At 34.9% G+C, this 72,089-nt stretch overlaps 1 long non-coding RNA gene across 1 annotated transcript; it reads right to left on the bottom strand.

Moving 5' to 3' along the window:
• Positions 1-31,905: 31,905 nt before the first annotated feature.
• Positions 31,906-63,337, bottom strand: LOC150106760 (uncharacterized). Its single transcript, XR_016548327.1, has 3 exons — positions 63,272-63,337; positions 44,421-44,644; positions 31,906-32,360 (listed from the first exon to the last, which is right to left on the bottom strand). It is a non-coding gene; the product is annotated as an uncharacterized LOC150106760 (long non-coding RNA).
• Between the last annotated feature and the right edge of the window lie 8,752 nt (positions 63,338-72,089).

The raw sequence follows: 72,089 nt of genomic DNA, 5'->3' as shown, positions 1-72,089 counted from the left end.
AACCATGCAGTGCAGCCACTGTAAGACTTTCATACCTCCATACTTGAGCATTTCTGGTGGAGTATCATCTACTCCAGCTACCATTCCACATTTCAGGCTTTTGTTGGCTTTTTTTCTATTTTACGTATGGATGTTGGTTCAAGATTACAGGCCTGTTAATTCAGTATTTTTTACTACTGCGGCATCACTGACTGTTTCATTTAGAAATTTTTCGAAGAAATTACTCCAAAAATCAAAGATATCTTCTTTCTAGTTTTAATGTCACCTTTGTCATCTCTAAATCCTTTTACAGCACTTTCTCCTCTGTTTCTGAGCTTTTTCAACAATCAGTAAAAATATCACTCTGAGATATTTTTAATCGGAGGGGTTTAATTCCTCCCTTATCAAAAAGTGTTTAAATTCATCCTCCTGTGACCTGGTTTGAACTGCTTTGTAACCAGTCCGACTGGTTTAGTTTGGAGGTTAAAGTATGGCGTCATGTACAAGTGACAGCATCGTTTCTAGCATAGTTTTAATTAGGGGGAGAGGGTTAATTTCCCCTGTCAAAAAAGTAATTACATTCATCCCCCTTTGACCTGTTTTGAACTGCTTTGTGATAAGTAAACATGTGACAACGTGTACAAGTGACAGCATCGTTTCTAGCGTAGTTTTAAGTGGTTTTTATCCCCCCCCCCGAACCCGTCTGGACTTGTTTTCATGAGTGATCGTTTTGAGGTCAGACGGTGTTGTTTATATCAAGTGACAGTACACCTTATGAGTTCGTTTTCTAGCGTAGCTTTAATCGATGTTCCCTTTCCTTATCAAAAAGTAATTAAATCCCCCCCCCTTATCAGTCTCTGAATGAACTGTCTTGTCTCGCGGTTGGCTGTAGTTAGGTCACACGTATTTTTCTCCAATAAGGAGAGAGTCACGTAACCGTGCGTTTTTTTATAAATAAGAATCTCTTTCTAGTTCCTGAAATCATCTAAGTATGTCTAAGACTAATGCTAAGTACTTTCTTACTAATGGAGTATGTCTGTATTTGTCTATGTCAGGGTTAGATCCTGAAATATGTCTTGAATCTCGTTCAGCTACAATAGTTTTTGGCGAGTCCGATGTATGGGACGTGCTGAGATTCCAGCTTCCACAAATCAAACGATGCCTGCAGGAAAATGGAGGAGGGGAATGTTCTCTTCCCCTCCTACACTGTGAGAGTGGAAGGAGGTCTTGTTCGTGTTTTAGTGGCGATAGAGTGATATAAGGTGATCCAGATGTAATGTTAACGTTGTTTGATCGTGCAAGTAGTATTTCCTAACATCTTAATGTTTTGAAAGCAAATGCTAACCTGTTTCGTCTTATGTCAGAGGTTCTTGCATACAATTTGAAGGTTGTATCTATAAAGATGGGTTTGTAATTTTCTTCTCTGACGGATGGACAATTCTTGGAAGTATCCTCATTTATGAAATGCTGTTCTCCATTTTCGATGATAGAAGAATGTGAACTGTTCTGTAGTAAAGAAGGTGTTGAATGTACTTTACAGATGTATATTGTCTTTCATGTAATGATTTCTCAAGACAGCTATTTGCATTCATTATTGTCTTCCATATAAATATTTGATTAATAAAAAATGTATTTAACCTGAACCGGTGCTCTTCTATGTTTAAGTTATGTTAAGATGTCTACAAAGGGTGATTTAATTAAGATATATTACGATTTGACGAATCCCGAAGGGTTTGGAAGCGTATCATCTTTACAAAGAACTTCTCGACATAATATCAGAGATGTTAAATGATGGTTACGAGCAACCTACCTATACATTACATAAACCAATGAAACGTAGATTTAGATGATTGAAAACAAAATTAGCTAGAATTTCTCACCAGTATCAATGTGATTTGGTGGATTTAAGTGCTATTGATAGATTTAATAATGGTTTTAAATATTTATTAACTATGATTGATCTATTTTCTTAAAGCTTGGGTTCACCCTCTCAAAACCAAAGGAAGTTTAGAAGTATACAGAGCTACGTAGAAGTTGTTAGTGGATGCAATAGATCCTATACAGATACAGGTTGACAGACGAAAAGAATTCTTGGAATAAAAATGTGCGTGCTTTACTTGAAAAACGAGGGATACATTTTTTTTCTAAAGTGACACCAAAGCATCGATAGTAGAAAGATTTCACCGTACTTTATGAGGTCGTATTTGGCGTTATTTCACTTATAAAAATACATACATTTATATTTATGTGTTACCTGAAATTTTAAGAGTGTATAATTTATCTTAACATAGATCTATCGGGGATGGCTTCTGAAGAAGTGAATTATGGGAACGAGAATAAAGTATACGAATGGTTATATAGTCAGAATGAAGAACCGAAATCTGTACTGTATAAGAACGGTGACCTTGTACATATCTCCCGACAAAAAAAAATCTTTTTGACAAAGAATCCACCCCTTCGTGGACTGAGGAAATCTTTATCATCAAGACCGTTCTTTTTACCAATCCTGTGACCTATCGACTCGAAGACACAAGTGGAAAGAAATTTCTGGTCGTTTTTATGCCGATGAAATGCAAAACGTAGCCAGACCAGAATTTTACGTTGTTGACAAAGTGTTGAAAGGAAGAGTTAGAAGTGGTATTACAGAGTTGTTAGTGAAATGGCGATCTTATTCATACCTGAGTTGGGTTCGTGCAAGCGAAGTATTCCATTTATAACAGAATGACTTCCAATTTCAAATTTCAAATTGGAAGTCATTGGAATGGAAGTCACAAGTGAATTGGAAAAATTGGAAGTCACAAGCGATGTCCAAATTCAAATCCACTGTGCACTCCAGAGTCCTTCACCACTGAGAAAACATCACTATCAACAATAACGTAGTGAAAGAGACTTACTCCATTCGTCTTCTCTCCATGTGAATTTATGCACATTTTTATGTTAGAATATTGTGTTAATAATAACCAGTCCATGTCCTCAGCAGAAATCCAACAGGTATTTGCCATTATTATTAGCTTTGCTCTTTCCTCCAAATTTTCCCAAAATATTATTGTATGTCTGACAATCATTTCCTACTCTGCTATTTAGTTCTCCAACAAGGACTAACTGTTCATTTTTCAATGTGTCAGTTGCTTTCTCTAAAGCCTCAAAACTGTCTCCACTTCTACTTTAGTAGAACCTTCTGCGACACCAACCATAGGCACAAATAAGTCTCATTGTTCAGTTCCGCATTCTGATATTTGCTCACATCACTTTACTTGATACTACCTGCCATTCAAGAAGATTAACCTCGTATTTATTGTTGAATACTATAGCTACTCCTTCTTTTCTTTGATTGTAATTGCCTGAATATAACAATTTGTATTTGTTGCTCAGAAAGATCTCACCAGTGTTTTTTTTTTTTGTTTCTTAGTTTGTTTGTTTCATTCACCCCTATTATGTCGATCTGGTACTTATCCAATTCCACAGCTAGCTCCATTTCTTTGCTATTCAGGTTTCTTAGGTCTCTAGTACCAATCTTGAACTTTGGTGATTTTGAGTTGGGGGTGCGTTACAGGATTTGTTTTATTTGCTAAATATCATAGTATCCTAGTGAGTTGTTAGTGAGCTCATAAGCAAACAGCCTATATACTGCGTATTTATTTTAGCAGTATTATTAATGTCGCTTTATTCATTTTAACAACCTTTTATGCTATCATATTTAGTGCAAATCTTATCTTTATACAACCTTATTTAATTTAAATATGTTTATTTCTATGCTCCATTGTTTATTGAAACGGCCTCATTTATTTTCGTACTGTTTTTTTTTTATGTAAACAGCTTTAATACAGTATATATACGGACAATGTATTTATCTCTTTTGTAATGGTTTTAACAGTGAAAAAATTGAAGCAATTTAGATAAAGGAAATTTAACTAAATTCCCCTAATTAGTATGGTATGCTGAGAGACACACGCAGGTTATTGCCGTGGCTTCTTCTCTTTCCCATTAATTATTATCACCGGTTAATTGGCACACAGTAATAAAATGTTAAGATTCCGACCATTTGAGTGCTTGACACAAATTAGTTTGGAGCACGGTTATCAGTTTACTATCTACACAGTCTTACATTCACAGACCAACACTGTATGACAAACATATACAATGGGTACGGTATTTATCGACAGTAATATTTTTGCCACTTTACGACTTCGCATTTACTTTCATAAGCAGTTTTATCTCCTCTCTCTCTCTCTCTCTCTCTCTCTCTCTCTCTCTCTCTCTCTCTCTCTCTCTCTCTCTCTCTCTCTCTCTCTCGTTGAATCCCTTGAGTTCAGATGTTCATGACGACTGTTTTCGGGAACACATTTATTTTAGTTTGAGCAAGTCATTTGAACTCTAATTAGGCACTTTTAATACTAGCGAAATTATCCTCATTTCTTGATAATTATGCCAAGTTATTAGTACTACTCTTGCAGAGAGAGAGAATTAAGTTATGGTATATAATGTGATATCTTTAAAATAGTATCCATAAACATTTTCATACTTCTAGGAAAATTCTTATATGCATACGCAGTTATTTCGAATAAGAAATAATTTTACTCTAGTTAGAAGCATCACACTCATTTTATATTAAAGAAAATCAGAGTGTCTGAATGTAATATTTTCAAACACTATTCATATTTACAGAAAGCATCTTTATAGTTCCGTCTAGCCAACTTACACTAAAGTTATGTTTAGAATGCTCCCACGACCTGCCAAAGTCGTTGTAGCCTTTGAGGGCCTGTAAGTATTCCTTCATGGGGAAGGCTTCCTCAGAGAAATAGGCGGATTTCGTAAAAATATTTTGGACATCTATTGCTGGATGCTATTGCAACTTCAGCAGAAACGTGGGAAAGGGGGGGGGAATATGTTGAATGTCAGTTTTCCTGAGCAGCGCCAATGGAAATATCTTTTGAAGAGACAGAGTATAGAAATTGATCTCCTTCTATGAGATAGAGGCTGAAGAGCGTCGGTGATAGAGTGGTCGTCAATCAGCCAAGCTGGCCTCTTCTAAACAACATCAAGATTTTTTGAGAGGTTTTAGATGCGCCTCCCAAATTTGAGATCACTATTTGAAGGTTAGTCTGATTTGGCATTTGTACAGAGTAAATAGTGGACAGATGAAAAAGTAACGTCTTGAGTGCAAAAGATGCTAAAGAGGCTATATAAGTGATGTTGTTTTGCGCCAGGATAGGCTATGAATAAGAGTCGCTCAGAGAAAGAGCTAGTATTGACTGTTAAATTAAGCATTATTAAAGGTAAGAGGTCAAAAAGTAATTTATTTTTATGGTTTGGAAGCATTGAATGTAACTAGACTGACAGCATTTGTGAGATTATTGTAGAATGTCCTGAAGTTTGAGATGTTTAAGCGTTGCATGTTTAACTATCGCAGAACCATCATAGCACGAGTTTTAGGGTTAAATCTCGACAGCTTAATAGCTGACACATCACAATTTTGTGTGGGTGTATTATAAACTTGTTTCTTTGCTGTAGGATGAATGATCAGAAGATCAGTTTTGGATATTTTACTTCTAGGTGATGGTTCACATAATTTAAATTAGTGTGTATAAGTTGATTATTCCATACAAGCTGACAAAAATTGTAACAGACGAAGATATTTTATTATACTCAATCTTTATTCCACCCATAAGCATCAATAGACACGAATCTGCCTCATTAGACGCATGTTGATATTGTAATAATTGCTTCACACCTTGCTAAATGAAATGTTTAAAACAAGGCACAAAACAGGATTGTTTGCCATAAATCTAACCTATAAAAGAACTGAAATTATCTAAACTGAGTGCGTATGTTAACTTTTAATAGTTAAATTTAATTGCTAAAATAATTTAAATAATATAAGTTATGATATGAAAGACAAAAACGCTGTAATATTCATTACAGCGTTTTTGCTATCTGCCTTTATACTAGCATTATTGATGGAATCCAGTCGTTTTTATGGAAACCTCATACGTGACATAATCATTACAAACTACATCTAACATAAAGTTTTCTATCTTTCAAGAATGCAATTACCGCTAGTACTGACTGCTTAAAATATCGTACAATTCGGATTTTTTAAAGAAACTTATCGAGTTATTTGAATGATAAAAAAAATTGTAGTTGTAAAAGAAATGTGACATTCGCAAAGAATATTTGGTAATGTCATAGTTTCCATTTACTTTCCAACTGTTGTTAATGTATTAGTTTATATATGTTCGAACTTTAAAATAAATTGAGTAGAAGTCCAATGAAGTCAAATTTTCTACGACTAGATATATAATGTACAGTCGATTAGATTACATTAGAGTAGATTTCGATCCTCAAGAATAATTTAAATGTTGAATAAAGTCAGTATAAATTTTCAATTTAAATGCAACCCAGTATGCGTATAAAAATCAGGCCATTCGATGTTTGTTGTGCAGTTTGTACAACATTGTACAACAGCAGTCATTTCTGTTCATAACTTTGTTTAGTATCGCAGTTGTCCCATCGTATTTTATATTCATGTTTATTTAAAATGTTAATGCATTCCATCAAGCACACTCTTAACATTCTAAACTAGTTTTATGAACTATTATAATGTGCCCTAATATAATACTAAAAGCATAGTCGATATAGATATTATGAACGTAAAGAAGTAACCGAAGAACTCAGATTTCTTGCTACTGCATTTCAGATAAAGAATGTGTATAATAAAAGATTGGTCCAGGTTGCTGTTTCATCCCAGACACTCCATAAAATTTATTATTGTTAAAAAACGTTTCTCTCTCTGTCTTGTACATTAGTCTGATAGCGCGGGATCAAGCTAGCGCAAAGTTCCCAAGAATTACAAAAATCTACATTCTCCTCCCAAACTAAGATCCTTGCATTGTCCAGTGAAAACAAAACACATCGGATCTAAATTTTATATCTAACGTAGTTATCGTTTCTTTCCAGAGTAATAAACAATATAAACGTCTCTCCATATGCACAGTATATATATCATTTTGTTGAATGTAAGCAGTGAAGAAGAATATCAAACATTTATGAATTCTCTAGAAAATGATGGTGCTTAGGCAAAAACAAAGAAGAAGAAAGGTCACTAATAAAGGTTCTCGACGGACATATATTCCGTTCAACCTGATCTGACTCGAACGCTAATTGAGAATAATGAATAGGATTTTCCCAGGCTGTAGTAAAAGAAAGGAATTAATACATCGCGAAGAAAGAAAAGCTAATAGAATGGACGAGAATAAGAGAAATAAGATGACAAGTATTTACAGTAGGTGACTAATATTTAGTGGTACTGATTACAAATCGAACAGATGATCTACCTAATCGATTATCCATTATTCGAACTTGTGAAATTGACGTGCATTACCAGACATGTACTATGATGAAAAGTTGGAATAGCTTTATAAAAATCATATTTTCCATTTGTCAGGATCAATTTATTTCTGTTCAAAATGTACCAGATATGCTGAATATTTTGAACGGAACATTTTGGAAGATGCTTTTCTTCAGTAGTCTAACTGGAATGCTTATTAAACACATTGTTATATGGTACCGTACCTAACGAGGCATTAAAAGGAAAATACAAATAGAAAATGCAACGGAAATAAGAAAAAAAAACATATTTCAAATGGTTTTAATAAATAACGACAAATTTGTTTGTCAAGAGAGAATAACTGAAATCGCATATACAATTTTCTTTAAATCATTTTACTTAGATATCTTTAATTCTTTGAGTTAAAGATTTAATTTTGAAATTTTAAATTATTTAGATTTTCTTTTAAGAATTCATTTTCTAAATATTTATTCTTCACCAATTACTGAGCTTCACTGTAGATGTACATTTGGTCGCACTGCAAATCAGACGTTCCTGTTTGATTTGCAGTACGACCAAATCAAACAGGAACATCTCTCAAACAGGAGCTGATCTCTCAGTGACGAGCTGTTATTTAGGATTACTATGAGGTCAGCGTGTTATGTCTTAGAATTGAAAATTTTTTTCTGACTGACGAATTTTCCTGCTTCGTTGATGACTAGTTTACGAGGAGAAAAAATACAATTCTTTGCGCTTCACTCAGACTGACAAACATACCTTCAGGTAAAGAGCCCTTATAATTTTTTTTCTCTGTTACATGGGATTCGAACCCACTTCCAAATGAAACAAGCGTTGCCTATACCGACTGGGTTACAGATTCGATCATGAGTTAATACTTGGTGAAATCACACGCGAGAGCGCACGCACGCACGCACGCACACACACGTGCATTATATGAAATGAAGTATGGATTAATTCTCATTTTTCTGAGAAAAATAGATTAAGGAGAAAACCAACTTATTTGAATAAAACAAGCCATCGAGTCTAATTAAATATATAAAAAAAGTATATAAATATCATCTTATTCTTAAGGGGGAGTAACGCGTAGCAAGTCTCTTCTATGTCAACGTCCTGAACTATGATAATCAATCAGGGATTTAACTCCCTATTTTAGTTCTTGGTATTTTTTTTTATCGTGACCGTTAAACTTCAAATGCGCGTGTGTTCAGTTTTATCTTCAAGAATGTTCACAATTCGCTGACTCAGAAAATCTATCGCAGCTGTTAATAAGCCTGTCACAAATCTCTCCTTGGATTCTACAGATTGTTAAACTTGTCATTTAGCCCTCGGTTTAGAAATTATGTTTGAGCTTAATGTCAAGTTCAGGAGATGCGGATTATGTTGAAGTGTACAGCTTTTCACTTAAGACAAACCATATTTAAGCAATACTCGTTAACTATATTGTGACAACTTTTCCGCATTGCACATTAATAGAAGGAAACAAATTAATAGTTCAACTAAAAGACGAAACCTGAGCTATTTAATCAATCACATAAGATCTAAGTGCTCATGAAGTCGGAATATAAGTTTGTCTGTGATTGGAATTTGGTTTCTTCATTTTGTGAGTAGGCATGGTTTTCTGTGTCAACTGGTCTACGGACTTTAGGAAAGTCATGCATTTGTATCAAAAAACAAATTATAGGTTGAATGTAAAATGAATGACGAATTCATTCATTTTACATTTAACCTATAATTTGTTGAATTGAACGAAAAAAACGTGTTGAAAAATATTAAACACGTTTATGCTCTTTATAAAGACTGGCTTAAAGGGGCGAAGCAAGAATGCTTTTCATCTTCCCCGTTATCTGTAGAGGACAGTGTAGGGATAAGGTGTTATTGAGCTATTAATTAAAGCTCTGATCATGGCAGGAGGATAACAGCAATAGCCGAGCCTCAGTTAGAACTTCATTGGCTACAACATTGCCATCCATTACCCTCCAAGGGTATTGGATTGAATGAATCAATCACCGACTATGTAAGTAAAGGTGAAATCTCAAAAATACGGACGATCTCTAGGCCACTCCATAGTGGGCGAAAGACCGTCCTATCTCAGCGTTGGTTCCACTCAGTGACGGGCTCCACGACCACTGAGCAGAACCGCTCATATTCCGAGGAAAATAATTCACCGGCAAGTACCCCTCAGCGGGCCGTGCCGGAGAACACTTTCCCCGGAGACTCAAAGTGCTCCCTTAGGGCAAAACCTAAGAGAGCGAACTCATTTACCCAGGATAACAGCAACAGCCGAACCTCAGTTAAACTTCATTGGTTCAGCATTGCCATCCGTTACCCTATATATGGGCATCTCATATAAAATCAATCACCGACTATGTAAGTAAAGGTGAAATCTCAAAAATACGGACGATCTCTAGGCCACTCCATAGTGGGCGAAAGACCGTCCTAATCTCAGCGTTGGTTCCACTCAGTGACGGGCTCCCCGATCACTGAGCAGAACCGCTCATATTCCGAGGAAAATAATTCACTGGCAAGTACCCCTCAGCGGGCCATGCCGGAGAACACCTTCCCCGGAGACTCAAAGTGCTCCCTTAGGGCAAAACCTAAGAGAGCGAACTCATTAACCCAGGATAACAGCAACAGCCGAACCTCAGTTAAACTTCATTGGTTCAGCATTGCCATCCGTTACCCTATATGGGCATCTCATATAAAATCAATCACCATATGTGTAAGTAAAGGTGATATCTCAAAAATATCGGACGATCTCTAGGCCACTCATTCATGGGCGAAAGACCGTCCAAATCTCAGCGTTGGTTCTACTCAGTGAAACTCGATTACCGAGCAGAACCGCTAATATTCCGAGGAAAATAATTCACCGGCAAGCACCCCTCAGCGGGCCGTGCCGGAGAACACCTTCCCCGGAGACTCAAAGTGCTCCCTTAGGGCAAAACCTAAGAGAGCGAACTCATTTACCCAGGATAACAGCAACAGCCGAACCTTAGTTAAACTTCATTGGTTCAGCATTGCCATTCGTTACCCTATATGGGCATCTCATATAAAATCAATCACCGTATGTGTAAGTAAAGGTGATATCTCAAAAATATCGGACGATCTGTAGGCCACTCATTCGTGGGCGAAAGACCGTCCAAATCTCAGCGTTGGTTCTACTCAGTGAAACTCGAGTACCGAGCAGAACCGCTCACATTCCGAGGAAAATAATTCACCGGCAAGTACCCCTCAGCGGGCCGTGCCGGAGAACACTTTCCCCGGAGACTCAAAGTGCTCCCTTAGGGCAAAACCTAAGAGAGCGAACTCATTTACCCAGAATAACAGCAACAGCCGAACCTCAGTTAAACTTCATTGGTTCAGCATTGCCATCCGTTACCCTATGTGGGCATCTCATATAAAATCAATCACCGTATGTGTAAGTAAAGGTGATATCTCAAAAATATCGGACGATCTCTAGGCCACTCATTCGTGGGCGAAAGACCGTCCAAATCTCAGCGTTGGTTCTACTCAGTGAAACTCGGGTACCGAGCAGAACCGCTCATTTCGAAGAAAATAATTCACCGGCAAGTACCCCTCAGCGGGCCGTGCCGGAGAACACTTTCCCCGGTAACTCAATTGCTCCCTTAGGGCAAAACCTAAGAGAGCGAACTCATTTACCCAGGATAACAGCAACAGCCGAACCTCAGTTAAACTTCATTGGTTCAGCATTGCCATCCGTTACCCTATATGGGCATCTCATATAAAATCAATCACCGCATCTAACGGTCGATAGATTCTCACATCAGGGTCTCCCACGTTTATGCTTATATAGTTCTTATAAGAACTGGGCGATGGACTGAGTCCTTGACTCTTTATCCCGTCATCTGAATGAATAAAATCTGTGTGGATGGAGTGTTATTGAGATAAAAAGCTCTAGTCATGGCTGGGTAACGGCAATAGCCGAGCCTCAGTTAAAACTTCATTGGCTAGCATTGCCATTTGTTACCCTGGAAGTCCTAAATATCTGTATCAAATTCACGTTTATGCTTAGTCCTTATAAGGACTGGCTTAAAGGGGCGAAGCAAGAATGCTTTTCATCTTCCCCGTTATCTGTAGAGGACAGTGTAGGAATAAGGTATTATTGAGCAATTAAAGCTCTGATCATGGCAGGAGGGTAACAGCAATAGCCGAGCCTCAGTTAGAACTTCACTGGCTACAACATTGCCATCCATTACCCTCCAAGGGTATTGGATTGAATGAATCAATCACCGCATCTTTAAATTCACGTTTATGCTTATAGTCCTTATAAGGACTGGCTTAAAGGGGCGAAGCAAGAATGCTTTTCATCTTCCCCGTTATCTGTAGAGGACAGTGTAGGGATAAGGTGTTATTGAGCTATTAAAGCTCTGATCATGGCAGGAGAGTAACAGCAATAGCCGAGCCTCAGTTAGAACTTCATTGGCTACAGCATTGCCATCCATTACTCTCCAAGGGTATTGGATTGAATCATCAATCCGAAAATCCGGTGTTCCACGTTTATGCTCATTTAGTAAACATTTATTAATAATTATATTATAAATATTGTTAATGGTGTATTAACTTTAATTTGATTTCTTCAGTGAATATTTTAAAATAATTTCTTTTTAATTTATAAAAATGCTAATATATTTAAGTTACATATATGTTTTATAAAAAAAACTTTTAAAAATTATGAATTAAAAATATCAAACCTTTTAACACGTTTACTGTTTACACAATCCTACATGTGTGATAGAATTATTTATTCCCTTTGCATGCTGCTGCATTTGTAATTGTTTGAAGTATTTCACTGTTAAGTACTCTGAATAAATCGCTATTTCTTTTATTTCCAGGATCCTCCTTTTAGCCACCTTAATCGTGGTGTTTTGAATTATTTTAAATATAAGTTATTTGTTTTTCAGACCTTATATATTAAAACAGGTGCGGAAGAGAAGTAAACACGTTAAGTATGCCATTTGTGTCCATCGCCTAATGAAATAAAAGTTGTATCATTCGGTAGAGTAAGTTAGAATTAATCCCATTGCGCTAATGACAAATTATTTCGCAGTATTGTTATAGGGGGTAAAAATCCAAGTCACACCTCCGTGGTGCCCCTCGGGAAACACGGGTTAAATTCCCAGTAGGCTAACGTGACTGGTAAAACATTAGAACCAATCACCTAATGTGTGGATACTAAATTATTGCGAATGGAAACGTGATAATATCAACTACTTCCACACAGACTTGCGCCTCAACTGCTGATACAGTTACTATGCATAACAAGGATCAAAGCCTTCCAGGAAATTCTTGGTTTAATAAAGTACAAGAAGGTGTGATCAAATTAAATTATGGAAATCTAATATCATCTTCTCAACATATAACGTACGGACACTCAAGAAAACAGGAAACTTTTTGAGCTACTTAGATATCATATGTAGTACATATGATGTATATGTACTTCACTGTACTACAAGAACATAGATGGAGAACTGACAATGATGAAGAACTTTTCAAATGAAACATCATCAGCTGACAAAAAAATGGTGATTTATTTATAACTCAGTAAACAATGATGGTACTGGTGGTGTTGGAATAATGCTCACGAAGGAACTAGCAGAAAAAATAACATGAATTGAAAAATTGTCTGAAAGAATTCTCCTCCTCATAACCATAAGTACCAACCCAAAACTGACAATAATATCCACGTACGCTTCTACAGAATGTGCTCCACTAGAAGACAAAGTCGCTATTATAAAGAACTTTCTGAATCTGTCATGAACATCACAGTTCACAACGTAGCACTCATTGGTGGCGAGTTTAATGCCAAATTGGTAAAGACATTGCTAGTACTACTAAAAATGTCGGCAAGTATACTTATCCGGAAACCACAAATAACATTGGACATTCTCTTGTGAGCAATAGCCATAAGATGGTAATCACCCAAACCAAATTTTCACATCCAAAAGGAAGACTATGGACCTGGGAACATCCAAATGGTTCTTATTCCCAAATAGACCACGTCCTAAGCAATGGAAAGTGGATCATATCGATCAGAAACTCGAGCATATAATACGGTTGAACTAAACTCTGACCACCGAATAATCAGGGCCCACATTAAACTTTCACTAAAAGCCACTAAAAATAACAGGCCTAAACAGAAACAATACAACTGGGATAATATAATAACCCACAAATTGCAGCATCTTTCCACAGCACATTAGAAGACAATATGAAAAACATTCTTAAAGATCCAGTTAATGAAAGGTATAAGGGTATCATTGAAGCAATAAACATAACATCGAACAAAATTTTGGAAAGATCAACAAAAAAGACTCGTAAACATGGATTACCCCTGAAATTGAAAAATATATAGATGAAAGAAATAAAGCAAGGAACGTCTACCTGTTAAACTGGAATGGAATGAATAAAGATAAACTAGACATTTTAAATAACAAGGTCAATGAACTAATGACCAGAGACAAAGAAAATCAAATAAATAAATACTGCGAGGAACTTGGAAATTATAATAAAACTGGGGATACTAGAAACACTTTTCAAATGATAAATTATATCTGTCACCATAAAACAAAAAGAAGTGGAAATATTGTCACATATGACATAAACGATATCAGTAAATTCGAATTTAATGAAAGAATGGAGAAACTGCTTTCAAGAATTACTGAATGTTGATAATCCCCAACATTCAAGTCAGCTAGCGGACCTGTATCTAACCACCGCTGCACCAATAAATTGTGAAGGCTTCAGTGAAAATGAACTAAAACCACCGGTAGATCAAATCAAAGCAGGAATGTCCCCAGGGATTGATGGAATTAGAGCAGAGACTTTCAAAAATGCTGTGAATCAAGCTTTAAACACTGGAATAATTCCTCAACAATGGAAACAAGGCCTTATTGTCTCTATACCCAAAAAGGGCAACTAGAATGGATAACTACGCAGGTATTACTTTTCTATCAACCACAAATCTACAATAGGATGATACTCAATGGAATAGAACCTTACTTAACGCCACTTTTAAGAAAAAACCAAACTGAATTTCTAAATCTACACTAGAACAGATACATTGCATCAGACGAATCATGGAAGGTTCACGTGATAAAAACTTACCACTCATTTTAATCTTTATAGATTTCGAAAATGCCTTTGACTCCATTAATCTATTTACAATACACAGCTTATATGGTATACCCTCAGAACTCATACAAGCAATCTCAGCGCCTTATAAAGATAACAATGCTACAGTAATCTTTAAAACAGAAACATCTGAATCATTTCGGGTGAAAACAGGAGTCCTGCAAGGTGATGTAATAGCACCTTATTTGTTTTTACTATGCTTAGACTACATTTTCCGGACCATCAACACAGAAGATCTTGGTTGTAACATCAGAACATCCACCCACGCCATGCAAACAACTGATCTTAGCTTTGCTGACGATGTTGTACTTATTGATACAGAACCGACAAATGCACAAAAACTAGTAGAGGTACAGGCTGAACTTATTGGTCTGCAGACAACATCCATGATAAAAGAGTAGAGCCAACGTAAACAGTTGGCTCTACTCTTCCATAACAAACAACGCCACATCTGGAAATCATCAATAATATGATTAAAGACAAAATTAAGACTGTACCATGCAACCCGTAGATCCATTTCTTATATGCTTCTTCAACCTGGACAATAAGCACCAAAAAACTACAGATCTAATTAAATCCTTTGGAACTACATGTCTCAGAATGACCCTTGGATACACTTGGATGGACCTTGTCACTAACTCTGCAGTGCTAAATATGGCTAAGCAAAAACCACTTGTCAACATAGTCAAAAAACTACAACTCAGATGGCTTCAGCATCAACTCCGACATCCTGAAGTTTTATCTTTTTGGAATCCCTCATCCTGTATGTAAAGATTTTTGTCACAAAGACTTGCGAATTCTCTTTAAAACTGTGTACTTTGGCGAGGAGGCGCTGCAGTCGTGACAGAAGCAGACGACGCTTAGGACTTGATTAGCAAAGTTTCCGCTGTGTGTGGTATCCATTTTTTTTAAATGTGCCCGAAGTGAAAGAATAAGTACAACATTAGTGTTTGAAGGCAAATTATAATGTTTTTGTAGTTTCAAGAATCTTGTAAAGCAAGTTTGTGTCAAGTTTTTCAGAAATAAATAACATCACTAGAGTTATATCAGTGAAATGCGTATGAATGTGTTCTAAAAGTATACGTATAAGCGAGCATTCATTCTGCGTAATGATCAAGACTTTCACCAGCTTTACCACTCATCACAAGTCCGAATTTTACTGGCGCAGTCGACAGGATCTACAAGGTGAGAGCAATTCGTTATGTAAATGCATGCTCCCATGTTTTAGAGTTCTATTTTGATTATTTGGGCGAAAGTCTGTTTTAATACAAAACAAAAAAAAAATAGTGTTCGTAGTTTGTTCCATCCTGGAACAGTAGTAGTTTTGATTTCTCGCCAGAGAAAGAATACGTCAGTATTCAAATTTTGTTCCATCCTGGAACAGTAGTACAACAGTTTGGATAAATGAAAAACACGCCAGTGTTCAAGCTATATTTTCGTCCCAGATAGTTCAGAATAGTTGTGTTTTTTTTTTTTCATTTTAAATATATTTTGTTCTGCAGTTACCGATTTGTCCTGTTTTGCATGTTAGTTCCATCTTGGAACAGTCAGAACTTGTGATTTCTCGCCAGAGAAAGAACACGACAGTGTTATCATAGTTAATTTTTGCATACTGTTTTGATAGTTCTGTTTCGAGATTTCAGTTATTATATAGTAGCGGTGTAAAATCGGAACTATTTTTTTGTTTTTGTTTTGTTTTTATATATCCACACACATATATATATATATATATATATATATATATATATATATATATATATATATATATATATATATATATATATATATATATATTTGTGTATTTGAAAGTGTAGTAAATTGTGTAGTTGAAGTTTTTATCTGATAATATTGTAAGATTTATCTATGTTTACAAATGGTATGTTGAATTTAATTATGAGTCCCATAATCGCCAAATGTATACATCTCTTTTTGGGCTTTTAAAAAAAAAAAAAAAGTGCAATTGATTCTTTTTTTTAGGGTGATTTTTTTTTTATCAGTAAAGAGAGTTATTGTTTAGCACCATGGCTTATTTAACCAAAGGTAGAAAGGAAGATTTACGTAAATTGGCTGAAGAATTGGGAGAGAAGCCAACTGTTGAAATGAAAGTGATAGATCTTAAAATGATTATTACGGGAAGTAAATTTTATGAAGAAGAATTTGTTAAAGGGATGTTGGAGACGATTATTAGTACCAGACTCGAGGAAGAACTGATGAAGAAAGAATTAGAAGCTCAACGGCGGAAGGAAGAACTAGAAGCCCAATGCCGGAAAGATGAATTGGGGGCCCAACAGAAAAGAGAACAAATGGAGTTCGAGTTGAAGAAACTGGAAATTGAAGCGCGTGTTCAACCAACCTCAACTCCAGTATCCAGTGACAATAAACCATATTGTCTTGAACTAATTAAGCTAATGCCTAGGTTTAGATTACAAGAGGATGACATTGTGATATACCTATCCCTGTTTGAAAGACAAGCTAAGAGAACAAAAATAGATGTTAAAGACTGGATATCATGTCTCTTGACTTTGTTACCATTTGAGATTGTCCAATTAATTGGTAGAGAGTCAGAAGAAAATTGCGAAGATTATGAATATATTAAAACAATTCTACTAAAGAGATTTAGACTGAATCCTGAAAGTTTCAGAAAAAAGTTTGTGATGCACCAAAAGGTTGCTGAAAAATCTTGGAGGGATTTCTGTTATGAAATAACTAATTATTTCGAAGAGTGGATTGGTGGCCTTGATATCAAGGATTTTGAAGGGTTAAAAGATCTAATTATTACGGATCAACTGAAGAAGAAAGTACCACATGAAGTGAGAGAACATCTCTTAGATGACTGGACAAAATTCGTTTCTCCAACCAAGTTAGCTGACAGATTGGACGAATACGACAGTGTTCGTAGTACATCAAGGAAGCCCATCGGAGCTATTCCGAAGGACAAGGTTACTGAAAAGTTTAGACCTTATACTCCACCTGCTGAGCGAACATTCAAAAATAAGTTATCTCCCTCTCAAAGTCCACCGAGATGGTACCAGCCGTGGCGAAATGATGATTCATACAAGCCTCACTACAAACCAACTTGTTTTACTTGTAGAAGGGAAGGTCATATTGCCAAGTTTTGTATGAAAAATAGTCAATCAAAAGGTACTCCTACTACAGCACACAGTAACCTAGTTCAAACGTCTACCACTGGGAATGACGATAAATCAGGTGTGTTGACTGCCAAAATTTCCATTCCAGTATCCAAATCAGTGGACATTGATCGAAATGTAGATGATTTGAAGGTGGTCAAAATCAAATGTGGAAGTAGGGTTTTAAATGGAATAATAGATACGGGAGCGCAAATACCGGTAGTGCGCGAAGATTTAGTGGCAGATACGCCCCATGATGGAGAAAGTAAGATAGAAATATCTTCTGCTTTCGGAGAAAATGAAATAACACCCTTAAGGATTTTTGAAATGAAAATTGATGATAATTTACATGGTAATGTTCCAGTCACATGTGCTGTCTCAAGAAAACTGGTTACCGATCTGCTACTGAGCTCCTCTGCCTATGAAATGCTGGTCGAAAGCGTCGAGCTACATGAGAGTAGTCATCATTGGGAGACACCGGTTCTGAAATTAAAAGATTTAAGCGATAAACGGTCAGAAGATGATGAAGATGAAGACATGCCTTCGAAAATAACCAGTACAGCATTGGCAGTAAGTACGATAGAGTCCCCACCAGGTGAAGAAAATGAGTGTATACCAGAAAAAACAAAATTCGAATTCGGCAAACTTCAAAAGGATGATGAGACGCTTCGAAGGTGTTTTGAATGGGCAAAAAGACAGAAAAATTCCTATGCGTTTGACAATGGGGTTCTGCTTCATAATGAACATATTTGTGGCGAGAATATTAGACAAGTAGTGCTACCGCGTGTGAAACGAGAGAATGTCTTAAAGATGGCACATGAAATCCCTCTTGCTGGCCATCTCGGCGAAAAGAAAACCCGTCAGCGAATCAAGTACTCATTCTTTTGGCCTACCATTAAACAAGACGTGAAAAAATATTGCGAAAGCTGCAAGGAATGTCAAATGAGAAGGACTGCTACATATAGAGACAGAATCCCCATACGACCTATCGTCAGACCAGAAGCTCCGTTTGAGGTATGGAGCGTGGATTGTATCGGACCGTTAGAACCCCCATCGGGAAGAGGACATCGATTCATAATATGTGCTGTTGATTTATGCACTAGATGGGCCGAAGCCATACCTGTCAAGGAAATAAGTGCTAAAACTACATGTAACGTTCTAATGAGGATATTTACTCAGACTGGATTTCCTAAAATGGTCTGTACCGACCAAGGTACGAATTTCACATCTAAAGTCACTCAAGCTTTTGAAGATCTGCTAGGCATAGCTCCACGTTTTTCCACTCCAGGACATCCTGAGAGTATGGGCGCTGTTGAACGTTGGAACAGAACTTTAAAAGAGATGATGAATAAGAATATACAGGAACATGGAAGAAACTGGGATTTACATCTTCCCTATCTTCTATTCGCATACCGAGAAGTACCACATAGCACTACTGGGTTATCACCTTTCCAGTTGGTATATGGAAGATTACCTCCAGGCCCCTTATCTTTGTTAAAAGAAATTTGGACTGGTGGACGAGTCATCCCAACTGCTGCCTCTCGCTCGGTTGAAAATTATTTACAAGAGCTTCTTGAAAATCTAAGAAAAGCTCATGAAATTGCATCCGAGAATGCCAAAGGGTCTCAAGAACAATACTCCTCCAGATATAATCTTCGTTCCAAAGAAAAATCCTTCATGGTTGGTGAAAAGGTTTTAGTATTGTTACCTTCATCCTCTCATAAGCTTCTAAATACTTGGACAGGACCTGCTACAGTCGTCCAACTTACTAGACCACATTCTGCGAAGGTTGAGATGAAGGATGGAAGTATCAGGGAGCTCCACGTAAATAAGCTTCGACCATATATTCAAAGAATTAATCATGTCGGTCTAGTTTTCGAACTAGATGAAGATTTCGGAACACTCCACTGTGCACCTGCTGACAAGATGAATAAATCAGTTGAAGATATTAGGAAACACCTTGAGGATATGAAAGCTCTCTTGACGGAAGAACAAAAACAAGAACTTTTTGACATCCTCCGGAAATATGCAGATGTTTTTAGTTCCAAACCTGGTCATGTCAAAGTTGATGGACACTCCATCAAAGTTACAGAGAACTGTTCCCCTAAGAGACTCAAACCCTATAGGGTGCCAATCACTCTACAAAAGGAAGTAGATCGACAAGTCAAAGAACTGTTAGATATGGGTCTCATTGAGCCAAGTGTCAGTGAATGGGCTCATCCCGTTGTTTGTGTGGCTAAGAAAAATGGAAGTGTCAGACTATGCATTGACTTTAGATTGCTGAATAGTTTTACTATTCCAGATGCTTATCCAATGAAAATAGCTAGAGATTTATTATTTGAGGTAGGACAAGCAAGATTTATCACTGTAGTTGACCTCACCAAGGGATATTGGCAAATCCCTATGGAAAAGGAAGCAAAGCCCTTCACCGCATTCGTGATGCATTCTGGTCACTATCAATGGAATGTCTTACCGTTTGGAATGAAGAACGCTGGAAGCACATTCCAGAAATCATTAGATAAAGCACTAGCTCCTCATAAGGCATACTGCCGATCTTATATCGACGATTTGGCTATATTTTCTAAAACATGGTCTGAACATCTCACCCACATAGATGAAGTCTTCAAAACATTAAGAGAGGTGGGTTTAACAGTAAACCTAGAAAAATGCGAATTCGGGAAAAATCAAGTGAAGTTCCTAGGTCATTTGATTGGATCCGGTCAACATTCTCCAGACCCAGAGAAGGTCGAGGTTATAAAAGGTTTAGCGACACCAGCAACAAAGAAGGAAGTAAGAAGTCTACTTGGACTGGCTAGCTACTACCGTGACTACATACCACGATTCTCCCAAATTGTATTACCACTGACAAATCTGACTAAGAAAAGTGTCCCAAACAACATTCCTTGGACTACTGATGCTGATGAAGCTTTTACGAAACTCAAGGAAGAGCTTATAAAAATGCCTTCTTTGCATACTCCAGATCTCGACAAGCCGTTCCAGTTGTATACGGATGCATCAGCAACAGCAATTGGCGCATGTTTAGCTCAAAACAACGAACAAGGAAAAGAATTGCCCATTGCTTTCTTCAGTAAGAAACTAAATTCCTGTCAAATGAAATGGTCAACCATTGAAAGGGAAGCTTTTTGCGTCTTGGAGGCGTTGAAAAAGTTTGACACATGGGTATTTGGTGCTGAAATACAGGTAATTTCAGATCATAACCCTCTGACCTATCTAACTAAAAGTGCCCCTCATGGTGCCAAGTTGTCCCGATGGGCTTTAGCCCTACAACGTTATAATCTGACTGTTACATATAGAAAGGGTAGTCGTCACGGTAACGCTGATGCCCTTTCCAGATTAAAAACTGATATAATTAATTAATGCTATTGGCTTGTTTCTTAATAATGATTATATATTTTCTTGATGTTTAGTTAATGATAATTATATAGTTTTTTTTTGTGTGTGTGGGAGCTGCATCGCACCATAAAGCTCTCACCTCATTTCTTGTATTTTAGAGTCAATTACTCGCCTGAGTTTTTTTTTTTTTTTTAGATGCAACATCGACACTCCTGTGACGGATGTGCTTCCCCCAAAGGGAGCTGTAAAGATTTTTGTCACAAAGACTTGCGAATTCTCTTTAAAACTGTGTACTTTGGCGAGGAGGCGCTGCAGTCGTGACAGAAGCAGACGACGCTTAGGACTTGATTAGCAAAGTTTCCGCTGTGTGTGGTATCCATTTTTTTTAAATGTGCCCGAAGTGAAAGAATAAGTACAACATTAGTGTTTGAAGGCAAATTATAATGTTTTTGTAGTTTCAAGAATCTTGTAAAGCAAGTTTGTGTCAAGTTTTTCAGAAATAAATAACATCACTAGAGTTATATCAGTGAAATGCGTATGAATGTGTTCTAAAAGTATACGTATAAGCGAGCATTCATTCTGCGTAATGATCAAGACTTTCACCAGCTTTACCACTCATCACAAGTCCGAATTTTACTCTGTACAAACCAGAAGATGGCAATCGCAGTAGAGGAAGACCATGCAAACGATTTTGGTGATACATATGTGAAACCATCAGTAAGCTGAACTGTAAAACTCCATCTGACATCTATCAGTTAGCTCAAGATAGAGAGACTTGTAAGACCATAATTTGCAATATTTAATTTTTAATATAAATCTATTTTCCCTTTTCACATTGTATCACATTGTGAACAAACTATGATGCGTATTGTTATAAAACCACTAATATTAATAACAAATATTATATACGTATTGTATAAGTATTTTTGCATTTCTTCATTTGACTTGCAGTCAAAGGACATTTTAAGATGACTGATGATGACAAGAAATGCATTCCGTTCATGGGAAGAAAAAACATTAACTTTTTAAAAAAAATTCTACTATATCTCACATCTGACTTTTCGAATTAATAATAGCGAAGTGATTATCCGCTTAGATTTTAATGTTTATATCTTCGACTGACTTGCTGTTTTTCAAATGCGCTGACACAACAAGAAGAGAGAAAGAGATAGAGAGAGAAAGATCTGCTATCAATAACGATCTGTCCCACAGCAGAGCTGGTCTATTCTGACAAGCTACCTATTTTGAACACTAAGTAGAGAACATAAAATAATGATCAATGGTTGTTGTGCCTTACATAAAAGGTAAAAGTCATTTACCTTGTACATAAGATAAAGGTTATCTCAGAGCTCGTATTCTATTAGAACAGTGAACAAAGAAGTTAACATTTTATTTCGTTACTTGAATTCTTTGTTGGTTTTTAGCTTGTGTAAACGCGAGAGGATTTTCTTACTTTTTTTCCCTAAGCAGACCATACCAATTTATTTTGTCAAGCAAACTTCTTTTATGGTGCAAAATGTATCACTGTGAAAAAATAGAGTTCAGGTTGAAGGAAATTGGTTTACGTAACAAAGGCAGGACTTGAATTCTATCAGAATTGGCAACGCTAAGAGCAGCACAAAAAAAAATTTGGTTCCTTCGCAATTCCAGAACTGCCACGTGTGTGATGAATAGTACTACATATTTTCTTTCCTTAAACACTTGTCTTATTATTAATGTTGTGATAACCTCAAACCTGTCCAAATGGTGAACATGTCACTTATGAATACCTCCAATCTATCTAATTTTCGACCACATTGCTAAACTTCTTTTCTATCGCAAAGATGACACAAAGAATACGATATACAGGCCACCAATATTAATACTAGTAGAACATTAGAACATCTTTCAGCACTGTTAAAATTGCTAACGGTTAAACTACACCTTTCTAGTTTACTGTTATTTCTAACTAGAATTCAGCATGCTTAGAACCATTTATATTTTTTTAAATTTTTTGACAAAACAACAAAATATCGTCAACAAATGATGTTACATAGCATCATTTATTGACGAATTTTTATTGTTTACTGTAGAAAAATACACTGACTGCTGTATTACCCAATATGTAATTTCGCAGAATCTACAGTTGCCATGGAAACATGGGAGCTAACGTCACATCCGTTTTAGTCAAACAAATAAATTAAACTTGACTATTATACACAAAGAAGTTATGTTTTGGTTTTAACGATGTCCTTTTCTCCTGATTTCGCGTTCTGGCTCTCTGACATCTGAATGGAATCAATTCACTTCTCGTTAACGCTTTTTTAGATTAGAAAAGTTTCGAATAATGCGCGTAATAAAATATATCGCAACTCAGTGCGCTCTACAGATTTCATTTGAAGAACATGAGGAAAGAAAACGAGAAACGGTACAAAGAAATTAGACAAAACAGAAAATGAAAACTTTCAAAGCATTGCAAAATCATGATTGTAAAGAGAATGGCAAAAAAAAAAAAAGAAATGAGAGAGAGAGAGATAAATAAAAGATGAGTGCAAAGTAAAGAAGAAAAAGGAAAGAAGAAATATAAGAGTAAAGAATTTTGAAAAAAAGAGAAAATTATTGAGAGAAAAATTATGGGAAATGACACGATTTAGAAAGAAAAAGAGAAATACAAAGAAACATACTTAAAGAGATGGGAAAAGAAAGAGAAAATGATAGATACAGAGTAATTAACAAAACGCGACAGACAAACAGAGAGAGAGAGAGAGAGAGAGAGAGAGAAATGTACGATATGCCAAGATTTATTGATTCCTTCGATATTATTATTCATTGTCCTCTTCACGACAAATTACATCAGATATTCAAAGAATATTAACTGAGATATTTTTCGACTTAATGAATCCGTGAAACGTCTATTACGGACGCTGCATTTGTAATTTAGTTAGATTATTAGCAATTAGTATATATTATGGAATTTTATTTCTGCACAGAGGCTTCAGTAGCTGATAAATCTGCCTATTAAAATTACATTTCTGGTCTTATTGTGAAATTGATGTGTCCCATTGGATATTACCGAGTGGGAATGGATGTATTCTAAGTCTTCTTTTCCATTAAGTTAACGAATAAATTAAGTAGTTCAAGCAAACGATGATCTCCGGAGGGATAAATATATCCAAAGATGACAAATTAAAAGAAAATCATTAATGGGATGTTACCATCAAAAGTTAAAAATAACCTCTGAGAATTGAGAATCATTACAAAAGACCTTAAGGATTTCCAGTGAAATACCATCATCTTATATAATGACTCCTTTAATAGTTCAAATCAGAGCTGTGGTGAGTCGCATTGCTATAATCGCTACATTTTCCCAATGGAAAAAAAAATGAAGTCATTCAAGTTAAATGCGTCACATGGATCTGTTGCGTTTGATGGTAAATCATTAAAAGTACATCACTAGAGGTTTGTTTTTGAAAAATAATTTCCCTAATGAATTTTAAAGGAATATTTTAATAATTGTATACGAACTTATCACTGACTTTTAAGATAAATAGACAATTTTAGTGCGTTGATTTATTTTTTGAGTAAAATGATTTTGATGAATTCACAATGTTGTTGATTAGAGAAGTCCCAAATGACAGTATAAAACTGCGTCGGTTAAAGTCATTATTGAAATTCTTTGGTATAACTACATATTTGGGTTCCTTCAAGAGTGTTACGATGCCCAGGAGTGCAGTGTCCTGTTTCATATTAAATGGAAACATAGGCTAGTGAACTAATATTGTCGCATATATTTGCTCAATAATACAGATAATTAAAATTTACAGTTCATAGAATTAGAATTATCTGAATTTTGCAAGCTTCGTCCAACATGATCTACAATATTCGTTTCACGGCACAATGGTACATTTAGAATGCAGGAAACAGTAACGGAAACCTCCTGATAACTCTCGAATTTGCTAATTTTCCACCATTCTAATTTCGTAATTTCCTGAGTTTGTCCCAACAGTTATGGCAGAATAAAGTAATTAGTTAAATGAAGAGAGTAACCTTAGCTAATACAAACAAACTGCATTCGATCATTAATGTGAATGCAGATTTCCTGGCAACTGTGAATGAACTAAATTATTACATTCTGCTGGACTGACTGCATTATTAATTCTCAAAACAGGAAAAGCTGAGTTACCAAAGGAGTGTGGATTTGGGACTTTCCGTATATCTCTAAACTGACTATAGCAGAATTAGTAACCGTTTCAACTACTGCCAGTAACGAACCCTTGATAAGAAACAACCTGCATTAAGTATTTATGAATCCTGTTCAATCGAAGACGGTGGGCTAACATTTCAATACTACCTTATAATGCATAATTAAGTCTAACTTACTGCACTTCTTCATTTATTTAAAAGTATGTCTGATTTCTTCAAATAATGTTATTGTATGGCATAGTGTTAATACCATACAATACATTATTGTATGGTATATATCGTATGCGTTGATAAATTCAAATATGCGATTTTTTATATAAATACGACGTCTATCAGAAAATTAATGGGACAAAATTCGTATAAAATCGTGTATTCAATTAATCATCTCATACATCATAGTCATCTCAAAGTCACTTCCCAGCAGTATAACCGGATCGGAAGTCCTCTTATTTAGATCGTTTGTAGCCCATGTTACGTCTCTTTGGGTGTTTTAAACAGTCTGAAAATGGATACCTTTCCTCTCGTTCTTGAGCATGGGGATAAGAAAGTCAAAAATTCCAACAGTGGAATGCATTTTTTTAATAAATGCTGGGATATTGACAGCGATGGATGAGAAGGCGCATTCTCGTGATGCAAGATCAAATCATTCGCAATCTCCTGCTGCATCCGTAAGACGGTTTTTCGCAACATTTCAAGAATTTCTTTGTAGAAAATTTGATTGACAGTCGCTTCAGAAGGTACAAATTCTCGATGGACCACGCCATGGATATCAAAAGATGATAATCGTAGTTTTCATTTTGGACTTGCTCATGCTTTTTCTCCCCTCCAAACCATAAAATATCTTGTACCGAAAACATTTAAACACATGAGACAGACATAGAGAATCATTACCATACGCCCGCTTAATTTTATTGAACGTTTCGATATTGAACGGTTCAGTTTAATACAAAATTTAATCGCACTACGTTGTTCGATATTTCGCTTCTCCATTTTCCTGATAAACAAACCACACACGTGTACTTGCTAAGAAAACAGTTAACTGTACAGGTGTTTAAACTACCTACGAGACACGGTACTGTCGGAAAGAACTGGAATTGCTTTAACATATTCCGTTATTGTGGGTTCAACAGTGATGCTATATGTCGCGACAAAAATGCTCGTTACTTTTTTCTGCTACACCATGTATATAAGTATTTCTATCATTAGATTCTTATGGAACACTGTCAGTTACAAAATGTGCCATCTAGTGTGAAATGATTCTGTTATTTAAAATGGTTACTTATTAAAGCAGTAAATAGCTCTGGTTCTACGCACATTATTGGTTCCAATTTCTTATTCATCAAAGAAGATGGTTACGAGCTCCTCAAAATTCAAAAATAAACATCAAAGAAATAAAGAAGAGTGAAACTAATAATAATCTGCCAAAAACATAATAATAATAATAATAATAATAATAATAATAATAATAATAATAATAATAATAATAATAATAATACGGCAGCTTGATATCGGACTTCCTCCTCTAGAATTAACACGACTAATCGACAGCATCAACCCTACTTCCTTAAGATGTTTTGGCGTCTGTAAGCATTATCATATCATCATGGAATTTCTACTCTAACTGAACCATGATTCTATTTTGGTGCAATGATTCAATATCCATCTCTTATAATATAAATCGATTTAGCAGTTGAATTCACTTCCGGTCTCCAACTGTAATATACGCTGTGAGCAAAGCTTTCGGCAGTTAGCGCTATTTCTGGCATGAGAAATGAGGGAATATTATGCTGATTTAATGTCCGTATGTACGTTGCTAGATTGCATTGCCTTCATTAGACTTTATTAATTTAGCAATAGATGCGCATGTCCTATCACCATTGCTATTGGATAACTTACACCTTCGGTTTCCACAATATGGGAATTCTGTTAGTTCAGTACCGTATTATCCCAAAGGATTATTTTGAACAAAGCGACCAGGTAATCCCACAAGTAACTTTGTTACAAATGTCACAGAAGTTTATATCGGCTACAATTAAGTTCTAAATAAGTGTGCATTAATTTTCTGTATTATGTGTTACATTTTTGTAACAGTAAGAGAACACAATGCTGTATTCTATGATGCTATTCTGCTCTACAATTTTGTGTTAAATAACCGAATTAAACTTTACCGGACTTTAAGATGTGGTTATTTAAAAATAAAGCGTTTCATGGTTTTGAAGGACTTTATTTTTAAATAACCACGTCTTATTTTAACAGTTAATAAAACTGAATTTGGAAAATATTATTAAATGCAATGTATATAATGATTTCATAGAATTTAATCTATCTCTACGCCAGACGTTCGACTGCTAAACGATATGTTATCCACTCTATCGAAGAAAAAAATAAATACCACCTCTGCACACCTAGTCTCGACTTCGCAGCATTACGAATATATGTGAGGAAGTGACCATCTGCAATTTCGTTGATTTTTTTTTCTCTGAAACCAAATTGTTTTCTGTGTCGGTGTTGTGGTTAGAGGAGCGTCCATTTTAAATGACCAGTACCAGTAAAACTGATGCAGAACAGTATCATCTGATGAGAAGAAATCGATATTTCGACACTGTCTTTAATAGACTTACTTTTCATTTCAGGTAAAGAATGTTGTTCGTCAGTAGAGAAATTCTGTAATAGATATAGTTGCATCCGATACTGATCTTGTTTTAGTTTAGTTTGTACCGGACAAGATAAGCTTTTCTATGGCTTTTGTTGTTCTTACCAAACTGGCAAAAATGTTTTTGCAATCTAGAAAATTAATTATCAAGAATGAAGACATAAATTGAAAGCTCAAACACCACTTATTTTATCACTTAGTCAATTTTGATCGCTTCTAAACAATACAAAATACTTATTTATTAAACGTAAATGATTCATTATGTTCCCAAGACCGAGATCATCTACTCAGTATACACAAGAGTTATAATAATTTATTAGGATGTACAATAAGAAAGGAAAACCTTTGTATATAAGATTCTACTGTGCATGCACCCTTGTTATCGCATTACATTGCCCGTGTTGTGTTTCATTCTTCTCTAGCCAATCTACGTATGGTTGCAGCAAGCATTAATTTGTTTCGCAAGATTACCAACTTTCCAAGGAATTTATCAGAAACATGATGAGATGTGACCTCTTTTGGATAATACGAAACTGTGCAACTCCGTGCTTCCGTGTCTGTGGTAATGCTTCGGGAAAATTAAGTACAATATCCCTTTGCTCTTTAGGGTGTAAATGGATACAAATATTCCTATTCTGTTGTTGAGTGTAACAGCAGTTTAGATGTGACCTTTAGAAAGTTTGTTGCTTTCTAGAGTTTGTAACAGCCAGGCGTGTGTGTGTGTGTGTGTGTGTGTGTGTGTGTGTGTGTGTGTGTGTGTGTGTGTGTGTGTGTCATCATCCGTATTAAGAATTTAGGCCCAGCATGGCCTGTTCCGGCCTTAGAAGTCATCGTTGAATCGTTTAAGAGGACGTCCTGGTTTTCTTTTTCCTAATGGTTTGTACTTTAAGGCTTGTTTTGGTAATCTTTCTGTTTTCATTCTTTGAACGTGTTCCATCCATTTATGTTTATATTTTTAAATTTTTTTATTACTGGTTTTTGGTTTAATTCTTTCATAATATCTTCGTTTCTTTTGTGATCAAATAGGGTATACTTTGCAGTTTCTCATAAACTTCATTTCTGCTGTTGTTAATCTTTGTTTGTCTTTTTGTTTTATTGTCCAAATTTCGCTTCCATACATTAAGACCGGTAGGGTTAATGTATTGTATACTTTTAGCCTGGTTTGTTTTTGAACTAGGTTTGGTTATAATATAAGAATTAATTACATCTGTTATTTTTAAATATTTTGCAATTTTTACGTTTATATCTTTTTCATTTTCATATGTGATTGTACATCCTAGGTAGTTAAATGAATTCACCTGTTCTAAGATCTTGTTATCTATTACTATTTTAGTTCTTGCTGGATCTTGTCCCTTAAAGGCCATAGTTTTTGATTTTTATGTTTATATTGTCATACCATAATCTTTGGATATCTCATATATATATATATAATTATGGTAACCTACATATGTTTACAGTGCTTCGGATTTGCAGGACTGGATTTCTGTAAATCAGTCTATTTAGCAGGAGATTAAATGTCGATGTTTACGAAGCCGAAATATTGACAAGAGATTAATTCACTAATTAATAATGCTGAAATTAATTAATGTTAGATGTATTCATTTGGAAATAAATGATTGAGTTTTTATTTGTGTTTAATTGAAAATTAACTCGTCATATACTTCGAATGTGTTCATAAGTAGCATTTTAAATATTTCCAAGGCAACAAATTTTCGATGTTTGGTTTCTTAAAATAAATCATATCTAGTAAGCCTCCTCTTCGTCATCAAGAGAGAGAGAGAGAGAGAGAGAGAGAAAGAATTTGCAATGTTACCACGATCATGTGGAATAATATAGGATAATTCAACAAAGTAAAAGCACAAGCAGAGTTAGCTCATCAAGACCATCTACAGTGATGAAGGCAAAAGATCTGTTGCTCAGCCTGTGTGTAAAAGTGTTATCACCTTCTATCCAACACAGTATATATATTATACCCTTATAATTGCCAATAGAAAACTAAATGAACAATAATGCCGGTTTATATGCTCTGAATTTCTAACTATTGACATCAACTTCTATGCTCATAATATACACGAATATTTCATCACATTTTCATCCTTTGCCACGTAGCTAATTACGAAAGTGGTAAATATCACTTTAGTACTCCTTTATTCAACATCACGAGCAGTTTACAAAGTGCTTGGCAGTAAATAGCTCTTGCGTGTTGAATATAACAATCTACATAAAATTTCGAACTTAACGGAATCCGACTAATTTGTCTTTTATGAGTAATATATCAGACAAATTAACACACTGAACTAAAATCATCATTTTACAAGCCATGCAACAGACTGTCATTAGAACAAAAGTTGCTGCTTGAATGTTTGAAGGATAATATCATGTTAAACGTTTTTCTATATATGTGCGTTATTTCACTATCGCATCCTGCATAATTACCACACTGCTGATTTTGTTTTCTTTGTAAAACTCAATTTGGCAGCAAAGAAAACAGCTGCAGATAGCATTCACACGATTTAAAAATTTGATGAGCTTGAAAAAAAAATAAATAAAGGCTTCTGCAATTTTTAAACTTTAAACAAAGCGAACTCTATGCATCCTGTATTATTCAACAAAATTCCTTTTAAAAATAAAGCAAATAAATATAGAATAGAAATAAATATAATAAATATATTATATTTATTATATTTATTATAATAAGAAATAAATAAAGAAAAAAGAAAAGAATTAACATAACAATAACATACAAAAATAACTTTTTAATTCGTTTAAATTTAACATAAATAAAAATAGCTGATTACATTTATATACATTTTATTTAGATCTACATAATAGTATAATTCAATGCCTTTGATTTGCTTACATTTTTAATTTAAATTCATAAACGTTTAATCTTTTGTTGTAAAGACACTTTATCAATTTATTTATATAAAATTACATAAATTGTGACGCGAATTGTTATTTAAAGAAGGACTTGAACAAAGGTAGTCATAACGAAATTAATTGCAAAATTTGTCAAATTCCTTTAATTACGATGTTTTCATTGAAAGTGTTATTGAAAAAACAAAACGATGTCTTATTTATTACTAATAAATCTTGGCAAAGCAAATTTTAATGATATGAATGAATGTTTGTAAGCATTCACTCATATCATTGAAATGAAATGGATTTCTAGTAATCAAAAATTCATGAAAGCCGGCGACATTGTGTTAACTTAAGAAGCAATTGGGTCAGTAATCGATTGACACAAGCGTCGCTCCTAAAAAATTAAAGAAGATGAAATTCCAGAAGAATTTATTCTTTCAGTTTTATCTACAGTTGGAAACATTACCATCAGCAACTGTGAAAAATTATTGCAGATATATAAAAATACAAAAACGTGACACAGTTCATTATTATAACAATTACTCAATAATGGTTGGTGTGCTGGTTAACTGTATTTGTTATATTTGCACCATGGTTTCATAGATGGTGAATGTTTTAAGGCTATATATTTCCATTACAGAGATTAGATTATTCTTCGATTATTAGAAGCCTTAAAGAGTCTTGAAAACGATTTCCTTGTTTACTCCCTACGGTAGATTTAAAGTTCCATGAAACACTGCATGTCTGCGTTGCAAATCTACAATATTTATTTGGTTGGATTCACATAAACTATTTAAACAAAAAAAAACCTGTCATCTCATATGGACGTGGTAGGATTTTCCATTCTGGAAACTCAGGTTTTTCCAGAAAGAAAAATAAGCAAACCAGCCCAGAAACACATATAACCAACTAAATCACAATGAATTTGGTTTCATTAAGTTCAGGTGCATTGCAATTAACACCAACAACCAAATCCAACATGAATAAACGAACCTAGAACTGTTTAAACAGAAATTATCTATAAGACATTGTGCATCTTATAATTTATAATAATACTTGAGGAATATTCTGATTTCAGGAATGTGGTAATTGTACAACATATTCAAATAAGCATCATCATTCTGGGTGTTTCCCTTTAGAATACCAGAGATTCACTTTAGGAGAATCACATCTCATTCATGTTCCTACACTTGTGATTTATTTGCCCCAAATAGGATATTTATGAGATTTCTCCTGCCGTTGATGTTAAATCTTACTTCATCACTAAACAATAAATTGTTAACAAACGAGATATTATTTGAATTTCATTATTAATATTATGGCAAAACACTGATTTCGCATGGAAGTCCTTCCATAACATTTAGTGAAATTCATTCAAGCTTTCTGATGTAATTCTAGGAATATTTCAGCTAATCCGCCTTGCTGATCTTCTTCTTGGGGTTTTATTAGAAACTTACTCTACAGGCAATACGCTCTCATCGTTTATCCTCGATCTTCCACTTCACGTGGTTTAACGTTAATGAAACCGGTCTCTTTAACTTTTTTTTACTCACATTTTTAATTGAACTTCTGTTAGGCACTTCTTTTCAATGAGTCTTAAATTTTCTTACGAAAGTTGAAACAGAGTTCAGCTCAGTTAGCCAGAGAACACAATTGATGTGTTTCTTCCATTTGGAGACATTCAGTATAGCGTAGGTTTTATTACCTGGAAAATAAAAAAAGAAATTGCAACAAATGACTCGTTAATAATTTTATTTAAATCTTGAATAAATTTCATATTTGCTGTATTTTGCAGATTGCTTATGTTTATATACAAGTGTAGTTATTCAAAATTCAAGCAACATAAGGTATTGTGTATTCAAATATAATTGTGTTTTTTACAATTATAACAGCGTGGATATGATAAGTTAAGGATTAATATCGATTCTATATATAAAATGTTATCAAATTCCTTCATTTAGGGGGACTTTGTAACACTTGGCAACAGGAACTCATTTCGTAAATTGTGGATAATACACTCGTGTTAGGACACAGTTGTATTCTCCATAATTTACTGAAATAGATGCTGATCCCCGCGAAGCATAAAAGGAAAGGATTCCATTAAAAATGACTGAATTATTGCAAAAAATGGGAAAATACGATTATCATTTTTAATGAGTTTACTCATAAAAGCAAAGTTGTAAAAAATAGAAAGCATCACTAAAAAAACACACGTACTAACATTAACACAGTGATAAGTAAGTTTTGATACGTAAATATTTCATACCAAGTATCTTGGGACATCCTCAGTATAGAAATTCAAACAATACTAGGAATAACATACAGTTAGGGCGAATGATTACAATGGAATCTCAATATGAGTGCAGTAGCGTGTTATAGAATCAAATTAAAATATGACTGAAAAAAAAAAGATAACATATATAAAGAGATTATTTTACACAATTCTTATGACAATTTCCCATACTTTAGGAATAGCAAGCATGTCATTGCAGTTTTAATTTGGTCTGTGTAGTAGGGCTTCAGCACTTTCTTTATATAAACGTTCATGTTTATATAAAAATCTATTTAAGTTAAGGGATATTGCATCCCATATTGTTTCTTAGCCTAATAAGGAACTCAAAGGGTTTCATGTCGAATATTGAAACTATATAAAGTTCGGCGATTCCAAGCGTAAGCAAATACCTGGATAGTGGCACCTGACCCATTTGGTAGTGCAAACTGAGGCAACTCATAGAAAGCGCGGAGCAAGCTCCAGTCACTATTCTTGGTATTTTCCCATAATGTGAACTTAGCTCCTAGGAGCTGTATTACTGTATTACTAATGATTTAATGATGTCTTAACTTAAATAAGTTCATGTCGCCGAATTGAAGCCTTTGGCTCTTCATATATTTAAAAATCTATGTAAAAGTTTTGTCTTTTCCCAATGGATCCTATGGTTTGGGTTTTCAACTCCGTGTTGAGCGAGCCAGATTTCTGCGATTTGAAAAGACGAATGTGGTCCTGATGTTCCGAAATGCGTTTCTGAACAGATCTATCTGTCTGTCCAAAGCAGGCCAACTTGCAGGAGAATGGGACCTCATACACGCCAGGTAACATCAGAGGTGGGAGTTTGTCTTTAGGAGAAGGTAACAAGTTATAGATCTGGTTAATGGGTTTGTAGGTAGTGGCAAGATTGTATTTCTTCATAATTTTCGAAAGACGTTCGGACATGCATTTGACATAAGGTATGGGAATCCTATGGGCTTCTTCTTGTCTAGGTTGATGTGTAGGGAAGTGACCGATGATTTTTTGAGTTGTTTTAAGATTGAATCCATTTAGTATGGCTGTGTTTTTGATTATTTCTTATTCTTGGTTTAGAGATTCTTCAGAGGAGCAGAATCTGTGTGCTCTGGTAACTAATGATTTAATGATGTCAAATCTTTGAGATAGATGATGAGCGGAAGAATTGTATTTACGTATTAAATATTTACGTATTAAAATTATCACTGTGGTTAGTACGTCTGTTTTTTAGTGATGAATTCACCACAGGTTTCTTTGTATAAAAAAGAAAATAGAAAGATTGTTTCATCAAATAGTGTTGGGATAATTCAAGAACGAAATTTATTGCGCAGTATTTTCAATACGCTTTACAGCAACAAGAATTTTAATTATTTAAATGCAATGGAGTATGAAATTGTTTACAGCTGTGTATTCAATTGTGAATATTTCCATTGTTTTCGTGAAAACTAACACGACGTTTGTTCGAGTTTAAGTTATTCAAAGAACTATATCGAATGGTGGTAGCTCAGTAAATCTCCAATGAGGCCAAAGTTATGTTTTATTTTTATTTATTTGACATAACGACTCTATATACGCACATACGTACCACTGAATTAGAAACCTTCGTGCAGATGTACATAAACTTCACTTACGCAGCTTTTATAGAAAATATTTCGTCACATGCGTCACCACGTATTCAATGCTGCTGGTCAATAATCATCAATAGCATTGATCACAGTGGGCAAAAACAAAGGATCTTTCGGAGTTCAATAAAGTGCTTATTATGGATGCCGTGTGGCTGGAGGCACGATTTTGAAAACAGCATAAGTGATTGGTCTCTCAAAATGAGAGATATCCTGGATCTTTAATCAGTAAAAAAATAACCCAAATTGCTTTTTCTAAGAGGCATATCTGCGGTTCTAAGAGAGTCTGTCAGGAACGAGATCGCCTTCGTCTGAGAAGCCTTGTACAGACAAACAGAACTTCCTGCCTGTGCAGAAATTGACTGAAGCATTTACTGGAGGCTGTTCCCGATTCATATCTCACTGAAAACTATGCTGGAAAATCGAAGAGAATTGGTTTCGGCTAGCTAAATGAGGTCCAACATGATATTAAATAAAAATGTCTAATTCAGTGGCCGGTATGTGTATATAATTTTGTTTTGTTTACTTTGTTTAATTTTGTTTGAAAGTTCCAGCGAAACCAAAATTTAAGCGTTTTGATAATTTTTAATACAGATCATCAGTACTAGATCTCATTAAACTCTGTCTAGTTGTCTGTGTAGAATTCATTATACTTCGTCTGTGCGGAATTCTATATTAATTCGAATGATTTTCCTAAAAAAAAAAAACGAATCAATTGAAACTAAAATTGCATCATTACAAAAGTGTAGCTTAGTTGGTATAATTCCCTTTAGTTGCTAAGGCTGTTAACTAGGAAGTGAAGAATATTCTTCAGCTGCAAGTGAGTTAGTCATTCTTATAACGAGATAGAAGATATTTTTCTCGGGGAATGTTAGCTTGCCTATTCTTCAAGACAGACACAAACAAACCATTTACAGGTATAATGTACTAACTTCACAGTGTTGGTTACCTCATCTATAATTCCAAATTCCAAATCCAATATTTTGTTAATTTCTGTCCAGACAAAGTAGGGTAGGTGTATATAATTTCGAAAGGATTTTGCTCTTTTTGTTCCTAAAAATGGCCCAAATAAAACAAACATCGAAATGTTTGACAGTTTTTGCAAAATATCCGAAATAATATATTTGCACAAAATTCGTCCAAGAAAAGAGTTATGTTGTGATAATAATATCGGTAATGTATACGCTTATTCCTTTTTGCAAAACATTTCCTAAGAAAGCCAGGTACCTAATGTAACCGAAAATTGCATTATGTATCTCTTTCCATTCCTGCTGATTTTTATCTAAAATACAAAAAAAAATAGTCAGCAGGAATGGAAGTAATTATTAAAATATTACGAAGAAGCAATGATATTCTAAAAATCGATGAAATCTTAAAAGAACGTAACACCAACAAAACTCAGAAAATGAGTATTTACTCAGAAGAAACTCTTTTATGTAACAAAAAAAATTCATCTGGTATGGAAAGAATTCGGATATACAGAGTTGCAAAAAATAAAAAATAAATAAATACTAGTCCTAAAGGGGCGAAGCAAGAACGCTTTTCATCTTCCCCGTTATCTGTAGAGGAGAGTGTAGGGATAAGGTGTTATTGAGCTATTAAAGTTGTGATCATGGCAGGAGGGTAACAGCAATAGCCGAGCCTTAGTTAGAACTTTATTGGCTACAGCATTGCCATCCGTTACCCTCCAAGGGTATTGGATTGAATGAATCAATCACCGAATCTCACGGTCGATGGATCTCATAGTTCTTATAAGAATTGGGCGATGGACTGAGTCCTTGACTCTTTATCCCGTCATCTGAATGAAGTAAATCTGTGTGGATGGAGTCTTATTGAGCTAAAAGCTCTAGTGATGGCTGGGTAACGGCACTAGCCGAGCCTCAGTTAGAACTTCATTGGCTACAGCATTGCCATCCATTATCCTCCAAGGGTATTGGATTGCCAAAGAAAGAAAGCCAAAGAATGGGAATAAATATAAACATCAACAAGACAAAATACATCATCATCAGCAAACATCCAGCCTCATCAATGAAACTGACACTCAATGGGAAAAATATTGATCAAGTGTCAAGATATAAATATCTTGGTTGCTCGCTTAATGAACGGTGGGATCCAGAAATAGATATAAAGACAAGGATTGAAGTTGCATGGCAGTCCTTCATGAAAATGAGAACACTATTCTGCAATAAAGACCTAAACATGGAAGTCAGATGCCGAATGCTGAAATGCTACGTGTGTGTTCTGCTCTATGGAGTTGAAACATGGACATTGAAGGCGACAACCATCAAGAAAATCGAAGCCTTAAAGATGTGGCTATACAGAAGAATGCTAAAGATATCATGGATAGAAACAATTACCAATGAAGATGTCTTAAAATCCATTGGCAAAGCTAAACATCTTGTACAAATAATCAAGAAACGAAAAACATTATATCTTCGCCACATCATGAGAAACAGCAAATACAAACTTCTACAAACTATTTTGATAGAAAGAATTGGTGGCAAAGGAACTAGAGGAAGAAAAAAAATATCATGGTTTGACAACATCAAGACGTGGACAGGAAAGAGCAGTGCACAACTGCTCAGATTAGCACAAGAGCACAGTTTGTTCGCTAAGATGGCCGCTGACCTTCGATAGAAGATAGCACAATAAGAAGTATTGGATTGAATGAATCAATCACCGCATCTCACGGTTGATTGATCCTTTCAGCCATTGCAAACCGGTCGATGGATCCTTATAGTCCTTATAAGGACTGGCTTAAAGGGGCGAAGCAAGAATGCTTTTCATCTTCCCCGTTATCTGTAGAGGACAGTGTAGGAATAAGGTGTTATTGAGCAATGAATAAAGCTCTGATCATGGCAAGAGGGTAACAGCAATAGCCGAGCCTCAGTTAGAACTTCATTGGCTACAGCATTGCCATCCATTACCCTCTAAGGGTACCAATTTTATTCGCCTCGTACGACATGCATTAGCTACATTGGTGCTATTCTTATCCCGGCAACCACACGGGTATTGGATTTGAAGATCCATAATAATACATCAATTATTAAAATTGTATATATCACTATGATAGGTGTGTGAATAAAATTTTAAAATTAATGTAAATTTCTCAATATCTTTGTAAAATATTAAAAAAGATTATTAGTAATATTCTTTTAAATATAATTATATACTGAAATATTATGAATAACTAAAATTTATTTCTGATAATCAAATTTGTTATACCTGGCATCAATTTTGCTTCCGCAGAATTTGATATTTATATGAAATTGTTGATATAAATTGTTGTGCTGATATTAAAATCTTAAATTTATTTCACATATGCATAGCTTTCATAAAATAAATATTGAAAAAACATGAATTTTGTGTAAAAGAAGTGGTTAACACTTATTTAAATATTGAAAATATGTAACACAGGAGTTAAAGTTGTCGTTTGTAGTTAAACATGTTCCAAGATAAGCGGTCCGTAAATGTCACTGATATTTTTATCGAGCCTCCAATGGGTGATTAATTTACCCTAGGGATATGTAATCAATCATCCAAACTATAGTGTCCGAAAAGTCTTTAGTTTACTTTCGTTTTCCTAAGATAAGGCAAACAAAGAAAAATTCTGAATACAGCTGAGATTATGTAATACGTTATTAATGAAAATAAAATTTAAATACAGTTTTGAGAGGCGTTATTGATAGCAATACATTGTTGAAATATTTATATACTGAATTCACAAACTTTAGATTTTAAAAGTTTTTATTTATTTTTGTTAAAGTTTTCTGTGATAATCTCATACAGGAGAGTTTGGTCAGTCAATAGTACATTAGCATCCTTGACAGGGAATGAAGAATACGCTCACATTTAATTTGTAGAAATGTAGACTGTGTTCTTTGGGAAAAACAAACATAAAGGTTAGAAGACTGTTCTAGAGGGTAATAGCAGAAGGGATGATCGAAGAGGAGGGCATTTGTTCTGTAAGTTTGGAGTGGAATGCGAGAGGCGTGTTCAATAGTTGCGTAGTTTTGCTATTAGGATAGGGTAAATAGCCGGTCAAAACTAAAGTAAGACCTGGAGAAATAGAATCATAATGTATTTGGATGGGGAATAAGAAGTAGCTGAAATGCATTGATGTCAAAAGAGGTATAATGATAGAGAAAATCCTAGAAAATTAATCTTATCTTGTCTTAAAATTTGGGTGTCGTGAGGAGTAACACTGCAAGAAGGAGGATTTTTTGTTCTAGAAAAAGCAGAACTACATTACCCTAGTGTTCAAGTTGACAAGGTTATCCAAACCCTACTGAAGAATGAAAAGAAGTGCTTGGAAAGAAGTCAACGAACTTCTTTTCAAGCAGTGTATATCATTAAAGAGAAAAATCCGCATTTTGTTTATAACAACTGTATTTGTTGCACTTGAAATAAAAGTAGATATCACTAAAATAAAATTGGCTTCCACAGACATTTACTTGTATTTGCTCTTATACCAATCACAGTAACATCTGCTGTAGAGACAAAGTAATTATTATTATTATTATGTTGTGACAGTAATCAATATATGGACCCTACTTTCAATGAGCCACAGCAGGAATATCTGATTGAACACAAACCAATTTGGAGAGAGACTTTGTTGTATAGCACAGAAATTAATGGCAAAGAAACCATGCTTTCCATCTCTACGCACTGATGTAAATCGATTATACTTGACCAAAGACTTGGAAAGTATCGACTTTTAGACGTTAAACAAAGAACAAACAGAATACAAATAAAAGAACTGAATGATCACAACAAGGAAAGCACAGAAAACATGAAAATTAAAAATATTTAAAACAAAGTAGTGAATGTACACTGCTTAGAAAGTAGTCAAAGGACATTCCTGCGATCAAGGTTCATCGTGCCATGTAACGAATCAGGTGAATGTAGCCGATATAAATTGCAGGAATATGATGTTCCCAAGTTAGTGCAACTGTGTTCAGGCGAAACGACTGCGAGAAAGGAACTGACGGAGTTTGACAGCGGTTCCGTGATAGGATGCCGCGTTGAAGGCCTATCTGTTTGGAAAAGTTTTGAGAAATTGGAATATCACAGGTCAATAATCAGTCAACATGCACAGTCGTCTTCAGTCGTGCAAAGCGGCATGCACGGTGGGACTTGGAAAGCTATATTACGGAGCGACGAATCACGTTACACCCATCATCAAGCAGATGGGCGTGTGTCGGTGTGGCAGATGCCCGGCGAACCTCTCTTATCAGAGTGCATAACCCCAACAATGAAATTCGGAGGTGGCGGTGTGATGGTCCTGTTTTTCCTTCACTGGCTTCAGACTTCTCTTTGTGGAGTCTCGAACACTGAACTCTGAGAGGCATCTCAAAATTCTGTACAATATAAAGCCTTCCTACCTTCTGGAGTTTCTACGGGAACTGACTGTTTTCTCTTTCAGCAAGACATCGTGTCTTTTTGTTCCTGAAAATGGTCTGTCATACGAACAGACCATTTTCTCTTTCAGCAAGACAATGTCATACGGCTGCCAGGTATAATCACGTGGTTGCTGGATATCAATGTGACTACACTTGACTGGCCTCCACAGAGTACTGATCTCAAACCTACTGAACATCTGTGCGTTGAACTGGAGCGTCGAGTAAGATCAAGGGATGTACCCCCCCCCCCACACACACAACTGTTTACGACCTCATTAAATGTCTACAGGAAGATCGGTCCCAAATTACCATTGATCACTATCGTACGCTTGTGGAAAAATATGTCTGGTAGGATTACTGCCGCCATGACCGGAAAAGGAGGTCCTAGATCTTATTCAGGTGGGCGCCATGGCTGTTTGTTCCTCACATTTTGATGTCCGTTGTCTTCTTTTTAAGCAGAGTGCATAGTAGAGTCAACAAATCGGTAGAACGAGTAAGAAATTGAAATAAGGAGTAAAGTTTGGAAAAATAAAGCAATTAATGAATATTTGAAGAAAAATTGAAGTGAAAGCTGACAGTCGCTTAATTTAGCAATGTCTTTATTATTCGCCATCAAAAAGATATAGAAAATCTGATATCGTACTGTGCAAAGCAGAAGAAGAGATTGGACCATCTGATCAGTTCTTTCAGAAAGATTACTCAGACATACTGTATACAAACGTATCATCGGACTACAAAAACAATGCTCTAAAACTTGTGTAGGAAATACGTCATCCCGACTTTCAGAACCTATTAGGAACATTCAGAGCTTCGGTAGCTGTGTCGGTTTCGACGATGCCCTTTGTGTGAAATGATCTGGATTTGAATCTAATTTAGGACGCGAGGAAACGTTATCAGGACTTTTCAAGTTAAGGTGAGTTAGCTGCTCACATGCAATGGTCTTCAAATCAGACATATCGGCCATACGAACACACGTCATTAATATACATTATGCATTGGTTTTATAACTTGAGGTGCTTCTGTGAATCCAAAATAAGCTATCCTAACCTACTCTTGGGAACAACAGTTGAAAACATTATTGGGAATAAAAAATGCGACGATATTATGGAACTTGAAGATTTAGATTGAAGATTTAGATTTGTAACAAAATATACAGATTTACATCTGTAGCAAAAATATGTATATAGTTTATTGACTTGGAAATACCAGGAGACAATAGAGTAGAAGAAAAACATTTCTGAAAAATTGACGAAATATAGAGATTTTGAAATTGAGATTCAAAGAATTTTGAATACAAATAGCAGCAATTATTCAATTTGTCATTATCATGTTAGGAGCAATACGAAAAAGATAATGAAACACCTGGAAAAGATGAGCATTCCAAAACACCCTCTCAACTCCAGCAAACAGTATTATTCGGGAGGTGTTACATTTTAGTAATATCTCGTAGATTTGCAGGAAGTGGCATGGTTCGAATGAGACACATCTGCCATCTGCCAGTCAAAGATTTCTTCACTGTTTAACTGTGATTTCTGTTAACAGAATATCAACATATACTTCTACTACTACTACTACTAATAATAATAATAATAATAATAATAATATAGGAGCATTGCAAGAGTTCACTAGTGAAATGAGTGTTTTTACAAGATATACAGGGTGTTCGGGATAAATTTGACAGTTTCGTAAGGAAAAAGAAAATCTTCTTTGTATCTATTAAATTTAATGAATTGACAAAAAAACATTACAGGCAGAGTTAATTACAATACTATCAACAAGATTTACTCAAAATAACCACCATTAGCATCGATCACAGCTTCAATTCTGCTTCGGAACCTCGAACAAGCTGATGCTACAGTCTCCCTGGGAAGGGCCGCAAAAACTGTTTTAATTTTATCCATTAACTGGGCTTTTGTATTACTGGAAGTGCGATTGGTGTCTTTTTCAACTGCGTCCCATACAAAATAATCCATGGGGTTAAGGTCTGGGGAGTTTGGAGGCCAAACATTTGGACTGGTGAAGTCGTAGAAATTTTCAGACAACCATTTTTGACTTTTCCCAGAGGTGTGGCAAGGGGCCGAATCCTGCTGCCATACATACGGCCTACCATTGGCTACCCTTGTTATCCAGGGCTTGACTACAGTTAGCAACTCCACGAACAAAGCCCGAATTCCAATGCCAGGGTTCTTCAACACCTGGTCCTGCAGATTTGCGAGGAATTCTGCTGTACGAACGCAATCAGATCGTCTGCTAGGGATCTTTCTTCTTGCTACATCCTCGTAGTCACCATTGCAAGTCTCTAGTTCATGCCTGATTGTTTTACTGTATTCAGGGAGCATTGGGCAGCAGTCGTAATATCCTTATTTTGATGGCGGGCACGAATCATCATGATACAAGTTATTCTCTTCCATGATTCAGGTGGGTTCCAGCTATCCATCCTTTCTGACATCTTGTATATGAATGAAGAAGGGTCCAAACTTTTAAATGAAGAGAAGTGTGTGTTAATACATGTAACTTACGGAAAAATATAATTAATTATAAATATGTCAAATTTATCCCGAACACCCTGTATATATCGATGTTGAAAAAAAAATATATATATATATATATATAAATCGAGAAACAATGTGACTGATCGAAGAAAGTGTTGCGGTATAATTGCAAAAACAACTTATATTTTTTACTGTCAGTAGCATACCATAACCTTTAGTAAAATTATCATATTTGTTTTGCCTTGAATTTTTTTTCAATGGTGTCGTATTGCTTTCCTTTCAACGGCAAATGAAGTTGGAGGAAGAGAAAGAAGTCACAGGTTGCTAAATCAGGTGAATACGGCGAGAGATCCAACATACAAAACTTGGTTTTTGCTCAAAAACTCTCTCACCTGTTCGAACGATGAGATGGTACATTGTCGTGCAAAAGTGACCAGCTGCCTGCATCACGATATTCATGCCGCACGCTACGAATTCTCGCTGTCAATCACTTCCGAACTTAGAGATAAAACTGACCATTCACCGTTTGGCCATGCGGAACGAATTTGTGTGGATAATGCCCTTGAAATCGTAGAAACAAATCAGCATTGTCTTTACTTTCGACTTCTCCAAGCGACTTTTTTTCTGATGCCCCTCTTCTGGTGGGCTCCACTCAGCACTCTGGCGCTTTATTTCGGGTGCATACTGAAAACACCACGTTTCGCACCGGTAACGATCGTTTCAAGGAAGTTTGAGTCCTTACGAGCGGTTTTAATGAGGTCCTTGCAGGGTTCAATTCGATACATTTTTTTGTCGTCGGTCAACTTGTGGGGAACAAATCGCGAATTCAATTTACGATGGCCCAAACTCTCGGTCAAAATGTTGTGCACAGTTGATTTTGGAATCCCCAATTCATCTTCAATCAATCTCATGGACGATTTCGGGTTTTCTTTGACACCCACTTTTTGGATGTTAACTTCGCTCAGTCCTGGAGCTAAGTTTTCCAGTACAAGTGTTGGAATGGTGAACGGTATTGCACGAAGTTCTTCACCATCGTCTTCGATTATTCTGAGGTGCTCTAGGCGAAGAATTAATTTTTATGGATGCAATGTCACACTACATTGTACACAAACAGTGGAGATATTTCTGGAGGATATTAATCGAATCGAATCACCAGCACGCTTCACAGGTCTCAACCCCATAGAAAACATTTGGGACGCAATAGGGTCATTTATTGCTACTCGAGATTTCCCGACAGAAAACAAACAAGGCGTTATCCTTGCCGCAAAAATTCTTGAATCGCTTTGTGTTAAGCATGGTATAACTTTCTGATAGGTTCATCGCAGCTATCATAATAAATCATAAATCTTTAACTACGTTCTTAGTAGATTTGTAACTTTTGCCAATATATTATTACTAATATAATATATTGCAGTTTAATTTGTACGAAATTTATAACACTTTTTTGTGTTATAAATTTAGGAAATAAATTTATGGAAATAAATTTATGTAGACATTTGGCTATAGTCATGAACGTTTTTCATTTACAGTAAAATGTAGTTTGTCCTTAGATTTTGGACACCAGTGGACTTCCCTAATGTTCACAACGAAGACGAGAAATAAATTCTATTCGCGATCGTCTGGTTACACGAATGAGTCTTGGCACAGTCAGTACTAACTCTTTTATTGATCGTCTGCAAGCGATATCAATTAGCATCCGAAATAATAATTAGTGCTTAATTAGCACATGAAGGAAGACTCCGTGATTGGATTCTAACAAGTAAAATAAAAGTAGAAACTTAGCTAATACCTCTTGTTCTCAAAGTTGTTTTCTTCCTTCAAGAGGGAAATTTTCCTAAGGTGATTTATAATCTTAAAGAAGTAAATTATATTCTGTCCATTAGGGTATGAGTTTGAAAATAAATAATTTCATAGCTTACTGTGAGTTAACGAATCTTTCCCCCACCCTTGCGAAACCGATTTACTCACCGAAGAATCCTGAAGAAGGTTTTTCACGTCTTAGAATGGATTAGAATCCAGCACCATTTTTTTTTCAATAAAAGATCATCTTCTAAACCGACTGCTTTACAGAGACTCTCAAATACCCACGAGCTTTCCTTTATAACAGCAACGTAATTTTAAAATTTGTCCTCATCACAGTTCACATCAAAATGAAGCGACAGGGATAAAGACAAAATATGATTACTTTGAACCTGTGGAAAAAAATAGCAGTAATTTAATATAATAATTTAATGTATTATAGTAAAGCCATTGTAGTTCGTTCAGTAATTAAGTGCTGTCAAAGATAATAACATTTTGAGACTTCTCATTAAGTCATAAATAAAAAGCATACAACAGATTTTTTCCCTTTATAAATTTAGAACGACTTTTCTTTTTCATAATAATCTCTATGTTCACTGGGCATCTACATATGACGTTGGTCACTCTGATGCTCGATGATGTTCCACACTAGGCCTCGCCATGTAATCCTGTTGTTTGCTTTTCTGGCAGTCTAAACTCTCTGAAGATCAGTCACTCCACACACGCCATCCATCGATCTCATTGATGGTCTACCCCTGCCTCTTTTTCCAGGAACTTTACCTTCTATTACTGTTCTGAGAAGTCCTCCTTCCATCCTTTCTGTGTCCAAAATATTTTAACTTTCTTCTGTCAATATCCTTAAAGGAGCCTTAAAGTTCTACTAATCTTTTCTAACACCCATTCATTTGTACACATTTCGGTATATGATATCCTCAACAGCCTTCTGTAACACCACATCTCAAAAGCAGATATTCGTTTCTTATCTAACTTCTTTAGGTTCCAAGTCTAGCATCCATAAGTCGCTGTTGGAAAAACAACTGCATCTAAAATCCTCAACTTTGTTCCCATGGAGATAGATCCATCCTTCCAGATTTTAGACAGGTCTCTGACTGTTGTTTTAGCCATTCCTAACCATTTTCTGACATCTTCTGAACAGCAATTCTGCACATTAATAATGGATCCCAGGTACTCAAATTTGCTGACTTCCTCAATTCTTTCTCCATTAAGATACACTTGTTTCTCAAGAGCTTCTCTGTTTGTTTTTCCTTTGAGAACCATGATCTTTGTCTTGCTAGAATTGAGTTGAAGTCCGCTGTTATTATTGATCTTGTTAACTTTGTCAAGAATTAGTCCTAGTTCTTCCATGTCATTACAAAAGACTACTGCATCATCAGCGTACCTCACATTACTGACCAATCTACCTCCTATCGTAATTCCTGTCCTGAGCTCATCAAATGCATCTCATTCATAATAATAAAGAACATTTTTCTATTGTTATAAAAAAAGCCAGTGTAATTAGTTATTTATTCATAAGCTAATAGTTCATTTGTATTCCATAAATAAAAACTTAATGGAAAGTTTTGAAAATTATAATGGTTTTTTTTTCAGCGAAAAATGCAGATCACGAAAGGAATAATTTATATATTTTATCAGAAAGTGGATATTTGTATTGGACTCATATGCATTATATATTTGTTTAACATTGTTTTAAAAAAAAACATACTAATGTACCCTGAGAAATTTGCAAAATTTTAGAACTTATTAACAGTTTATTATGGCTATGGGTTACATAATAAAGAAATGTTGCTTTCAAACATTTTTTCAAGCTACTTCATCCATCCAATAAACAGATCAATAGTCTTACACTATGTGATAAAAATAATCTATACATTAATTATTATCTCTATCTCTATCTATATATTATTACTAATATATAAACGTAAAATATCTACAAAGCAAACTCCGGATAAAACATGCAAGTTGTGTAGATTTGGATGCTACAAGAATACGAGCTCTTATATACAAAGCATTATATGAAAACCTATGTACTATAACAAATTATGCATTCTATGCATACTATAAACTAAATGCGAGATTAATATCCTCATTAATACTCGTAGATTAATATACTGCAAGATAAAATAAATATGTTGACCTTTTGGGAGCAAAAGGCGTGATGCAAGGTTTATCAACACTCCGCATGCTAAAGCATTACTTTCATATTAACTACAGACTCTACAGAATATCTAGAACCATGTGACGTATCTTATAACAAGATCTCAGACAACTAATTATAACATATACAAATATGACAATCATTACAGTAAACACATCCGGAATTTTTGTATTCCAGATTTGTGAAACAACTGTCTTTTGAAAAGAGAAACCTCACAAACTTTCTGAAACTTTCTGAAAATAGTCTTAAGGGATTATAAGCACATTCTACATAACCAGGAGACTTAATGTTCAGCGCCATACGAAGTCAAGCTTTCAAGTTTAATCGTGCCTCATCGGATTCCAACGTTTTCCCAAGTATTTGCGTGTGTGAGTATATATGTGCGTGTTTCACTTGCCTGCGAGCTCGAGTATACGTTTTATGTGTTTCTCATAGTGATGCAGTGGTAGATATCCGAACTGTTGCCAATACAGCAATAAAACAATGGTGATGCAGTGGTATATATACGAACTGTTGCCAATACAGCAATAAAACAATAGTGATGCAGTGGTATATATCCGAACTGTTGCCAATATACCCCTGCATCACTATGCGCAACATATAAAACGTATACTCGTGGGGATTAATCATGAGGAAGGAATTATATAAAGGGAATTATTCATACAACTGCTTGAGTACATTCAAACTTGCAGTTTAACTTCTATTTCTACCTCGCCATTTCTGACATTTTTATTCATTATATTTATTTAATTCATTTTCCCATACATTAATACACACAACAACAATCAGCAATTCCCGTATGACCAACAATGACAAATTACATGAAATATTTTTCATTAAACTGTTGCATTAATTCTTATCTAACGATCTGAATTTACCCATAACAATTATCTAATTTTCTCGAACACGTTAATTGCCAATCACGCGATATCACGTGGTGCGAGCTCTCACCTGGCGGTCGATCACGCGTTATCGCGTGGACGTCGCTATCAAGTTTCTAAGCGGAATAGTATAGCGGCCACAGAAACGGCGCGTAATATTTATATTGGCCACTAGGGAAGGGATCGGCTTTCGTGGAGTGGGGATGGCCGCCAGCCATTGTCTATTGTTTATGTTAGCCAGTGCGCACAGTGGCGGCATTCGGACAAGGCGACGACGCGACGATTTTGTTTAGTTATTCGTTGATTTAGCGTGCTTGAAGTTTGGTTTTTATTTATTCTGAGTATTGTTTTTTTTTTTTTAGTAAGTTCCCTATAAATGTTGATATTTGATAATTATTTTTTTTTATTTGTACATTATTTTTAAAACTTCTATGTGATTATAAAAGACTGATAATTAAAGTTATAATTATTATATTTAAATGTTTTTTATTTGTAAAATATATAACTTATTTGACCGAATTACATATCACGCGATATCGCGTAATATATATTTAGAGTACATAAATCCTTTTGTACATAATAATAAAAGCATATAAATAATATATTAACTTATTTTGAGAACAATAAAAACTAAATAAAAAAATTTAAAAAAATTGGCCACCACACGAAATTCCAATTTTCAGCTTGGCAATGAACGTGTTAAACAGCTTAAATTAGCTACGTCTCTTTATTTTTTTGCTGAATGTAATCCTACATATTCTCATAATAAATATAAGAAGAAACGAAGGTATGTTTGTTTTGAATCTTCTCATGTGATGGTTGGTACAATCTTGTTCAGCTAAATACATCAAACTCTTGCTATCTATCTTCTGGATGTGGAGAACCAACTTATAAATTTCAATTAATTGTCATTTCTGTTTCTAATACTCACAATCAACCTTAATTAGCTAAAAATATAGCTCATTCTGTAAAAAATAAAATTAACTACCAGATCTAATAACTGTTATAGCACTTATGAGAAATATTTTAGCTTAACTGAAGTAAAATACAAACAACCATCTGATTAATCATGAGCGTTATGGTACTTAAGAGAATTAATATTACACCTATTCTCATGATAGTTATGAGAATAAAAAATTCCTCCAACACTTCCCAAATCTTCTATAATAATTAACACATGATCAACTAAAGTTTCGAGTCCTAGTATTAGGCCAAATTCAATATGGAGCGCAATACTAAACGCAATATTAAGCCATAATATTGGACTTAAATCCAATATCGGACTTGCTGAAATGTTTATGAATCTTGGAGAGGTCGAATTCGGATCATCAAAAACGTATTTGTCAATCTTAAGAGAACGCAGTTATAAAATGTTCAAAAGTATTATAAGTGACAGTATTCCTAGAGAAATATCACTTTTTACAGAATGAGCTATAATACTTGCATGTAATCCTTTAAAAGTCTATCTAGAATTTGTCGGTAACCTACCGTAAACATTGAAATGAAATATAAAAATTCAGACTAAAAAAATATATAAAATTATATTTTATGTTTTCCTATAAATTTATGTTTCTCTATATAATTTATAGAGAAACATAAAATATAATTTTTATGTTTCTAATATCTATTATCAAACGTAGAGAAAACGTATCAAGCAAAATGAAGAAATCCTTGTCAAATACAGTGACCATTGCTGTACTCCTTCCTTTGTATTATATTCAAAATACAATAGAATGAGGGTTTTTTATATTCGCACTATAAATAAATATGCATAAGAAAACCAATAATATGCTTTTATAAATTTTACAATGCATCATATCGATATGAAATGGTATGATTTTTAATTTAATTTTATTTATTTATTAATCATTTTTGGTGTTTTTGAGAAATAAACTGAAACGTACTAATTAATATGATAATTGTATTTAAAACAAAACAGATTGACTTCCCTGTTCAAAACATTCAAGAAAACTTTCATAGCATTTTTTATGGATAGAATCCAAATAAAATAGTTTCGATACTATATGGAAAAGAATTAAAACAAATAAAAATATATCAATAATCTCTTGAAGTATTCTGTAATAATTATTAACTTCCCCAATAGGTTAAAGTAATATTTTAAAGTCAATATTCAAATTTTCGGGTGAAAAAGAAAACAAATAAAAAATATAAAATGAGAAAATATGAAGGTGCATTTATTCCTGTAAAGACACTGTAAATATTCACTGTCTTAGCACACACCACATTCACTGAAAATAAAACAAAACATGATGCTGTTACAGTGGTTATAAGAGTTTCTAAAACAGCGTTTCCAGATTCTGTAAAAATTACGAAAGAAATAAAAGAAAATAAAAATAAAAAAACCTTACCCCCCCCCCAACCGTGTATAGTGTACTACAGGTATAGCACCTTTCGTTAAAGTATGACACATGAAATAAAAAAATAATAATGGTCTGGAAAAATATGTGCGTCCTGAGATTAGGGTTGGCTCTTAATGCTAGAAACCTCTGCTTGTTTGATGTACAAAAAGGACCCAGGCGACTGCTTCGAAACGCACTATCAAGATCGTGGCAGGAGTCATCATACATGAAAGAAATAAGTCTTGTCTAATTTTTCCTACGACCGCTAATCATATACAGATTGGGTAAGCCTACGCAGGCCTATCCCAGTAAATTCTAAAGAGATTTACTTTCGAAGCATTTTATCTGATGCAGAAGTAGATTGCCTAACACTGTTTTTCTGGATTTTTCAGCCGTGAAAGGTTTTTCTTATCTCCAGTAAACTAAAGACATAGTTGCGAGACATGTTACACTAAATTCATTCACGGTTGTTTATCCCTAGGCCGTAACTGCCTAGGGACAACAACAACCACAGTCTCTCTCTCTCTCTCTCTCTCTCTCTCTCTCTCTCTCTCTCTCTCTCTCTCAACTTGAAATTATATAGTCTGTTCTTCCTGACTATCGTATCTGTCAAGTAGAAGAATCTATCACCATAGCCATAAAACTAACTTGGGCTGGGACTTTACGGAACGCTGATCTTGCAATAGTTTCTCACAGTTTCATCCCCTCAGCAAGAACATGGCAAGAACATAAAAGTTTAAAATAATGCCCCCCTACTGCTGCTACGTGCTTTCCAAACTCAAGAGAAATTCAGAGAAAAGCGCCTTAACTCAATCTGTATGCTGTGCGAAGCTACAGCTTAGTCCAGCAGTTGACTAGGCGATTTATTTATTTTTATTTTGCGTTCTGGGAAAAGTGCTTGCATAAGTTTAGATGCTGGTTCAGAATACAACAGCCAGCAATAATCTTTTAAACAAAAAATCAATTCTATAATCCCTTAAAGTATACGACATATAAATGATATATTTAAGCCATCCTTGGTACAAAAACCCACCAGAATCAGACTATATATGGAAATGAAAAAGTGACACATGAACCATAAAAACGAATAATGAAAAACGGATTCAAACAACAGTAGAAACAAAATTTCTCGGAAAACAAAATAGCTGAATATAACAAGCGGAACATAAAATAAATGAAGGAAATTTACAATCCCTGAATAAATATAAAACCAATGAACAACTATATAAGTAAATATAAGCAAAAATGGTTCCAATATCGGAATTGAATGAACAATAACAAATTACCAAAAATACTATATGGATACAAACTACTTGGACAGAAGTCAACGGACACCATTGAGTGAGTAAGGAAGAAACATCCATGGCACACACGTGTTTAAATTGTAGGACCTTCTTTCGCTGGAATGACCAGTAATACTACGGGGTATTCTTTCAACAAGCGTATGATATCGATCGATGGGAATGTTTGGCCATTCTTCTTGTAGGCTTGTTATGAGGTCCTGGATTGTTGTGTGACCGACGTTCCATGACACACCCGAAGCTCCAGTTCATCCAACAGATGTTCAGTACGGTTGACATCAGGACTCTGTGACAGCCAGTTAAGTGTGGTGACTTTCATGTCTACAAACCACTTAGGCATATTGTCTTGAAATATAAAATGGTCAGTTTCGTAAAAACGCCACAATTCCTTGCATTCTCCAGAATGTTCAGATACGATCACTATAAACAGAGGTCCGAAGTCCAAAAAAAAAAAAAAAAGGACCATACCATTACACCTCAACCTACGAATTTCATAGTTAGGGTTACACAGTATGCTAAGAGACGTTCAGCGGACAATTGCCAAACCCTCTACACGCTACATCTGTTCGGTAGTAGAGGTTGTAGCACGATTCGTCGCTCCATAAAATAGCTTTCCAAGCTTCCAGGTCCCATTCTATACACGCTCTTTGCACCACTGAAGACGACGCTGCATGTTGGTTCGGGTAATGTAGAGCTTTATTGCGGTCCTACTATGCAAGCCTATGTGGTGATTCTGGGTTTTGAATGTTTTTATACAGATTCGTGTGGTTCCACTCGATGCCTGGAACTCTTCATTCAACGTGTCGTCCAACGAATAGCGGTTTTTACATATTCTAACATTCGACAAGTACATGACGTCATCAAATGCATGCTTTATCAACAGAAGAATGAAGGTAGCCAATAAAAAGGAATTTACTAGTGCTCAACATGAATGAAGTCAAAATGAACTCATAGTATAATTGGCCTGTAACGCTATCGCATGCTTTAAATGAAAGGTGAAACAATATTTAAGCCGAAATTATAGAAAAGCAAAACACGAGAAACTACGAATTATCTCCATATTTTAAAGATGCAATTTACTCTTGGTATCATTGCACAGAATATTTGATCGGGTAATGCGAAATATATATGAACATAATCGTAGTAATCTGGGTTAACATGAACTGTAATTCGCTGTAAATTTTAACTACGATACATCAAAATCACACATAGGTTATTTCAAGGTTATTTCTGTTTTACGAGATATAACACTGTGTAGGCTTCTACAGAGAAAGAGAGAACACATACTAGAAATGCTGTTTTTGGCATTATTACTTCGCAAGAAAAAATCAAATAGAACATAGTTCTGTTTCATTGACCACCCTACTAGTTTCAAGTTAGATATTTGGATAGCAATGGAGTTAGAGAGTACGTTGCATCGATAATAGGTGGTCTTTGTGTCAAATAGATCTCTACTTACTTAGGCACCAAGAAAATTATTGGTACCGATAGAATGGTTACAATATTATGTCAACCTCCGAAACAGTAGAATGAGAATAAAAGTAAGATTTCAGAGGAACAGTGATTCTCCCTATATGCAATCCGTCACAGATGAAAGCTCCCAAACATCCTTATTCACATCTTAAAAAATGAAGTGTCCGCAAGATCAGATGTAGCCGTGGTTGACACTACATAGAACAAATAGGTAGGTAGTGGGGTCTACGCCAATCAGAAACATCAGGGAAGTCAAGATGAAAGTAAACCCGAAACAGGGCTGGCTGGGCATACAACTGAAACCAAACATCAAGTATTATGACAACAAACAAAAATGTTCCACATAATTTACGTTTTTTTTTTTTTTTCTGGAGGGCGTTCAAAGAATCAGCTAAAATGATGAATATCTTCAACAATGCGACAAAAAAACAAGGGATGATTTTACATCAGATCTGGTCTTCTCTAATTCAATACGTGGTGACTAATACTATGCATGAACCACCAAAAGTGTCGGTACTTTGATTTGATTGCGTTTAAATTTTCTTCTAATAGGTTTATGTCTCACATAAGTTGGCTGTGTTGTGTTGCTAACCAATTTACTGTTTCATGTGGTAATTTTGTATATTTCTGTAAAGCTCTGATACTGCCAAAACTACCTACTGTATTAGGATTATAGTAATCTTCTAACTTTGCCTTCACTAACAATAATATTTTTTTCGTTGCAGGTGAAAATCAACAACCATCGCAAAAACGCCAGCTGATTGTTTTTATAGTACTACTGCTGATGGTTGTGTGCAGTGAAATATGGATTATCGTATGGGAAGCAGTATCAAAAGCAACCAATCGTCAGTGAAATGTTACTACAAGAAAAATATCACAAGTAATGGTGATGTCCAAAAAAAAAAAACTATTTCAGTATGTCAGATTCAGAAAATACAGTATTGTCAATAATATTTCAGTCAATAAAATGTGTCTTTGTAAACTTAAATGAATAAATTTTGGTGTCGTTCATGTGTTCTCCATATTTAAGAAAAATCACGTTTAATTTTGAAGTCACAGTGAATTGACACACAATTTTTTTTGCTAAGCTATTCTGCTTAGAATTTGTAATAAAGTTAACATTTAATTAGAAAAGTAACGAACTTTTTACGATCTTAAACATGGCATAGAAGCAGTAAAACTGAGATTCCAGTAATTAATTATTTTAGAAATGAACAAGAAAGAAAAGTGTGTGTGTGTGTGTGTGTGTGTGTGTGTGAGAGAGAGAGAGAGAGAGAGAGAGAGAGAGGGGGGGTGAGGGGAACACCACTAATATCCGGTAGTTAATTATTTTAAAAAATGCCTAACTACTACCTATTGACAAGAAAAACGTGACAGAAAAGAAAAGTGTGTGTGATTTTGGATGAGGACACCACTGCTATCTGGTAGTTAATTATTTCAGAAAATGTCTACTGGTACCTATTGACAAATATTTTTCCACAGTTCCACAATCGAGCCAAAGACCCCAACACTTGATCAAATATCCTTTCAGAATTCCAATCTCTTAGCATTACCCATAATTCTACATGCAAACAAAAAGCTCAATCTTATCAACATCTCAATCTTGTTAGAATTCCATACTCTAACCACCACCCAAAATTCCATACGTGAACAATTACACAGAATTCCATACTCAAACCAAATGGCACAACGTGATGTCACACAGAGATGGGATCCTTATCTTATCTCTACCCATTACCCAGAATTCCACACTCGAACCAAAAGAATGATATCACTTATGTCACGTTTCCTTTCCTTATCTTATCTACATCTTGATCTGATTTAAAGTGACCGGTATACTACTCTTCTCTCTAAAATGCTTGACGCTGTCCAAATTATGGAGATCCACTTAAGAGTAAGTCACTCCAGTCACTTCGGCACGGACATTCTGTTTCTGCATTATGACTTTTCTATTGGTATTTTCAGGAACCTTTTTCTACCATATGCTACCGTCCGCAGTTTCTCGGTAAATTCAGTTTTTAGTTTTAACGAAACATGTAATCATAAGAATGAATACAGAAATAAAATATTAGCCTCATAAATTTAGTTGATTCAGCAGTAATTCAAAATAAACCAAGTTTTCTAATATTCTTTCACGGTCCATCATCAAAGTTATTTGAATGTGAAAGGTGTTCTAAAGGGTAGAAACAAAGTTATTTGCCATTTTCCTTCGGTTTTGAACTCTTCAAAAGTGAAATAAACACATTTTTTAAATGTAATGTTTAACTTTACATCAGGAAAGTTTTAACTTTCCGTATCTGTTATTTGGAATTTTACTAAATCGAACTCATTTCAAGTCCCAAAAATTCATCTTTTGTTGTTAAAAAACATTGTAACTTGAAAAGTATAACGTATGCGAAAACTTCAAATGGAATTTAGATTTACTTTTAAAGGTCATTAATTTATTCTGAGTAGTTGATTTTTTTAGGAAACAACACACATATTCTAAAACAGATACTATATAAATAATCATGAGCTATTTATATAGTAGTGTATCAGTTGAATAATCACTTATTTTACATAATTACAAATAAATGATTAATAGCTGTTAAACAGCCACTTTTTGACTAGAAGAAAACATCTTAAGGTTGAGACAAATTGTAAAGTAATTCCAACAGATCAAGTAGCACAACAACACCGACTGCTGTGCGCAGACTTTAAAATAAGATCGAAGATAAGAACTTCTGGATGCCATGGGATGAAGACAATTAAGTGGTTTCGCTTAAAAGAGGAGAGTGTGAGGAATCGTTTTAGGGAGAGGGTGTTAGAGAGGATTTCAGATGGACTGGAAAGTGTACACAATTGGTGGAAACATAATTCAAAAGTAATCCTGAGCTGTGCAATCGAGGTGCTTGGTGAGACATCTGGAAAGATTAGTGACAGAAGGAGGGTTGGTGGTGGAATAATGATGTACAAGTGGCAGTGACAGCTAAGAGGAAGGCAAAGCAGAAGTGGGATGAGTCAAGAGTGGAAGAGGACAGAGAGGTGTACAAAGAGAGAAAGCAAGAAGCCAAGAGAGTTGTGGCACAGGCGAAGGCCATGGCATATCAAGATCTGTATGATCAATTAGAAACAAAGGAAGGACAGTGAAAAATTTACCAACTAGCGAAATGTAGAAATAAAGCAGCAAAGGACATCTTACATGTGAGGCAGATCAAAGATGCTGAAGGAAGAGTATTATGGAGGGATGTGGACATAAGAAACAGATGTAAAATATACTTTGAGGGACTTTTGAATGAGGAAAATGCAAGGACTCACAGAGGAGATGGGCAGCCTTCTGAGGGGATGGTGTAGAACATCAGTAGAATGGAAGTGACGGAGGCCATGAAGAGGATGAGGAATGGAAAATCGGTGGGCCCAGACAGAATTCCAGTGGAGGCATGGAAGGCACTGGGGGAAGAGGGAATTGACCTGCTGTGGGACCTGTTCATGAAAGTTTGCCAACAGGAAAATATACCCGAGGAATGGAGGGAGAGTACTCTTGTTCCCATCTACAAGGGTAAAGGAGGATGCACAAGATTGTAAAAATTACAGAGGAATAAAGTTGTTGTCCCACACAATGAAGATCCTAGAAAGGGTTCTTGATGGTAGATTGAGGAAGGAGGTGGAGATTGCAAAGGAAAAATTTGGCTTCATGCCTGGTAGATCAACAACAGATGCTATCTTTGGGTTACGACAGATGATGGAAAAATATCGAGAGAAACAAAGGGAGCTACATCTGGTATTTATTGATCTGGAGAAAGCATACGACAGAGTGCCAAGGCAAGAAGTCTGGAGGTGTCTGAGGGAGAATAAGGTGCCGGAGAAATATGTCAGGTTGGTGCGGGAAATGTACAGAAATGTGAAGACAAGTGTTCGGACCTGTTAGTTTTCAAGTAACAGTTGGCTTGCATCAAGGGTCAGCATCAAGTCCGTTTCTGTTTAATATTGTCATGGAGGTGGTAACAGAGGAGGTGAGAGAAGTTGTGCCTTGGATAATGTTGTATGCAGATGACATCTTGCTGTGTGTAGATTCAAGAGAAGAAGCGGGAACTAAACTGGAAAGATGGAGAAAAGTACTGGAAGAGAGAGGTATGAGACTGAGCAGAAGTAAGACATATTATATGTGTTGCGCAGTGGGCGGCGACGGCCAGGAGACAGATCTGGAGCTGGAAGGAAATGCCATCAGGAAGGTGAGAGACTTTAGGTACTTAGGTTCAACAGTGGAAGAAGATGAGGAGCTGAGAAGGAAGTGGGATGCAGGATACAAGCGGGTTGGAGGAACTGGAGGGAGATGGCTGGAGTGTTATGCGATAAGAGGATGCCGATCAATCTTAAAAGCAAAATGTGTAGGACAGTAGTGAGGCCAGCAATGACGGATGTTATATAAAATGTGGCCCTGAGGAAAAATAACATCAGCAGCATGGAAGTAGCAGAGATGAGAATGCTTAGGTGAATGTGCGGTGTGACCAGCAAGGATCGTCTGAGAAATGACTATGTCAGGGGAATAGTGAAAGTTACGAACTTAGGAGCGAAAATACAGGAGGCAAGGTTGAGATGGTTTGGTCATGTGATGAGGAGGGAGGACGAATATGTGGGAAGAAGGGTCATGCAGATGGATGTGCAAGGAATGCGGAAGCGTGGACAGCCAAAGAAGAGATGGAGGGAGCTGGTAGAAGAGGACTTGAAGATGAAGAACTTGGATGTGGTGACAGCCCAAGACAGGAAGGTGTGGCGGAGACTCATTACAAACAGTGACCCCACTTAAGTGGGAGAAGCTGCAGAAGAAGAAGAAGAACCAGCCACATAATGATACATTTGTTTAAGCGAATTTATGTAGATAATTCCTTGTCATATCTTTGGGCATTATACTAGAATAACCATATATTACAAAGTTTTCATTGAAGACCGCGTGATTTTAATTATAATGTAGCCGTTTAAAAATGTCATGTTAATTTTAGCTGTTTACTGAACAGTTTATGCTAGACTTGTTAGCCGAGTGGTTAGCCTGTGTACATTCTCCAGCCAAACGGTTGCGATTCGAATCCCGGGTTGAGCATGAATATTTGTAATATTCTTATTCATTCATATACACACGCATATGCACTCTCCGGAGATGGACTGGGTCAATAGATAAAAGTGGACCCAATCCCTCCCCCCCCCCCTTCGTAGAGGAGATGCAACGGTCTCCTTAACAATGACAGAGAGATCATAGACAAGGCATGTCCTTAATAACTGTTGCGCATTATCAACATGGAAGGGGGTACTAATGAATAAACAGTAACCTGTATATGGAAGGAGACTTTATTCAACAGCTTAAGGAGTTGAATGCATGCGTTTTAACAGTTATTTAATTAACAGCGAACATATGGTGTAAAATAACGTATCTGAAATAATAATTTTAGGTTTGTTCTTTCTGCTGTTCACTTACATGAATAGCAAAAGATTGAAAAAGAGAAAAGCTCCAACACTACTGTTAACATGACAATTATTAATTAAAAGACTCGCAATTTTTTTTTTTACTTCACCGAACGGTGTTCATGAATGTCTGCAGTCTCTTTTCATTATCTTGAGTTGGTGAATGTCCTGTAAAAACAAGGTTTAAAAAATTCATTTTTTTCCGCAATCAATCTTAAACTTGTGTTAGGGAGTAATTGTTTACTGATTTAATTACTCTGTTTTTGTAGAGCAAGTACAAGTTTGCGATGAGAGATACTTAGCAGTCTTGCATACAAAGAGCAATTAATTTAAATGAAGGATGACAGCAACATCTTTTCTGATTTCGACATTGTGCAAATAAACGATGAAAAAGTGTTTGTTTTTAGAAATTAAGTGTCGTTTACGGTACATCCATCTTAAAACTTGCTTTCAACACCAGTTTTTAAATACGTTTTGCAATTAATAATTAATAGTAATTAGAGTTTCACTTTTTTGTAATCGTTAATAACACATATCGCACTTCAGCTTTGTATTTAGAAGTTTTCTAAACGCGGCTTTTTATGATCGTCTATGACGATTTCTATGCTTATTAAATTTTCAAATTATTTTATACTTATGGATTTTTGTCCTTACAATTCTAATACCAAATAATGAGTTCACCGCATTTGTTGACTTCGATGTCAAAAACTCAAAATGATCCCTTTTCTAATTGCACTGATCAATAGTGAAACAATATTGAGGACTTTGCTGTTAGCAATGATCTTTCCTAAACTATCTACGTACTTACCAAAATACCAGGTAATCAGTTAATATCAGTTGTCGTCATGATAACTAAGACCATGACAGCATCCATCACTACTTTCATTACATTCTTCAGCATTAGAATGTGATAAATGCGATGATATCTGTGTTTTGTAATTTTTCTCCCAATAGGATGAATACAGTTTCGGCCTACCTTATCTAAGACTTACTCTGAAGGAATAACTAAAATTATCATTACCGCAAAAATGGAATCCATCTCGCATCCCACTCCTGGCCGCTGCTCAAGCTTTAGTCGCTTGTAAGACTAAGGTCGTAATCGCTTCACGATTCCCCTGGTTTTACGACTGCTATAAATTTATTCCGATCCCACAAGAAATGTCGGATCACAGAAGCGAGGTGATTAGGACACAACCGATAAAATAGAACTTAAATATTTATAATGGTTTATGGTTTATTTATAATCAAATAATTACATTTTAGGTCACAAAATGATGTACTGTTTTGCATTAAATAAATTTGACCAGAGCGATTCACGGTCGTTGTAAATCACAATGTGATTCGTAGCGACAAAACAAACAGTGCTCAAAGCACTTCACATGTGAATAGGAAAGAATTTAGTTTACATATAGCAAACTATCAAAACCGCTTTCTTGAAAATAATCGAGATACTCATCACCTTCTTTTATGGTGGGATATGAATTTTCATTCCCCAGTCTATGATCACCACTACCCTGCTTATTGGACGCCTAATACGACTTGAGCAGTTCAATGTTTGGCCTCTAAAATAAGGTTTCCAGATTATCTGATCCTGATCACAATTAGAGTACTACATATATTTTGAACTATCTTGAGTCGAGTTCGCATAAACTTATTGTCTGCTTCTTTACTATCTGGAGTCGTATCATTTAATCTTTGCCTACCAATATGGAACTCTCTAATCTCAATCTATGTTGTGACTCCTAGTCAGCATGCACTCCTTTTGGACGTAAGCCAAGAAATGTTTGTAAGAAACTTGAGTGGTGGTTCCTGATATTTCCAGGACATCTGGAAGAGCATGGTACATCTTAACATCTTATGGTCTATTTCTGACAAGCTGAAAATGGATTGCCAATTTCTTCTCTAGTGTTCATTATAAGTTATCGTGGGTGTCTTGCTTTTTTCAGAATTCTTCACCAATGATGGGGCACCACATACATTTTCAGGGAGTTTGATTGTACATGAATAAATCTCAAGAACCTAAAATCCTATCTCTAGTTTTGATAAATAAAAATATTTTTCATTTCATTTGTCAAACCGCGTGGCTTGTCAAAAGAAACATCTCATAATTCATGATCCACCACAATCAAAGGAATATATATTTATTTTCTTGTTAATGTTCCAGTAGCAAGAGGACAAACTTGTCAAATCCAATGCATCACCAACAAGACACAGTCTTATCTTATTGGACGCAAGAAAGATCACACTTCGGTCATATTATCTACATTACTACACACGAGCAGGTATCTCTTCTTGGATGAAACATCTCTGGACTTTCCTTTCCTGTTTTGCTCTCACACACATTCACTTAATTTCAGTTCTTCAATCATTAACAAGTACTTCATTTCTTAAGAAATTTCCCAAGAAAACCACCGATATTATGTCAGATGTGAGGTTGTATGTATATCAACTCCACATCATTCTCACTTTGTGTTGATATATTGAGCACAAAAATGAATATCTGTTTTCTTATTCAATACAGCAGGCGACTGACAAGATAAATAATTGTTCTAAATAAACAGATAGTAACGATTTTAACAAACAAACAAACAAAAGCAAGGCGGGAAGGTACAGAGGACTGAGCAAATGAATGTAGCTCGGAATCGTTTTAAAGGCCAGTACTGCATTACTTTTTTGCACGTCTTTCCATTTGGTGATGATGATCATCATTCCCAAAATGGTGTTTGCTGTGGAGCGCAACCTTTTCTTCCATACCCAGTTCATCTGGATATTAGAAATACTCGAAATACTATAGTGATAACTTCAGCAATTTCAGTCTTTTCTTCCCTATTAAAAATCTTATTTTAAAACTTCACAAAATCTTTCAAAGAACGGTATTATTTAAAACGGAATGGCTAAAATGCCAGTGTAGGCGATTTTTTCCTACATAACACCAGTGATTGATGGATTACAAAACTCGTTCATGCAGTAAACATCCCACGAAATGCCATTTTTGTTGTTATTGGAATTCCTGAACGCCTGAATTCGTAATGAATCCTCTTCTAGGACAGAAATGTATTAAAAACAGAGTTTTCTCTTACCATTTTTTATTTCTCTCTACGCGATGGTGAATACTCGAACAATTTTAAAATTTTATGATTTTATGTAACATAAGAAATTCTAATCGATTTAGTGAAGAGAAATAAAATACGCTCCCTCACATTAAAATAACAAACCAATTATAAATACAACACAAAATGCATTCCTTAAAGTGTTTAATGACTTTAGCACTCATCACTAAGAGAATAGAATGCATTGCAGGCACAGTGTGGCGATTTGTAATTTATAAATTTTGTCTTAAACTAAGTGTTAGATGGGATGAAATTTGGATGCAGCAAATTCTGTTTTTTTTTTCTTTTTATAAAAAGACTAGATAATATTTTAATTTTATAAAGCTGGCCTGTAGTATAGCACGATTTAATTACAGAATTTCACACACACACACACACACACACACACACACACGCGCGCGCGTACACGCACAGAGAGAGAGAGAGAGAGGGAGATTGCTACTCTAACGTCCGCACGTTAGCATTTATAATAACATAACGTTAAACATAAAAAATATACCCAAATTCAAAGGTGTCATTTCATGCAGTTATACAGTTATAAATAAGGAAAAGTATGAGAAAGACTCAAACCACTAGTTTGTATAATCGTATATGAATCCATAATGCTAGAGTGGGAACTGTTGGCTTACACGTTGAATTTTGTGGAGCAACAATAGATTAATAAATGAAAAACAAACATTTAAAGCACTTAGTATATTGTTAGAAAATATGTAATCAGTTTCATAAATCTCCCTCCCCCCACACACACATTCACAAGTCATTAATAAAGTTTAATAATGGCTTGTGAGTGTGTGGGAGGGGGAGGAGACGAATGTCTATTCCGAAGAATTAATTGCTTCAAAGACTGGAATTTGAATCTTCGGTAGGACATAAATTTCATAAATTTATGAGTTTTCAATTAAAGGTAAGTTCGCCGCTCTTCTACAAAGATAGCCTTTTTTTTCCGACCCGGAATGTTGAGCTCTTCCTTCTCTTCATATCTCATGTACTTTGGCAATCTAAAACAACCAAATCAGATGATGTAACAGAGGACTAATGTATATACAGTTTATAACCATTCAAAATAAATTATAAACTTATATCACATTAAAATCCTCCCTCCAAATGGAACACTATCACATCCCTCCCTTTTCATTCTTAAAACTTTGTTTCTTATCCACCAATCTGACCACCGTTTTATCAACTAATGTTTTTCAGGTTTCATCTAAGTTATCTTTCATAAAGTCCAAAAACAAATGGTTCAATAAAAGATGGTTATCTGATATAATTGATATCCGGTAATCATTTCATTGTGAAAGACCTAGACGTTCGCATCTGGTGCGAGAGAAGAGGAATTTTGAGGTTTGAGCAAGGATTGATATGAATTCATCTTCGATGGAAATAGTTCAGCCTTTTTTTCCTTAGAAACTCATAGGATGGAGAAATTATTTTCTCCATCCTATGAGTATCATCATTAGTATATTCGATTTAACAATTTAAATCTCATTCTATACGCAGTTTTAAGTAGAAAACTATATTCGCGGTCAATAGCTTGAATGAAACATACAATATCTTCTCTCTCTCTCTCTCTCTCTCTCTCTATTACGAACCTTGCCAATTCACTATTTACATAATGCAAGAAGAATAGAAGCACATCTGAAAATTAATAAGAATGGATTCTCTTCTACTTATAATAAAATGAAATCTTAAAAAAATTCTTAAGTAATATAAAAGAAGTTAGCTGAAGTCAGGTATCAACTATGCCTGGATTTAATGCATCAGCCAGAATGCATTTACTAATCTCTAGAGGAATGATTGTTCCAAAGGATTGATTGAAATCTCCTAACGAGGTCGAAAGTACGTCTCAAACGTTAGTGGGGAAGCATAACAAATAGATTATTCATCACTGAGCGGCTCCGTTTCGGTCATTGATTTTAATGCTCTCTTTCTGTTGGTTCTTACCGTAATTTCTGTGAAGTTCATTATTTGCAAACACTTTTCTATTTTTTTGTCTTTAGTGTCATAAAAATCCGAACTAAGAAACGTTTCCTTCATTAAGATCTCTTGCTAATGATTGCAAAGATTTGTAGAGCAGAAGAAGCGTAATGAGATAAGTTTCAACACTGCTCTTTAAGGGTACTAACTTAATTTCACAAAGGCTGTTTAAGATGGACGCCTAAGGAAGTTGCAAATTAGTATAAAACAATAAGAAAGAAAGGCATCCTTGTTATGAACAAAATTTTCACATTTTAAGTTACAAAAAAAAAAAGTCTGCATAAACACGTTCAAGTGATTTCGCATACCTTTCGCAAGAGAGAAACTCTTTTTCCCCTGAACTCATTCGCCCACTAGACATTCATAAAGTAAATATATAAGAATTCTTTATAGTAAATTACTGCTTTGAAAATTAAGAATGGAAACCAAGTCTATTTAGTAACAAGAATCTTCTTTTCATCATCATCAGTCTTGTTGTACGCATGGCTTTGTTTCTTATTCCAACGGGATAATAAACAAAGCCATGCGTGGAATGTATTAACAGGAGAACAAAGATAAACATAAACATTCTCCCAGGTTAACTATTCCACAAACATACAAGAATGCCAGACAATTGATTATAAAGATAAACGTATTGAAATAATTACCAGTGACGTACACGAACATTGAAGTATAGCAACATAATAACTAGAGGCGACAGTTTATTAGTTATATCTATACTTATTTTCTTAAAAATGAATAAAATATATTGATAATTTGACTAATAAGCTGAAATTTATTTATTAAAGCATTTTATGTATATGCTTCTAAAACTGATTAGCTCTTGAAGACAGCTTTTAATCAAAATGAAATGTAAATATTTTAATTACATATTTAAAAATCCACCATAAATATATATTCAAAATTACTTAACCCTTTTATGGTGAGGATGGGTGTGCAAGTAATAATAAATAATAATATTAAGATTTAAAGATGCATTTAAAATATGGGAATAAATTATTTGCCAGTATTGACCAGAAAATGACATTAGCAGTTCTGGAATCCTATGGAATTGATAAAAAAAAAACTAATAGCTATATTAAAAGATGTTTATGAGAATGCATTTGCAGCAGTTAGAATAGGTGATGATTTGGGGAAATGGTTTAAATCAAGCAGTGGTACTAGACAGGAAGACCTAATATCACCAAGCATTTTCATCGCACATTTAAAAAGAGCAATGGACAAACTGAAGGAAGATGCCCAAGGAATATCTGTACACGGAATGAGAATTAACAATCTGAGATTTACAGATTACATTGTTATTATTGAAGAAGACGAAAGAGAACTACAAAAAACACTGAAACTGTTAAATGATGAAGGGAAGAGATTTTGACTTGTTATGAACTTGTAAAAAACAAAGACAATGGTATTTGGTGAGAAGAACATGAAATAAAAGATACAAGTCGATGGAACTGATATAGAAAATGTAGAACAATTCAAATATTTGGGAAGTAAACTGACATATGACTTGGACTGCAAAAAAGAAATCAAGACCAGGATTGCAAAGGGAAGAACAAATCTGAAGGCCATGGATAACATCTGAAAAAGTAAAGTGATCAGTCCGCAAACAAAACTAAGAGTATTGGAAACATGCATCTTCAGCGGTGTACTGTACGGATCTGAAACTTGGATAATGAATAAGGAATCAAGAAAAAGAATTTTGGCATTTGAAAGATTTTTTACAGGAAGATTCTAAGAATAGGATGGGTTCAGAAAATCACCAATGAAAAGCTCATATCAGAAGATACAACTAAAACAGAATCTAATGCAGAAGATTATAAAACGGAAGCTGCAATTATTTGGTCACATCTGTAGAATGAGTGAGGACCGGAAGATAAAGACATTTATGTTTGGTATTTTGGATGGTTTAAACAGAAGAGGTAGACCATACAAAGAATGGATAGACGATATAAAAGACTGGTGTGGAATGGGTGTACAAAAACTGCGACACTGTTAACTGGACAATGAAAGGTGGAAGAAGATAGTGATACAGGCATCAGATATCAACGGGCAGTGAGCCCATGGTTCGTGATGATGATGATGAATAAATTATTGAGTAAAATTAATCGAATTTTATTATGTATTTCTTGCTCTCAGTTTCATTCTGATATTATACAATATCAAAATAATTTTATAATTTTGCATCGTATTGGCTAAAGTCTTGGTCGCTATATGTACGACGAACACACATAAAATTAGGATAAATGACAGATTTTTTTAAAATGTCCAAATATTTTTTTAAAATTAATATATGACAAAAACTTTTGTTGTATGTCCAAATTAAATGGAACAGTATTTTTTAGAAATTTTCTCCTTAAATGATTACAATGACTTTACAGTTATGGTTCATTGCCTGCTAACATAATTAACAAATGAATTTCTGCGGTTATAAACATAAATAATTGTAAGTCCAAAGGGTGCTAAGCACGATCTATGATAATGAACTGTTTTGGAATTGCTTCCTATGTTTAAAGAAGATTCGTTTGCCATGTTCCTAACAGAGGTCAAGTACTGAGGACATTACTGAGCGAAAAATTATCACTATCATAAATTGAATACAGCTAAATCATAGGCTTTCAAAGATGCATGTATCAATGCCATTTATTTAAGTAACTATAAAACGGAAATAAGCTCTTTAATTTGAGTAAACTGCGCTACTAGATATTAACATGTTATTTAATAGGGCATTAAACGTGGTTATCAGTAATATAATGGGATACATTTATGGGATAAAATCTGGAAAACACATTCACTGGAGGATAAGCATACGCGGAGCTGACATGTTGTCAGATCATAATACTGTAATATGTAAACATTAAAATTCTGTTACAATCAAACAGGCAAGGGAGTACATTAAACATTTACTGATAGAAAAATATGTTCTTTTCGAACTATGCTGAATCATGGTCGAAAAAAATAATCAAAAGCGAGCAAAAAATCTGCTAAAACTCTATGGTTCAATATTTTAACGTCACTGCATTGAAATCTTTTACATAAATTTATTGCAAAATTGCAATGATTGTTGATCGCTCTGCTTTTGTAACTTACGTGAATGCAACTTAACGTTATGTCTGTGAATTTCATGTATTGTCGTGGTTAGCCGAGATGGAAAACCGAAAATGGATCCTAGCAATAAAAATCCTCCAAAGATGAATAACTCATTCTTTATTGAAATATTCTAATAAATTCTCAGTAAGAGAGAGAGAAAGAGATGGAAATCAGCACCAAATTCGTGGCAACCATTCAAACCTAATACAAGACAATGGTGTGGTTCCTTGGCTAAACATATGTGGAGCTCACATATTTATTTCATCATATGTTATGGCTTCCTTGAACAACGCGCGGGTTACCAATTCTTTTTATTAAGCAAAAAATGTCTGTTGATTTTACCTTTCCGGATGGCCTCTTTTTTTTTCACAAATTCACTGTAAAAATGCTGCTTAAACCACCTACTCATTGCCATCATACTAATGTAAGTTGTAGTTGTTTAAGGTATTAGGGTTAACCTAACTGAGAAAATTACTCCGACAGTTATTGTTCTTTTAGAAAAACAATTAACTAAATTACCAATGAAGTAAAGTCGTTGAATGCTCCAGAAGAGGAGGCTACACATCTTTCTTGTTTCTAGATTCCAATGTATTTTTGTTTATTTGTCGTTTCTAACAAAGAGGTCATTAATCACTCCTTGACAGAAACAGTTTCTCATAACAAGCTCCCAGAATACGTGCATTTCACACACAAGAAAGTTGGAACATAGGACTATATACCATATCCAGACGCAACGTTTCGCAAAGTTAGTCAATTACTTAGCTCCAGTAATTCATTAACACTAAAGCATAGTTATTATGACATATTTCAGTTAATGGGCGAGTTAAAAGCTGTCATCTTCTTTATAGATATGATTAGCATAAGCAATTTTTCTGTATGTGGAAAATGACCATACGAACAAATAGAGAATTTTTATGAAGGCTTCGCTACGAGAGATGTTTATATAGCGTGGAAGAGGAATTGCTATAGTATAGCATATTAATACAAGAGAGTTTAACACATTATTTCAATGCAAATATTGCAAATATATTGCTATAATAAATGAAACCTATTGAAGAGCCTACTCACAAAATAGATCGTTCTGACCCTGATTCAATGGATTTATAATCCATTGAATCAGGGTCAGAACGATCTTAGATTTTCCCCTTTATTAAATCAAATTAACAGTATTTGTATTCTGGAATAGAGTGTTTTCTTTAAAAAACAATTTTTCCCACTGCGACCACCAATATATGCGTGAACAAAAGATAAATAGCTAAGCAACTCAGGCATTCTTTTCTTCTGTCCTAATGCTATTCCCTGAAGATCATTGTCTGACCGAACAGATAGCCTGATGATTAAGTGAAGGAGCTTTAGCGCATTTATTAAAGTCTTTCTGAAAGATAAGAAAATCAGCTGTTAACTGAGTGAGCTGGTTTGCTGCTACCGAAACAATATAAACAAATGAAATAGTCTATCGGGAATACCGTTGAGAATGAAAGTAATGGCGATCGCAAGAAATACAACCAAGGAGTACCGGAAATGGTGACTGTTAACAAGACTGAGATTAAAGACCGTTGAGATGAGGGAAATAAATAATATGCGGCACATATGGGTAATGCTTTGTCGGTAAAACGGAAGCGCACAATAAGATGGTTGAGAGAAAAGATGTAGAGAGAGAGAGAGAGAGAGAGAGAGAGAGAGAGAGAGAGAGAGAAAGATTGCATAATAAACGTGAAATGGGTTTTGTATTTTTTTTTACTTTTCTCAGCTGAATACATATCATTAAAATTATATGTCGTTAATCAGTGAAAGAAGTTTCTACCTAATTTGTTAGATGCTTAAAGTAACATGAGAAAGGTATTTAAACAAATGAAGACTCAAACTTTATTCTTCATACGAATTCTTAATTTCAATAGACGTAACGATGAGTTGCGAAAGGTTTTCAAAATGCTTCTCTGCATCGTACATGGAAAATTTCCTTAAAAATAATTTTTTGTGAGTTTCTTTAATAGCCTTTAGCTTATTGGAATCCTTTGGTCTGTACGCAAAGAAATAACTCCTTTTCTTGAAGGCCAGATTGTATTCAAATATGATATCTTGAATTTCTGCTAAAGTTTTAAGAATTGCTGCAATTCTGTTTTCGACCGGAACATTTAATGATTGGTTTAGTGGATAGGTTAGAGTTTTCTTATGAACTTGAAGTTCTTGTGTAAATTGATCCACAAATGCTTGTGGATCAATTTAGGTAATACATGAATTTTATCGAACAGTGTAAAACTAGCATTATGAATCGCCTTCATTAAGGTCTTTGTTTGGTATCTAGAAAAGGGTCTAGGATTGTCTTAAACCGCCCATAATATTTATGTAATGGAGAGTAATCAGCTTTCCTCAGACAATAATGGAATCATTTAATCGGTAGTCGATAAAGTCGTTCTCGAAGTTATTTAAATAATAAATGTATTATGAACATAATAAAATTGCAATTCCCGTATCGATTTTGGCATGAGATGGTTGCGTGTGCAGTACAGGCATAAAGAGTATTTGATAAATTTATACTATTCTGTCTTTGAGTAGAGAGACCTTTCATCACTATAATAATATTAAGTGTGGGATTTGTGAAGGAAAATACATAAACGCAATCTGATACTCGCAAAATACGTGCTACATTGTTGAACAAGATTTGGCTTAGTATATAATGCTTTTCTGTGTGTCGATCGAGAAGAAAAAGAAGAAAATAATGTAACGAAATAGAAATAAGATGATCTAATCCTAATCGAATCCATAGGACCTAATCCTGTGAAGGATAAAATGAAATTTTACAAACAGTTACTTTTCTCAATCAATGTGCTCATTTGATAACCTGGATACCCTTTCGTTGGCAAAGAACTGGGTTTGATGTCCTTATATATATATATCGATGTTTCAGCTAAATTAAAGGTGAGTTAGTCACTCTGAAATGAAGGTAGCACCGATTTGCTAATTTCTTTTTTTTGGGGGGGGGGGGGTGGATAGCTCGACTAAAGACACATGTACATGAGCAAACCGCTCTCATAACGTAGTTGCTTCGACAATAATTACAGATAACCTCAACTCTCATCAAGGGACAATATGCATATTTTTATGTTATCTGAAGAAATAATTAAATTCAGGTGTGGACTCGGAGTTTAGTTGAATGGAGGTTTGACAAACATATTGGCTTAAAATATTGTGTTTTTTTAAACTATTTCAGTTTCAGATTTATCTAGATAAAATTTATTATTTTATAAGACTAACCAGATAAAGGTTCCCACATCATGAAAGGGAATCGAACCCAAGTCTTTCTGACCACAGAGCTCCGTCTATACCAACTAAACTACGGAGGTTCCATGACATAAATATAAGGACCGAAATTGTATAAAATGACTTGATTTCGTTTTGTTTTTATTGCTGCAGCATTAACTTTCATAATTAAACCAGTTTTCTTAAGGGCCTTATTATATCTTGTCTATATATTTTATATCAGTTGTGTATTTTTATACAAAAGCCACTTCTTACAATTAAGCTGCAGTTGGGAGAATTTTTTGTAAGTTCTTCAAGCAGGATTTTTATAGTGTTAATATTCAGAAAGAATAAAATCAAAAGGCGAAACAGTGGAGAAAATTTAACACTGTATTAGCCGTTAATAAAGATAGAGTATCTCAGAGAATGATTGATGATCCTGCAGGTTGTTGATTCGCTAGCCTCTCAGGTGCAATCATTCTCAGTCAAGTTTGAAACTGTGCTTTCAGCTTCACTATTATTCACTATCGACATCCTAAAAAATATGTATAAATCATGAAAGGTTGTCTGATGTATCACAACAATATTTGCATCGTTACTGATATAACTTTTCAGTATATATTTTAGCGGAGGTTTCGTCTAATACACCAACCTACGAATGATATGTTGTAACATTTAAGCACTGTTGCATTCGTGTTTATTGCGCTAAACAATCAACCAAATACTTTCCAGTTCCATAAATTACATAAATTATACAACAGCATTCTGGCATAACGAGGTAATTTTTACAACAGCAGTTGAACCAGAGCTCTTTTTGGCATTCTTTAATAACCTTTCAATTCATGTCAAGTGTGGCACATGAGATGAAGCTGCGCCTCTCTCTCTCTCTCTCTCTCTCTCTCTCTCACACACACACACACACACACACACTCATGGGTTCTCTGTGACAGGTTGTCACTGATAATAGCTTATATAGAATGAGGGAGGCTTCGTTTAAAAATCATACAATGCCCCCACAAAATGAAGATTAATCCATGTAGAAGGCATAGTTATATAAATTATATTTTCTGGGGGAGACATGAAAGGTATTAGTTTCTTACTATCCTCGTATCTTTACATAACTTAGAATCTCTATCCTAATTTGATCACTTCTATTTTTATGATTAAAGCAAAACTTCAGATAACTCTCAACGTTTCAGCAAAAAATGCACATTTTAGCAAATTCTATCAAATGAGCTCGAAGTAGTTTTATGCTTGCCAGCAAGCAGACGAAAATCAAAATTGGAACAATTAATTATGCATGCATTGTTGTGAAGAACATCGAAATACCCGTGATCTCGTTGATCACTTTGGAAGTGTGCAAGAATGATCGATTTCTGTATCTTTTCTCGCCTTGGGAACCAGCTAAAGGTATTTTATAGAGTTGTTAGTGTATCTTTCCAGAAAGATGTAACTTGATTTTATATACTATTAACTATTAATTTTAATCTTACTATTTATTATTAAGTTTAATCTAATTTTGTTGCTATAAAAAGTGACACGGGATAAAAGCATACCAAGTGAATATATAAAGTTTTACGAGTTTTCTTTTATTTACTGAGGGCAGGGGAATTACTTATATCGAAGTAACAAGTAATTTCTCAGCAGGAGCATCACGTGTTCATGAATCTTCTGAAGGAAATAACAGATGTTTCAGTGTAAGACGATCCCATCATCCTTCTTGAATTGATTATGCTCATAATGAGATCATTAACAGTGAATTGGTTTTTTCTTGTTGTTTCTCGATTTATAGTGATGTCACTAAGCCTGTATGTTGTCTAATAAATCTTCACTGGTCATGCAATGGCTCTAGTTCCAGTATCGCTAGCGGGGGATTAGGATGAGTCGATTTTTCCAAGGTTTATTTTTTCGTCATTTTTTTATTATTATTTTTTTCTGCAGAAATTCTTGTGCATGTTTATGCCATCATCCATTGTAGCCCTCCGTTTTTGGATAAATATGCATTTTCGTTTAGCGAGTATCCACTTACATAATATTTAATGCAGCCGGTTGTGCAGTTCATAATGTTTCTATGCTACAGTGAAACAATATGTTCTCATTCAACTAAAAAACATTATGAACGAACACCAAATAATATGTCGAGGTTACGACGTTCTATTTGCATTTACTTAATGAATCAAAATGCCATAGCATTCCTACATTATGATGATTTATTGTAGGTATTATTAAGTACATCTGATATTAGGATTTGCTTGCCTGGTTGAGCTGTTTAGTTAATAATTGTTATCTAATCACCGGATTCGAATCCCAATGACAGCATAAGTATTTGAGCATGTTTTTAGATGGTAAATGAATTTCATCGCCAAGTACTCGATTATCATTTTTAACAGAAGGCTGAAATTAATTGAGAAATTCCTTATTTCTTCTTTAGAGTAAGGTTTTAAGAATAACTAGCCATTCGCCACCCACGGCACAAAGTATAACAATTTTATAACCTTTCATGGTTGGAATTCACATGAAAACAGAAAAGGAAAATATTTGGGACTGTTTTAACTTTTTCGTTACTCTAATTATCATCACTTATTTTAAATAATAATACAATATATGAAAATGGACTTCATTAAATGCAGTTTCAAGTTTAACATGTGTAGCTTTTTACGTATGATATCCACTGGGAAAATCCCCTGAAATGAGTACAATTGGTATAACTACAAAGTCATGTGGGAAAATGCACTCTTAGGGGTATTCCATAGCTCCGTATTTAATTTAATTATGAATTTTATATCATGAATATAGCAT

Source organism: Typopeltis vanoorti, chromosome 5, assembly GCF_054136105.1.
Source record: "Typopeltis vanoorti isolate ZY-2024b chromosome 5, IOZ_Tvanoo_1.0, whole genome shotgun sequence".
NCBI lineage: Eukaryota > Metazoa > Arthropoda > Arachnida > Uropygi > Thelyphonidae > Typopeltis > Typopeltis vanoorti.
This window is presented reverse-complemented; position numbering and strand designations above follow the sequence as displayed.